General features: G+C 44.4%; 7 protein-coding genes across 7 annotated transcripts; 2 read left to right on the plus strand and 5 right to left on the minus strand.

The window, feature by feature from the left end:
- Window positions 1–566: 566 nt before the first annotated feature.
- Window positions 567–3,864, plus strand: sox10 (SRY-box transcription factor 10; the record flags this gene model as incomplete). The annotated part of the gene is made up of 3 exons (XM_079233008.1): window positions 567–1,000; window positions 2,662–2,924; window positions 3,053–3,864. The coding sequence occupies 3 exons, from the start codon at window positions 567–569 to the stop codon at window positions 3,862–3,864; spliced, it is 1,509 nt and encodes a 502-aa protein (XP_079089134.1).
- Window positions 3,865–9,192: 5,328 nt separating this feature from the next.
- polr2f (RNA polymerase II, I and III subunit F) lies at window positions 9,193–12,036 on the minus strand. The gene is made up of 5 exons (XM_079233013.1): window positions 11,902–12,036; window positions 11,686–11,755; window positions 11,384–11,514; window positions 9,944–10,015; window positions 9,193–9,772 (listed from the first exon to the last, which is right to left on the minus strand). The coding sequence occupies exons 1-5, from the start codon at window positions 11,919–11,921 to the stop codon at window positions 9,682–9,684; spliced, it is 384 nt and encodes a 127-aa protein (XP_079089139.1). The 5' UTR covers window positions 11,922–12,036; the 3' UTR covers window positions 9,193–9,681.
- Window positions 12,037–13,101: 1,065 nt separating this feature from the next.
- Window positions 13,102–19,157, minus strand: LOC306750157 (MICAL-like protein 1; the record flags this gene model as incomplete). The annotated part of the gene is made up of 15 exons (XM_079233553.1): window positions 13,102–13,223; window positions 13,411–13,457; window positions 13,538–13,652; window positions 14,026–14,099; window positions 14,720–14,810; window positions 14,892–15,018; window positions 15,326–15,448; window positions 15,538–16,138; window positions 16,404–16,449; window positions 16,582–17,180; window positions 17,670–17,812; window positions 17,919–18,007; window positions 18,182–18,323; window positions 18,492–18,540; window positions 19,015–19,157. The coding sequence occupies 15 exons, from the start codon at window positions 19,155–19,157 to the stop codon at window positions 13,102–13,104; spliced, it is 2,511 nt and encodes an 836-aa protein (XP_079089679.1).
- A 3,482-nt stretch (window positions 19,158–22,639) lies between these two features.
- Window positions 22,640–30,036, plus strand: LOC306749686 (ADP-ribosylation factor-binding protein GGA1-like). The gene is made up of 14 exons (XM_079233005.1): window positions 22,640–22,738; window positions 22,838–22,961; window positions 23,905–24,005; window positions 24,195–24,275; window positions 24,711–24,848; window positions 25,035–25,116; window positions 26,057–26,170; window positions 26,320–26,472; window positions 26,608–26,681; window positions 26,826–27,013; window positions 27,409–27,635; window positions 27,709–27,878; window positions 28,025–28,135; window positions 28,830–30,036. Exons 1-14 carry the CDS (start codon window positions 22,655–22,657, stop codon window positions 28,938–28,940), a joined length of 1,758 nt encoding a protein of 585 aa, XP_079089131.1. The 5' UTR covers window positions 22,640–22,654; the 3' UTR covers window positions 28,941–30,036.
- A 152-nt stretch (window positions 30,037–30,188) lies between these two features.
- LOC306749695 (putative ATP-dependent RNA helicase DDX17) lies at window positions 30,189–36,576 on the minus strand (the record flags this gene model as incomplete). Its single annotated transcript, XM_079233014.1, has 13 exons — window positions 30,189–31,342; window positions 31,593–31,823; window positions 33,891–33,950; window positions 34,054–34,115; window positions 34,386–34,496; window positions 34,750–34,922; window positions 35,033–35,193; window positions 35,322–35,463; window positions 35,614–35,679; window positions 35,761–35,894; window positions 36,021–36,117; window positions 36,215–36,374; window positions 36,536–36,576. The coding sequence occupies 13 exons, from the start codon at window positions 36,574–36,576 to the stop codon at window positions 30,837–30,839; spliced, it is 1,944 nt and encodes a 647-aa protein (XP_079089140.1). The 3' UTR covers window positions 30,189–30,836.
- A 2,586-nt stretch (window positions 36,577–39,162) lies between these two features.
- On the minus strand, window positions 39,163–47,337 carry LOC306749691 (transmembrane protein 184B-like; the record flags this gene model as incomplete). Its single annotated transcript, XM_079233010.1, has 8 exons — window positions 39,163–39,392; window positions 40,344–40,538; window positions 40,837–41,006; window positions 41,622–41,713; window positions 42,021–42,096; window positions 42,221–42,311; window positions 44,535–44,700; window positions 47,104–47,337. The coding sequence occupies 8 exons, from the start codon at window positions 47,335–47,337 to the stop codon at window positions 39,163–39,165; spliced, it is 1,254 nt and encodes a 417-aa protein (XP_079089136.1).
- A 4,516-nt stretch (window positions 47,338–51,853) lies between these two features.
- LOC306749690 (casein kinase I) lies at window positions 51,854–60,425 on the minus strand. Its single transcript, XM_079233009.1, has 11 exons — window positions 60,290–60,425; window positions 57,318–57,408; window positions 56,843–56,953; window positions 56,394–56,542; window positions 55,504–55,732; window positions 53,988–54,158; window positions 53,669–53,817; window positions 53,368–53,563; window positions 53,098–53,237; window positions 52,405–52,472; window positions 51,854–52,307 (listed from the first exon to the last, which is right to left on the minus strand). Exons 2-10 carry the CDS (start codon window positions 57,391–57,393, stop codon window positions 52,440–52,442), a joined length of 1,254 nt encoding a protein of 417 aa, XP_079089135.1. The 5' UTR covers window positions 57,394–57,408; window positions 60,290–60,425; the 3' UTR covers window positions 51,854–52,307; window positions 52,405–52,439.
- Window positions 60,426–60,948: the final 523 nt, after the last annotated feature.

A 60,948-nucleotide genomic window follows, 5' to 3' on the forward strand; every position in this document is an offset into this window, starting at 1 on the left:
AGAGAGAGAGAGAGAAATTGTGAAATAATGAAGCCAAAATATGACTGAGCCTTGATTATTAAAAGTCCCGCAGCGCAAGGAACCTCATGACCTTTTCCCTCTGTGGCTTGTTGTTAAACTGACGCTCCGCATCATTCTGCTGTTTCAGGTCCTCACTGTTGGATTTCCACCACGGGACAAACGGAGGAGAGAGTGAAGGGGAAGTCAGGAGGGAAGTGAGACCGGGTGAGTTTGGCGCACAGTTGTGCTTTAGCAGGTAAACTGGGGTCCAAGGTGCGCACTGAGCCGCCTATGATACCAACAATACGGATGGAAAGAACTTTAATGTGGAACCCTCACAGAGTTTTGCAACGGAGGCTGAGAGTAGAGACAGACTGGCAGTTCATATTATAACTTGGAGGAGGCCAGAGGGACAGATCCAACCGATCAGCAGTCAGCCGACACTCCGTGCGTCACTGTAGGGACAAACAGCAACAGGGACCCAGCAGGTAGAGCTGAGCATTTAGGAACAGACCTTGCATCCTTCTGCGCACCTGGGGGGCGGGGCTTGTGTGTGTCTAGGAAAGATGTCCAGAGAGGAGCAGAGCATGTCGGACGTTGAGCTCAGTCCGGGGATGTCTGACGACAGTCGCTCCCTGTCGCCGGGCCACTCCTCCGGCGCAGCCGGCGGCGGGGACTCGCCTCTCCACGAGCGGCAGCCGCCGCAGCCGGCGGGCCTGGACGACTCGGTGGCGGGCTGCTCGTCCATCAAATCCGAGGACGAGGACGAGCGCTTCCCCGCGGGGATTCGGGACGCGGTGAGCCAGGTGCTCAACTGCTACGACTGGACCCTCGTGCCCATGCCCGTGCGCGTGAACTCCGGAAGCAAGAACAAGCCGCACGTGAAGAGGCCCATGAACGCCTTCATGGTGTGGGCGCAGGCGGCGAGGAGGAAACTGGCCGACCAGCATCCGCACCTGCACAACGCGGAGCTCAGCAAGACCCTGGGGAAGCTGTGGAGGTGAGGAGGCCGCGCTGCATGTTGTCACGTCACTGTCATGTTGAGGCAGCAGGGCAGTAGGCCCGGCGGCTATTTTTAGGGTGAGGGGGGTCATAGCTCCAGACAAAGGTCAGCTAGTGTCACGGCCAAGTGAGTGATATCAGAATCAACGCAACAGGGCAACGCAATATTGTTGTATATTTCCACAATAACCAAAAGACTTTCAAGAAGTATCACCTCAATCAGCTGATGTTTTGCACCCTGTAGTAAAAAAAACAACAAAAAACAATCCCCCACCATGTTTTCTTCATTTCCCTTTGTTTTTCTTTTGGAGACTATCATCTCTCTTCAGTGGACTTTCCTTCAGGCCAACTCAGACAGGAGTTTGTGTACTTTTACAGAAATAAACTGTTGAAGCACACTGTAGGTTATTGTGCACAAGCAGGCACCATTATTTATTATGTTTTGTCAATAGGATCTTTTCCTCCAACAAGCTTTTGCCTTTTCCTTTGACCATTTGGTTGAAGTCATGTTTTAGTTTTTTCTCTTATTATTTATTGTATTTTCTCAAGACATAGATGAGACCTTGTTCATGAGAGCATGTAAGACATTCCAACACTCCCTCTTTTGATTTGTGGTATTACATGCTTTGCTGTAATTGAGTTGCACTATATACACATGTATAGACGGCATATATACAAAATAAGAGACAGGGTTTCAACACAGCTCACCAGTTGAGAAGTACATATGTTTATTATGAGTCTGCCACCGTCACATATTCCGGATTTCACACACCGTTCACTTACTGGCCGTGTAGCTGAAGTAAACGGCTCCTGAGGGAATCCAGGGAATGCTTTCTGCACACATTTTAGGTACAGGGTTTCAACCCTCAAATTGAAAAGGGTACGGCAATATTTTCTGTCTCATTTGAAACTGATTGAATGCTACAGAGCGCTGGGTACCGCTGCCTCTTGATCACCCCTTCCACTCCTTTCAGTTTAAAGTTCTGTCAGACCATCCATCCCGTGTCTGTCTTCTCACACACACACACACAACAAAACAAACTCACTATTTTCTGACAAGAAGGTCAGAGAGGTTAAATGAATGAACCTTGTGAGGACAGAACGTTAATGAGATGAAGACTTGACCTTGATTTGTTAATCGGCGCAGAAGCGCGATGAACAGGGAGGCTGAGGAAGGTCAGGAGCTTCTCATGCCATTCCTGCCAGCAGTAGTAATGAGCAGCTCCCTTCCATGTGTGCAGACAGGATGCATCTTTGGCCCGCATTATTTCATTACTGTCCAGCACTCAAAAGCCCCTGGCAGACATGACACGAGATGCAGCTGTGCAGAAGTAGTGAACACAGCGTAATGTATTGATCAGCACTTTAAATTGATCACATTTATTGCTGGAAAGTATGTTGCCGAGCACAGATTGCCAAGATAACGAGTGTTGGTATTCTTCCCCCAGAATATGAAGCCATAAAGATTTAACCTGAATGTGCGTTTTTCAGTATTCACGTAACCGTTAACTTATTTAGTCAAATACCAAAGTTACCATGTGACCAAAATATTTTTTTTCTTCATTATGAGCGCGAGCAAAAAGCAGCGTTGAGACTTCTCTTCTCTTCTTTATATATTTGAAACAAACCTAACAACCAACATCTTTTCTTTTACCTAAGGCTTCTTAACGAGAGCGACAAGCGGCCCTTCATCGAGGAGGCAGAGAGGCTGCGCAAGCAGCACAAGAAGGACTACCCCGACTACAAATACCAGCCGCGACGCCGCAAAAGCGGGAAGCCCGGTTCTGGGTCAGGGAGTGAGGCCGATGGCCATTCGGAGGGTGAGGTCAGCCAGCCCCACTACAAGGGCCTCCAACTGGATGTGGCCCTCATTAGGGCAGCCGGTTCCCCTCTGGCAGATGGACACCACCCTCATGCTGCAGGTGGGCTGCCGGCTCTTTGCCACTAATACTTCACTGATACCATTTCTGTCACACGGTTCCCACATTAGGATGCAACCGAGTCCGCCAAGAAAACTACTGTAACTACGTGTGTTCTCGTGTCTCCACAGGTCACAGTCCTCCCACACCGCCCACCACTCCCAAGACCGAGGCTCAGTCTGGGAAGGTGGGGGATGGAAAGCGTGAGGGAGCTGGGAACGGGGGCTCGCGTGGTGCAATGGGAGCGGAGGGAGGCTCCGGTGCTCCGGGATCTGGTAAGCCTCACATCGACTTTGGTAATGTGGACATTGGTGAGATGAGCCACGACGTGATGGCCAACCTGGAGCCTTTTGATGTCAACGAGTTTGACCAGTACCTTCCCCCAAATGGACACCCGGGCGTTGGGCAGAGTGCTGGGGCCGGAGCGGCTGCCACGCCTTCCCCGGCCTCTCCTTACACCTACGGCATCTCCTCAGCTCTGGCAGCGGCCAGTGGACACTCCGCAGCCTGGCTCTCCAAGCAGCAGCAGCAGCAGCAGCAGCAGCAGCAGCAGCAGCCGCTGCAGCACCACGGCCCCTCTCTGGGCTCTGACCTCTCCAAAGCCCAGATTAAGAGTGAGGCCGGCGGCACCGGGGGTCACTTTGCAGAGGCGGCCTCGGTCGGTTCCCATGTGACCTACACCCCCCTCAGCCTTCCTCACTACAGCTCTGCCTTCCCCTCCCTGGCCTCCAGGGCTCAGTTTGCAGATTACGCTGACCACCAGGCCTCCGGGTCGTATTACGCTCACTCCAGCCAGGCCTCGGGGCTGTACTCTGCCTTCTCTTACATGGGGCCCTCCCAGAGGCCCCTGTACACCGCCATCACTGACCCAGCCAGCATGCCGCAGTCGCACAGCCCCACGCACTGGGAACAGCCCATCTACACGACTCTGTCGCGGCCATGACAGACAACGAGACCAGAGAGCACTGGTGCAGGTTCAGCCCCCATGTCAGACCCGAGGAGCGGCGGCTACAACAGCAGTGTTGGTGGCAACGGAGGTAAAAGTGGTCTGGACTGGGGGGTCTGGGCGGGCACCGGGGGAGTCGGCAGGGGAGGCAGGAGGGGAGAAGCCCTCTTCTGCCCCTGCCCAGATGCAGAGATGCTGGCGCAGCCCAAGGAGCAGCTTGGAGCGGGGTGCTTTGAAAGCGCGGTTGATTATTTGGGGCACTCGGTGCGGTAGTGACAAAACGGATCACTTTACACCCACCGGCGAAGGGTTTCAGGTTAGATAGCAACATGATTGACAGTGTTCACAAGTGGTTAAGGACCATGTCCCTGTCGGCTTTGTGCACCAGAGGAGGCACTTTGTAGTCTACACCCCTCTCCCACGAGCCACCAGGGGGCCGTAGCAGCAGAGAACGGTGCACATTGAGAATTAGCAAGACTTTGATCTCTATCGTCACGGGTGTGACTGAGACGGAGACACATTCATTCGATATGAAATCGGTTCTCTTTTTTTGTTTTTGTACAAGAAGAATGCAGTGCCAAACTATTGGCCGTGGCCCATTCACTTCTCAGGCAAGATTGACCTTTTATAAAACAGATGTTGAATTGTGTTTTTAGAAATGAATACAACAAATACTCATGTCATTCTGTTGATTTGTGAGGCACATTTTGTCCTGAATTAATTGTGCTGTGTTCACCTAACATGCCTTTTGTACACACAATGGACAGGCATGGAAGCAAAATGCCATAACACTATTTTGAGGTTCTGTTCAGTGAAATGTATATTCAGTTATAAATGTATACGATGTACTTGAAATTACAAATGTACGTTTTCTGATGCATAAGGATTTGAGATATTTGTAAAACGACCAAAGTTTTGAGACCAAAACTTGAAGAAAAGAAACCGACTAAACAGACGTTTCTCCCAACGTGACATTGAAACCTACCTTACATTACATAACTAGTTTCTCTTAGCGGTCAGCAATTGTTACAATGTGACTTATTGTAAATGCCTTAAAAACATGGTGTCAAAAGCTACTTTTGCCTTTTTTCTTCTTCTAAACAATGGCACTGATGAGTGTGAGGATTTTCATTCGCAGTTGACGCATTCATGAAGAACGTTCATGAAAAAAGACAATTCTATTTATACCTGCATGACCCTTTTTCATTGACCATGGTCGCAGTTAGGGATGCACGGTATGTCTCGGCCGATAATGGTACATTTATATAATTATGTATTACTCTGCTCATAAAATTCAATTTTATATGCCACATATATAGAGCCGATATTACATAGTGCAAGTTTTTTGATGAACTTTGATGAAAACAAAAAAGAACTTTGTTTGTTTGTGTTAACTGACCAGCACAAGTAAGAGCTTTGGAATATTAAATCATCCATCTTTCTTTCACTCAGGTGTGCATAATACAAATACAGGTTATGAACTTCCTTTTAAAAATACAAAAAAATGAAATTATCGGTTGATATCGGCCTTGAGAAGCAGGTCATTATTGGTTATCGTATCAGCTAAAAAAAAAGAAAACCCACATCGTGTATCCCTCCTCGCAACGTGTCATAGAATACATGGGAGAAGCTTTTTTCATTGTTTTAACTATTAACTGTATTAATATTGTTAATTTTTTTTTGCTGTTATTATGTTCACTGAAAATCTGCACCCTGCCTTTTCTTTACCTTTTTGTGTCATTTAAAATATGTATCAATATTCAATATGAAGTGTCAGATCTTTTAAATTGTAGTTACTTTTTTAGTTTTATTTTTTTTGCATTTCGAGGACCATGTGGGAGTTGCTAATACTGAGAAACAGTTGCCAGAGATTGAGCGATTAAAGCTTCCAGGAGCAATACGTTTGAACCCAGCCGAAATATTAAATACAAAATGTGCCTGGTCCTTAAAAAATACCTGCTGCTCACATATGAAACAGAAAAGTATTTAATCTTAAATCATGTTTGTGTCTTTCCCAATGTTTGGACTATTAGTTTATTTACTTTTTCATGACGTGTTTCTTTCCTCATTGTTGGTCTTTATAGCCTACTTTCTCTCCACATCTCATTTCCTACAGAACTGTATCTTAACAATCTTATTTTCCATCTGGGAAAGTGAAGAAAAAAAAAAAAGAGTTTTTTATTTTTGCTTCGTTTTTATGTATATCACTCAAATATTCGTCATCACCACTGGACGCAGATCCAAACCATATGCATGCAGCACTGCTTGTTTTAATTCATAGTCCATCGACGCTTAAAGCCCAATTCTATTTAACCATTTACCTCCAGCACAACACGCAGACTTCCTTTTACATCCTTGTTGCTATGTGTGAAATATGTATTGCATTGCTCCGAATTTTACATTTCATATTTATATTTGTTTGATGCTCGTGTTTGCGCCGTTCGTTGTTTCTCTCCAACACGAGGGCAACTTTTGATCGATGCTGCCATTTTAGTATTTCATAGTTTCCATCCTTGTATAACCGTTGCCAGCACAGCACAGCAACACGCCTTCTAATTTAACAGCGGGAGCGAAAGCCTAAACATGTGATGATGACTAATGACCTTTTACGCTCACTTGAAATAAAGCTCTATTATTCCTGCTTTGATAAAAATCTGCCTCTTGGATTTATTGCATTTTTTTTAATTTTCTTCCAATGCAATGCACATCAGTCAACAACAAATCATCCCCCAGATTATGAACATATTCCTGTTATGAAAAAACTTGTCTTCATGGCATCGAATGACTCGACCACTGCTCACATTAAAGGATGATTGGGACTCACAGCAACAGCGATCTACAACCATCAACAGAGGTGACACGAGTGATGTGCGAGTGTGTGTGTGTGTGTGTGTGCATGTGATGGCGTCTCGCTACCACAGCAGTTCTCATCACCTGCACATTCATGCACTGTAGGTGTCCACTGCGACCGAACTTGAACTAATCCAGACCCAGATGAGGGTGTGATTGGTTGAGCCCGTGTGCATGTTTCCTTATAGTGTGCATGTGTGTTCCTCTGTGTGCTGCGGGTTAAGCCTGACTCTTAATTCCCTCTCTTTAATCAGCTGTGTGATACTTTGGAAAGACAAAGAGGGCCATTGAAGGGGAGCGAGGGGGAGGAGGGGGAAACGGGGCAATGAGGGAGCCTTACCCATAACTGCCTGGCCTGTAGCTTCACCGGGATACAATGGGACTCTCATACTCGCTGCACACAGACCCCTCATCCCCCCACCACCCCCCATCGCCCCTCCATTTTCAGGTTGGAGCTGTAATGGGATTAAAACATTCCCGAAATGAAGATGGTTAACCAGAAAGACGACGTAGGTAGAGTTAGTTATTCGTTTCACTGCTTTTTGAGCATCAGACTGTCCAAGCAGGGGTCGGCACGGACTAGGCGAGAACGGATAAAGCCTACTGAAACATTTCACTCGGGTATATTGGGGAGCTAATCTCATCCTATTGAGCATCATAGGTTCTTATTCACCAAAGTGCTGGATAATCATGAGAAGTACATGGAACTGGTAGAAAACCATGGCTGCCTATTAGCACAAAAACTCTAAAAACACTGAGAGACACTTTTGCTATCGGAAGATCTGGAGAACTCAAGTCAGACACTATCTGAACCAACATAAATCATCTTCCCTACATCCAATAATCAAATCAACAAATCCAGCACACAAATGGCAGGAACAGTATATGACTGCAGCGTGACCACAGGGTCAATGGGAAATAGTTGGTTGGAAAAAGACAGATCAGACTCCAGTATGCGTGGGACAGATCAACAGAACAGAGAAATACAGACATGAGAGAGACAGAGACTAATGAGCAAAAAGAAAAAGTCAGAAGATCTAAGTCGCACCCTAAACTGGGTTGAGGCCTCGCTGTGGTTGGTGCTGCTGAGTGTCACATGGGCTGCCCGGTCCGACTCATGAAAGGACTGCAGCGTCCCCCTGAGGCACCGTCTCTCCCAATCAAAAGACCCACAGATTAAAGCAGTTTTTCAGAAATTAACAGCGTGACCCTGGCTACACACAATTAGAGATACCAGTCCAAACTGGATTCCCCTCGGATGACGTTTGAATGCTAGGGAGATAAGACGATGCACACCTCCTGGCGTTGCCTTTGCCACGGGAAGACCTTCTTTATTCTACGGCGAACATATAATACACCCATCCATCAACCAGAGGCTGGAGTCTCACCGTGCAGCTTCTTCTACAACAAAGCTGTTAATCCTCTCATTCTCACACTTTCAGCCCCCTCCATCTTCCTGCATGCACTGGCCCGCTTTCTGCCTGGGCAACAACCCATTTCGGCTAAACAATACAGTGACTGTTTGGCTGCTTTGTACGTATGTGTTTGGATGGGGGAAGGGGTGTAGAGACAGAGCATCACGATGTTTACACTTCTCCATCAGCTGCAGAAGAAACCCGCCTTCACCTCTTTAACAGGCTCCTGATCACGAAGGCGGTGGCGAATCGGTCGGGGTTTCCAAGCTAGTTGTCAACGACAGCGTGGAATAACACAGGATGAAGATCATTATTGAAAAGGTCGGCAGTGCAGTGACTTTTAAAGCAGTGTTCGATTTGCTGGATGTATCCGAAATCTGCCATATCTCACCTGTAAAAATTTTGATTTTTTATTTTTTTTTGCAAATGTCAGGTGGAAACCGTGTGGCTTTGTTTCACGTGGCAGCAGTAATCATGACTTTTGCAACACTAAAAACTACAATTGCCAAGTGGAAAAGTGGACATATGTGAACTCTTAAGAGGAAGTTATAGCCAATCCTACTAAAAACTAAAGCTGCGCCAACAACACCTTAATATCATTTAGCAGTATCACGACATACTGTAGCTTCAGGACAACTTAATGTCTCTTTTGCAACTCCTTGAGTTTACCTGAACTTCCCCCAAATTTTAGCTTCCTCCTTCTAGACGGGAGGTATTTAGGACCACGGTGCAGAAGAATTTGTTCACCTGGATGATGGCTGCTGGAACAAAGCTGTTTTTATACCGCTTTGTTCCAGCAGCCATCATCCAGGTGAACAAATTAAAATTACAGCGCACTGATTTGTAGCTTTATGTACTTTTATCATCATGTTTGTCTGTGTTGTTTGTAATGATGTGTCGAGATGGATGCCTCGCTTTCTAATGCAAACCAAGTCTAACCGGGTACAAATACAAGTCCCTGTGACATTGCAATATTAACCCATCGTCTAACTTCAAACTCATGACATACATCTGACGGCTCGGTGTCATTACACACGTTATGAATGTGACATGGTCATTTATACAAAAGACTTTATTAATAACAATAAAACGGTTCTTGTACACTAATCACGTCTCTCCTTCGAAACAAAACATGGAAAACACTACATAGGATTATTTTGTAAAACAAAGAAAATGTCAGACTTAAGTTACATTTCCCCCTTGTGGCTCTTCGTTATAATGCAACTGGTAAAAAAGAACTCTGCATTTTTTTACACAACACAATGAAACTGAAAACGTCACAAGTCCGATCACAAGATCATGAACCTGCGAGTGTTTTGATTTTAATTCTTCTTCAAGTGTCAACTCAGCACACTTCATATTCATATTTCACAGACTCAGAGACACCTGATGCGATGGATGTTTTGCGGATCAAATTGAGGCATGAACAGGTGGGCGATGCTGGGATCGGCCTTGGGAATCTTCCGGGTTCATGTGGCTGACTGACCTGATGTGATGGGGGAGTGACCCAGCATATATTAAATAAATCCGTTCAGACCGGATGAGTGGTTTAATCAGTTATGATGAGCTCGTCACAGCCCCAGTCCTCATAACTCCCATCAGGAAGATACCTGCGGATGATGATCGGGATCTTTCTGCCCCTGTTGGACGGGGGTCAAACAATATTCACTGTGAGACACTGGACAGTAGAGAAGCTCTGGATCACAGAATATTGACCTACTCTCTGTAATGACAGAAGGAAACTACATATGCAGTGGTTTCATATCTTACAAAGCATTACTGATAATTCAAACTATACAATTAGCACTTACTTGAGCTCTTTCATAGCTATTTGCAAGGGGTCCGTTTCTCCCTCCAGCTCCACCATGACCGGAGCGCACATCCTGTTGGAAGCAGATCGACACGTGAATTAATTACTGAAAAACAGACACTACAAAAGAGCCTGAACTATAACAAAAAAAGTACAAAAGGATCCAGCGGATAACTTAATAAAATAAAATAAAGTGACAGGCTTTTGCCAACATTAGCCTAACGAGGAATACTGTGACGGATAGGATTTCCGATATTTGTAGCATTTTCAGTTGCAATCGATGAGAGCATTGTCATTACTAAAGATGTTGCTAAACTGGTCGTATTCATTCGTGGTGTTGATGAGATTTTGACAGACACCACTACAACGAGTTACATTGTTAGCGCTCTCGTTGAAACGCTGGACCGGGTCGGAGTGGACTGGACCTGTGCTGTCAGTGTGGGTGCGGCCGGCGCACCATCAATGATGAAAATAGGGATCATCATCCAAAAACCTTCACCAATGATTTAAACATAGAGAAATATTGGCGTTATGTATACGTTATTATACTATGATTTTACTGGTCTGGCCAACATGAGATCAAAATGGGCAGCATGTGGCCCCTTAACTTAAATGAGTTTGACACCCTTGACCTAAACCCTCCTAGAATACATTAAGAGCTGGGCTATGGTACTCATCACATTAAAAAGGTATCGACTAGTGCCACTGAGCAAAGTCATCTAGATGCTGCAATAGACAAAAGTCGCAGTCGCTGCTATTTAAATAGTTGCAAAAAGTTAGATTCTCTGATTGCTTTGGTGTTTTATTTAAATCTAGTGGTTCTGCTCACAGGTCATCTAAAGGGGACCTCGTTGTTTCCATTATGTTACCTTTGTCAAAATATTTTACTAAATATAATTATGAACATAAACATGGACAATTGCACACTCCCCATTTTTTTTTATTACAAAAAGCACCGTTTAGTGTTAGGACTCAACTAAACAACTAACAGTTTTTCCCCGTCGGCAGTCGGGCTCATCAACAGAGCGCCGGTTCCCCACTGACTGACCCTGTCACCCCCTTTCTTCTTACCGGGCACTCCCCTGCACACTACATATTTAAAACACACATGTCACTTTAACATACATTAACATTATCTGTTTGTCTGAGCACTTTATTTTATACTTAATTTAACACCCATTGCACTGCTGTTGTCGTTGATTGTTGTTTGTCTCGTCCAACGTCTCACGTCTAATGTATGCACCTTCCGCCAAGAAAAAAAATCCTCGTTTGTGTAAATATTCCTGGCAAATAAACGGTTTCTGATTCTGATAATGACAGCGTTACGGCTCGTAGGTTTTAGTCCTGACAGAAAACGCCCCACCTCCATATGACGTCACCACCCAGGACAGTGTTGTCCCATCATCACAGTGTGCAGGTCCACATGTATAAAAACACTCACGCTATCTGCAGAGCTCGTGTCCCGAGCACTCGGGCTCTCTCGTACTTGGTCATGTAAGGCGTTGTGATCCTCTTCAGGTTGGCCTGCGACCCTCCTCCTGCGGGCAAGATCTGCACGTTCTCCCGGTCCTCCTGCGCGAGAGCAAGTCAACCCGGTTGGGACAAATACGGACCCACAAGAGCAGCGGCGGAAAACGCGTTTAGAGTCAAGTTATATTAAATAGCAAACGACTTGATGGGTTACGCACAAGCTAAGTGTTCGTTAGATCAGACAGTAATCATGTCATTAAAAGGCGAACTTACATCTTCGGGGTTTTCCAGGTCATCTAATCCCTCATCTTCTTCGCCTTCATCAAAATCTCCGTCGTCGAAACTACAAAAATGACATAAAAACGATAAGCACAAATACCAGTCATAACTAGCTCAATGTTAGCTAGCTCTAACGTTGACCCCACGTTGCGTTGTGTTTTAGTAAACACGCGGCTCGATACGTCACGTTCACAGTGTGACGACACTTACTTATCTTCGTTGTCCGACATGTTTTATGTTGAAGCTTGTAAATGTTCTCTGTGAATCACTGCTAATGAAAAAGTTCAGAAACACTTCTTTTTGTCAACATGGACCCACATGAACGTCGAGAATGTTTAACTTCCGGTATCTCGGTCCGTTGGAGAATATTCCGGGTGCTCCAGAGGACTATTGTTTTTTTTGTTCCGCTTGTACTGTCGTTTTATAAAAAGGCTGTTGAGAAAAAGCTTGAGCTTGCATTATGTGGTCTAATGTAATCACAAATAAAACGATTATTGTATGAATCAGATTTAATTTGTCTGTTTCGTAATGGGGCGACATATCGTCTATTGCAAACGTGTGCACATTAGGCACACACCTGCCTGATTTCTATGTGTCTTTTCTTCATAACATACATGTTTATGTAAGAACACACATGTAGTTAATGCATTTAATGCTTTTAGTTTACCATTAGACTTGCTCTTGTAGCATTTTAAAAACAAACTAAGACTCACCGAAGAGTGACAACTTTCACTCCCGAAAAATCCTCAACTTTTAACCTGAATTAACTGTTTTTCTAAAAACCTAGGCGTATTTGTGCAAGGAGCTAAATTATATCTAACGTAGGGCATCACAAATCATGAAGGAAAATTGACACATGAAAGAAATAGACATTATTACATTACCTTTTCCAGTTCTTTTAAGGATTTCCGAGCTCTGCTCACCATTTAAAAAGCCAAAACATTAAATTAAATATTAAAGCAAAAACAATGAAACTGATTCTGAAATAAAAACAAGTCGGTTTTATCCAGCATTGAAAAAAAATGTCAGCATAGTGGATAACTACCATGTCAAAAATAGTTATTTGAACCGTAAATATACAATTCACCATAAAAAAAAAAAAGAACACTTTCCCAAATCCCTATTTATATCATACTACATCAAATACAAGCAAGTAATACAAATGAAAGAAAGATTGTAAAACAGGAGACAGGGCAAGTAAAAACACATGGAAGATAAAATGTACATTGATAACCCTGATACATTTGCACTAAGATAATATTGAATTTAGGCAATGCTACAGAGATGCTCTTCAACATAAAATGAATAAACTATTTAATATTGTGATCAGATTCCACTTTTCCACAACAATTATTTGTATTATCGTTAGAGTTTGTTTTCTTTGAGAGTTTCTGCAGTCGGGTTAGTACTTCAGCTCTTTTTGTCCACGGAGTCTTTGCTCTCAGCTTTATGGTTCAGCATCTTAAACATTTTCATGGCTTTGAACTTTCCTTTTGACTTTTTTAGCTCTTTTAATCCTTCTTTCTGGATCTCTGTGGAGAGATATGGATACAGTTAGGGGCAGCATTTTCAAAACTTTTCAACATTAAGGCTAAATCTGCTGTCCCTTCTTCACAAGCAGCGAAGAAAGTAAGACATCGACAGGAAAAGTCACATCACCGTATGAAAAAATAAGCTATTTGTCAATGGGGACTTATGATATAAAACGTTTCTTTTCACCTTTGTTTGTCATCATGGCTTCCAAAAGCATATCTTCTCCTCTTTCCCTAATGAGAAAAAAGAAAAGTTTAATTTTCAACATAAATACCCATGAAAGCCTGAAGGTTTTATTTCTTCTTCTGTGCACCTCTGCCGGTCCTGATCCAAGCTGCTGACGATCTGGTTCCTCTGTTCGATGATGGCCACCAGCTCGTCCATCAGATGCTGCTCTCCAGCTCGATCCTCCCGACTCCAGTCGCCCACTGAGTGTTGAAGATGACGAGTGTAACATTTAACCAAACAAAGCGCACTGCATCACATTCAGGAAACTGAACCCAGTGAGGTTTGAGATTTAGTTCTTGTTCCCCTTTACACAAAGGCAGTTACAGTTAAACCTCTGGAACATTTTGCTTTTAGAAATATGCTTATTTATAGTGTATGTGTGATTTCCATCAGGGTAACAACTACAAATGTTAGGTTTATTGGATATATGGTAAAAAAGGGTTTAAAGGTCTCTGAATCATTACAGAGTTTCCTCTCAGCTGTGTTTGTGAGGTAAATAATTGGTATTATTTTCAGATATGTTAGCTAAAAAAAAAAGAAGTGGCAAAGTAATGCACACAGCGAGACGCTGACCTGGTTTATTAAGGAGACATCTGAGCTCGTACTCCACATCTGCCTGTCTCTCCTCTAACTTCTGCTGCTTGGTCCTGGGGGGAGGCACAACATTGATAATATAAAAAGTTATATTCTGTAGATATTCTTCATTATTCTTATGTCTATGAGAGTTCCGGTTGTGCAAGGTCAGTTTAACAAAAACTGTCTGGGAGAAACGTTCCTCAAGGTTCCACGCTTTGCACCACAACACTCACACATGTTTATCAGTATGTTGACATGAGGGAAGCAGACTGGCCGTTCCAGCCTTGTGAGAAAAGATGAGGACCCGATTCTCCTCCTCTTAGAAATGTTAGAGCCAATTAAATGTTCACGTATTAAAGAGCCGAACATCCGGCTGTTGGGTCTGTTTTTGGACGGTCTCCCTGCGTGTTGACTGGACGACTCCCTGCTATCGCGATTGCAGCTCTTGTTACTTTGCTTGTGAGCAAAGAAAATAAAATGAGAGAAGTTGTCAAACTGAATTCTTCCAGAGGATACACCAGGCATCCAAAAATAGTACACGCCAACAACACACACAACAACATAAAACGTCGGTAAAATTCAAGAAACCTCCCTTCGCAACACATTTTGGACGCAGAGTGTGACAAATAATGGCACATGCTGTACAACTCATAGGCAGAGCAAAATCCTTGTGCTGGTCCGGTCTACTTACAGATGAACCAGCTCTGTGTCTCTGCGCATCAGAGCGTGTCTCTCATGAATCAGAGAGAACCACTCCATTAGCATTAGTTCCTCATCTCCATCTAAAACAAAAAGAACGGCTCATTAGAACAAACATATATGACATAGTAATGTAACTATTTTATATATACAGTTTGCCGAACCGTTCTTGAGGTCTCTCAGATTCTCCTCCAGTTCGACTCCTTTTTGCTCCAGTGCCTCCAGGTGTTTCTCCAGCTCCCTCACCTCCACCTGCAGCTCTTCTGTGGACACGTTCTGGTCCGTCTGCACCTGTCCAGCCACATACAAGTCTCAGTAATATCTCACACTCCAAAAATGATGCATAATTTCTGCAAGACCAAGTGTGAATAATCGCCACAAGGATATAATTACACTCCCCGGTGACTGCACCGTGTCATGAGAGCTAAACATCGTCTGCGTGTTTGCATTCAATCCTTCTGTTAAGGTTGAGTACGATGACTCGGACGCAAACCTTTGGGCAGCAATGTGCATTTTGAATATTCATCATCTGAATAAGTATAAACCTTCATTGAGTTATTATTAGTTGTCTTTGGAGTTCTAAATCCAGCCATTGTACCTTCCTCTTGATGAGTGGGAAGCCGTGTCCGGGGGCGGGGGCCCGCGCAGAGGGGAGGTCCTGACAGGTCTTTGATTTGGGAATCGCAGGTTTTCGATCAAAGGGATTCTCTTTGCAGGCCAGCTGAAAGTAAAAAAACAACAACATTGTTCTCTTGAAGTATTTAGTCTGTGACATTAGATTTAATTATGAACAGTTTTCTCTTTCCATACCTTACTTCGACATGACACGACCTGGTCAGACTCAGTTGCCTCCGTCAAGTCAAAATGCAAAAGGGAGTTTTGAGAGCCGGCGGATGTGATAGCTGGCACAGAGAGACTTCTGGGTAAAATGTGACTCTGTGCCTCTCCTGCAGAGGAACAGGGCCCTGCTGCTTCAGTCACATCCAGAGGGGAACTAGCGTTTCCAGTTTCATCCGAATCAGATACAAGTTGACTTGTTTCTCGAGCGGGTTCACTTGAAGCTCCCACATCACCGGGTGCAGATTTAATAGCAGAATCTACACTTGAACAAACCCCAGCATCCGCGTCCCCCGATGTATTTTTCCGAGTGCCACCATTCCCTGAACTGGGCTCGGTTTGGTCGGCGGGCTCGGGCTCCTTCGTAGTCTCCTCATCCACCTCCTCTCCGAATGGATTGGGAGGAGGCACCCGGGGCCTGTTCCAGGACCTCCGCATGTTGGAGACCGATTTGGATCGAGGAGCGGGCACCGGAGGAGGAGCGGGGGGCAGTTGTGTCCATGGTCCGGGGTGGATGATGTTAATCCATGGATGGTTGGTTTGCACTTTGGGGCTATCTCTTGTTGGGCTGGTGCTACAAGGGGAAAGGCAAGAGGGGCTTTAAGAGACGACTCCAAAAGTGAGGAAGAACTTCAGAGGGAATCAGTCATCACTATTATTATTATGATAAATCAATTAAAACCATTGGTGTTCCCTTTCATAAGATTAAGATGTTTATAGAATGTTCTTTGTGTTATTTTCAAACGTGAATGAAGAGAGGTCGCTTGAGTAAAAGGAAAGAGACGCTTCAAAATCTAACATAATCAAGACAATACAGACTATAATAAAAGTACACTCACATGTGAGAAGAGTTGGGTGAACATTTCTTTTGGTTGGATAAATTGCCTGCATGCAGAAACAAAAAACAAAAATGTCTTCTCTCATTTTTTCTTCAACATCAAAATACAAACATAGAGAGAGTGGTTAAAACACAACTGATCCGCTACAGTAAAAAGAAGGTAGTGTTTTGTTTCTTACCTGAAGCAGGGGAGCTGTTCATGGGCGGGGCAGCTCTGGTCCTGGGTACAGGAACAGGGACCGCAGAAGGGTCCAACATTCTCCTGGGTGCTGCAACCGGCCGACTGCTTCCTTCTGTCACTCGAGCACACGATGAGGAGAGCTCAGAGGTCCCTCGAGTCTTCGTCTCCTCCTGCTGTGTCTTACTTTCTGCCAGAAGGGACGCAGGTCCAGCTTTTTCGGCTCTTTTGACGGTCCTGTCTTCAGCGCTGGGTGGAGGAAGACGAGGAGGCGCCGGCTTCCTTGCTGTGCACTTCAGTCCAACAGTTAAGTCTTTCAGAACTCTTTCTCTCCCCTCCGTCTCCGGCGTCTTACAAACCAGTCGGTCCTGTGACTCTGTTGTCTTGGTGTAATGAGGGACACTGGAGATGGCCAGTCCACCCAGAGAGAAATAACCTGCCTGAAACTTAGATTTGGTCCGATTGTCAGTCGATCCAATTTGCTTATTCAGGTCACTTGTACTTTTCCCGTCCGTAATGTGGTGCGTGCAGATCAAGGAGCCGTCGTCTCTTCCCCGCGTGTAAGACTCCGGTAAAAGAGTGCTGCGGCACACTTTGCACCTGGAAGACAAACGGGAAATGTGTTGCTCTTAACGGATATCAACAGAAAAAAGGTAATACTATGATTTAGAATTATTATTATATTATAAGAAAACATTTTGACAAATAAAAAACAGCAGAAAAACCACCCGGTTCTCTTCTTGCGCTGTATGGTCATGTACCAGTGGCGGGCCGTGGATTTTCTACCTGCGCATTCAGTGAGTCATAGTCTAGATCAGCTGTTTAACCACTGGGCACCAAAGAAAAAAAAAAAATATATAAAATAGCTATAACTTTGTGATTCTGTTTAGGCCAGTTTAGCAGGCAGAGAGAGGTTCCAGCAGGGATGTCCAATATGATCGCAGTGGTCACTTGAAACACACTTGGAACACATGCTTGTGTGTGACTCCAACCGGATCTACACACAGTGTCGGGGTGGATCTGGATCCAGACACTAAGAAGCAAGAAAACCCAAACAAACTGCTGTTACCTTGTGAACTGTGCTGTTACCTGAAACAGCTGCGATGGTAGACCTTTCCGTCAGTCAAATGTCTCTGTATGAGGTGCACCGGCTTAACACACACATGACACACTGTCTGTGGCCTTGTGTCGGATAGACGATCTTCTCTGCTGGTTGCCAGATCGGTCTGGCTCTGAAAGGAGAAGGGAAACCAGCAACTGAGACCGATAACCCAGCAGCTGAGATGAAGAAGAAGAAAAGGTGTGTTCACAATGCAAACATATGTGCGTTAAATTTACCTTCAGGCGTTTCAGACCATCAGGAGTTTTACTCTTTGCGAGGTTGTTTAAGAAAGTGACGTGTGATGACTTCGAACTGGTGAGACCTGCTGCAAAGTCAAGAGAAGACATGCAGATGGAGCGCAGTTTGATAAAAGAGAGATTTAAGATTTAAATAGAAAAGGTAACGTGCATGTGAGAGAGACAATAAACCTCAGCGTGCTGATTTTCTGCAAGCATCTAATAGAGAAAACTACAGAACAGTGACATTGTACTCAGCACACCATAGGACTTCCTGTTGAAGAAGTAGTAGTACTGGGAAAGGTAGCTGATGACGCTCAAACCATCAGGCGCCTTGGTGGAGACCATGTCCTCTGGTTCCAGCAACGCAGGGATGCCCAGCTTCCTCTCTGCAATCTCAAATGCCTGCAGGAAGCCAGGAAAGATGAACAGAGAATGAAGGTGGAAAAGAGCTGTGTGAGTACAGGTGACCTAGAAGTCTTGTGCGTGCGTAATGGTAAACAAATACCAAACACAGAGTTGAGAGACGCATGCTCGCATCATGCCTAGAGTGCAACCATGTAAATGACTCACCGTCTTGTTATTTTGATAACCATTATCTTTGCAGAGGGAGCTGAAATCTCTGGAGCGAGGTGAGGGAAATAAAATAGGATGATTAACTGACAAGACAAATATCACAAAGAAACAAAAAACTGTTGCCTTTTGGTGAATGAGGGTTAACCAGACACCCCAACCGACATAGAGAAGCACTGGCAAAAGATCAATCACAGATTAAATTAGATGATTCAGGTTCAATCGTTAGAAACAAACCAACTAATCCCATTAAAGTGGACAAGAAGAGAGACGGGAAGAGATTAAGAAGAGCAGATTAGACTGTGCAGGTCCTGCACTGCTCCAGATTAGACAGCACATTAGTCAACCTGGTGCAGCCCCAGACGAGACAAAAAAAGTCTTTCTGACAGGACCCCCTCCAAAAAAACACAACAGACAAGGACACATGTGTTTACAACGTTAGAAATGTCCTAAACGTGCAGCACACCTGCAGATCAGCCCAGTGAAACCACATGTGACTACTGGTCCGTACTGGTCTACTCACATCAGGTCGGGTCGGTGGCTGTGGATGATGGCGCAGAAAGCAAGTCCGTCCCTGAATGAGGTGGACATGTTCTTGATTTCCACACCGGGGTAGCTGGCGCACGTGAGGCGGCACCAGTCTCGGACGGCCCTCGGCGAGGCCATGTCGTGCGTGAGATTTGACATGTGGACCGGATGAACATCGCGCTTCAGAAGTTAGAGGAGATCACAGAAGGCTGGGCAGGTCGGGGCTCCGGGGAGGAGGAAACAAGAAACGAGCATCTTCTTCTTGCAGAAAAACCTGCGGCCGAATCGGTGCATCGAGTAGGTGAAGCAACAGGAAGGAAGGAAGGAAGGAAGTGATATTTGTTGCCCTCCGCTGTCAATTACAAACCAAGGTGCCCGCGCGTGAGAGCTGATGACGCGTGGCTCTCCTTACAACACCGCCACGGCACTTTTAACCGATCGCTGAAGAAGGAGTTTCTCAATGTGGAGAACTGTCGTCAAAAACACATATTTACGGTGATTCGGTTACTCCTGGTCGATTTAATAACAAAGGATTATACTTTTTAAACTCAAATTCCGTTACTTGCTGTGAGTCTCGTTGTGCTCCACCTTTAGTGAAATGCACAAGAGCTGTAGCTAGAGGGAGACATCGAGCTGCTGCCGCTATAATTAGGATTACATTATTATATTATTATGGTTACACGTTTAGTTCCCTTATTTTTCTATTCTCTGCGTGGCGGACAAATATTATACATCTAAATAAAAGGAAGATCAATTAATAGTTTTATCTTCTATCAAAAAAGAATAAATAATCCTTACAGTTTAATTAAAACATGCCATTTGTTAATTTCGATACTTCTTGTCAGATCTTGTTATTAATGATCAATGAAAGGATCTCTAGATGTAAACAAATCTGATTTAGGCAGTAATGTTAGTTTGTGACAACACTAGTTGTCATTTCAGCAAGATTTCGTAAAAAGTATTTAAGTATTTCCGGTCAAACCCCAAATCTAAACGAGTGCTTTTATTTTGAAAGAATTTTGCTCCGGTATGACTCCGTCAGTGTGCTTGACTCAGCGCTCTGATCATAGAAATGGATTTGCTAGAATGGTTGTTATTATTATGGCCTATTTATACTTATACATAAAGGAAATAAATCGTCTAATTTGAGGGCTGATATGCAATATTTGGCCATTAGCGTTGACTTTTCATATTACACTCAAAATAATACCACACAATAATGCAAATATCACAAAGTGAGCCAGTGTATACTATATAAATATCTTTTAAAAAGTACATTTTTTAAATATAGATCAAGTAATCTGAGTGTGAAGTGTGTATTAGTGGTTGTCGATAAAGCGGAAGCAGCAACAGCTCGATCTGACAGGCAGCGCACCGGTGTTTCTTCTACGCGCCGCAGCTCTGCGTCCTCTCGGCCGCTACGTGCTCGTGAGTCCCTCGCGAGACCGACGCATCGCATAAATCTCGCAGTGATGGCTGCGCCGCCCGACACGGAGAGTTTGGAGTCTCGTATCAGTGAGTGTTTTCAACTTATTGTACCGGAGCAGGTGTGGGTCCGGGGAGCAGGACGCTGGCACATTATCGTCCGCGAGTTTGTTGTGGACGAGGTGACAGCCTGGCAGAGCCGCGCGCGGGGCCCCGCGAGACAGCAGGACTCGGACCCTGTATCCAGGATGCTAACCCAGCTCCGGAGCTGCTGCGCCTGCTCGCTGTCAACACACACACACACACACACACGATACAGCCGGTGTGGCGGTTTAATACGCGACCGTGTTAACTGGCGACTTTTCATTCGAACGCGTCCGTTGTTGTCGTAGTTACAGACAGACAGCTGTTGAAAATTAGGAAGAGAAAGACGTAGCTGCCCTCGTGAATGCCGCATTGTTTATTTTGTATTATTATGTATATGAGAGGGTTTGACACTGTATTAAAAAACAAAGCGGTATTCATGAGGACAGCTAGTTATAGGCGTTATGGCAACAACTGACGCGTTCGAATGAAAGGTCGCCAGTTAACTGGGTCGCCTGTTAAACCGTAACACCGGCTAACGTCTGTTAGCCGGTGTTACTCTGCGGCTCGATAGCTCAACTAGTTGGGGGCCCGGTTCTAGTCCCGGAGGTTAGCTTGTGACTACGGAGAAGCTCCGGCCTCGGAGGGAAGTTTCTAGACGAGACAATGACACAGGGCGACGAACTGACAAGCAGCAAGCTAGCTAGCTGACGCGACTCTCCGGTAGCTGAGTCCCGGTGCGCTGCGCCGCTCGGTGGCTCGCTGCGGGTCTATGACCTGAGACTTAACGTATTTTAAATCACGAGTGTCAAGAGGACCCTTTTGGACCCTTGGGTGCTAAGCTAAAGTTGTCTTTTGAAGTGAAAAGCTAAAGCATTTAGACTCAACGTCTGTTTCTATAAAGGTGAAGGTACTTTGGGGTATGAATATTGAAGCTCTCATTCAATTTGTATTATGAAAAGGGACAATTAACAACAGGCCCTCCGTTGCCAGTTAAGCCACTGCTAGTTGAAATAAAAATAATAGAAACATGAAACAAATTAGATGTGCAATCAAGCCTCCACCTTTTTACGCAGCTGTACAGTTATTTGTTGTGGTGTTATATTGCAAGGTATTCAAGAGGTGTTTCAAATCTATAATCAAATTGGAAAATAAATCTATAATAACATGGATACAAAAAAAACTTTACACCAAATATTTTTCTATTGGTGTACCTACTAAAGAGGCAGCTGGCTGTAGAAACTATAACTGAACAGGTAGTAATGTTCACTGCTAATGTCACATTAATGTTGAGTCAATTCAGAAATACATACTCTTCGTTAATGCCTATCGATACAACGCAGTGAAGCTGAAGTCGCGTCCATCCCCTCTGATGTCTGATATGCCAAATTATCTCCCGTTTCAGACACGGCCACAAACCCACTGAACAGAGACACAGACTGGAGCAGCATCCATGCCTTCTGTGACCAGCTCAACAATGACCTGGAGGGGTAAGAGGAGGCCTTCAGATCTTAATTTGTCTGTTTGATGCTGTTTCAAGTTTATATATCCTGGAACCCCTGTGGCAGTGGACAGATTCTCTACTAAGGGAGGGTTCCCCATTGAATAAAAAAACAAAACAATGAAATCCTTAATCTTAACTGAACTGTCAATGCAAATTAAGACTTATTTCATTCAGTACCTTCATGCCTACTTTACCGTGATTCCCTGGACATTCAGTTTTGTTTGTGACATGTGTTACAGGCCTCAGCTTGCTACCAGGCTCCTGGCCCACAAGATCCAATCTCCACAGGAGTCCGAGGCCATGCAGGCCCTGCTGGTGAGTTCATACCTGACCCGGGATCTGCGAGTATGAATCTGCTGCCTCAGTACTGATGAGGGTTTTCAGTGCAAATGTTTTGTGTCTCTGCTCATTTTCTATGCTGCTAATCGTGTGATATTTGTTTACATTTTAGAGTGTATATTTTGTGACTATGATGTTTCACTGCAAGAAGATTAACTTTGAGCAAATTTCACCCTAAATTGTCTATAGGCTATATGTTTGTTCGGCGTGGCATTCCTTAGAGCCTGGCATATCCGTTTCTGATTTAGTTAAAACATTTATTGCCTAGGTTCTGGAGACGTGTATGAAAAACTGCGGAAAAAGGTTTCACAGTGAAGTTGGCAAATTCCGTTTTCTCAATGAACTCATCAAAGTAGTTTCTCCAAAGGTAAGATTCCCCAAGTGTTTCTCTGAGTGCATCTGTTTTTTTATTTTATTTTATTTTTACACTTGTTGTATTCATTTATTGTTGTCCTCAATACCTCAGTACCTGGGCTCACGGTCACCAGAGCCAGTAAAAAAGAAGGTTTTGGAGTTGATCTTTAGCTGGACTTTGGGGTTACCTGATGAGGCCAAGATCTCAGATGCATATCAGATGCTGAAAAAACAAGGTAAGATGTCATCAGCAAATCATGCAAATTATAATACGGGATGGACTTTATTCAGCCATAAAGTACTGTACAGCCTGTTTACATTTACAGCGTTCCATATCAGTGCTCACTTAAAATAACAGGTAGATTTAAATTCCGCGACCGTTAGTTGTCATTTCAAGCTTGACAGTTACCAAACATGTTTCGTGTAAACTTTGATATTTTGGGGGGAATGACCTTTGATGAGTGTCAGCGGTGAATAATGTATTTGTGGTCCCTGTTCCTGCTGTTCAGTCAAACGTTGATACGGCTCACAATCAGGAGAGCAGAGCAGATAACGCTTAGCGGGGAGCGAGTGCATAAAACCGGAAACTATGATGAGGAATGAAAAGTTTTGATCACAAAATCGTGATAATTTCCAGTGAGAGTTAATTACGTCGGTAATTTCCCGACGCGAGGCAAGTTCTCTAAACATCATGGAGGAGAAAAATGACAGGGAAAAGACTGACAGAAGCAGCGAGAGCACTTCTTTACATCGGTGGCTGAGTGTCATCCTCTACCCCGCTTTCAACCGGCAGTCGGTTTTATAGTCCCGTATGTGCGTCCCATATGTGTATGGCGGCAACCGCCATACGGGACTATTTTCTGTCCCTGAAATGCGATACACAACGTTTGGTGGCTACAACTATTTTGTGCTGAAAGGGAGCTTACTATTACTATTCATCAAGTCGCAGGTAACTGTATTATAAAAGCGATAAGGTACTCGAGGCAGTACTGTATCTACAATAATGTACTGTTCAAGGGTGTTGTTAGGACAGACGCGCAGCCTCTCGTACCTTATTGCTTAACTATAACTTCTAAAGTTGTTAGAAGGCGCTAACGATTTCAGCCAAAGTTTGTTTTTTAAGATTAATCTCTAAGCATTTAACTCTGTTCTTTTTGATATGCTGTGTTTGTAAATCAGGTATTATTAAACAAGACCCAGAGCTGCCACCTGACCAACTGCTGAACCTTCCTCCACCCAGACCCAAGAATGCCATTTTTGAGGACGAGGAGAAGTCAAAAGTGAGGATTTTTCTGTTAATAATCAGTTATTTGAAAAGATGCTTTCCAACATGAGAGTAAATGTGACCTGAGCCACTTTCCTACACACTGGCCATGCTGTCATGATTGTGCGCGCCTCTCCCAAAGGGGATTTATGAAGCCTGTTCACTCATTTTTCACCATGGGAACTCTGCCTGTCTGCTTTGTCAGATGTTGTCTCGGCTGTTGAATAGCTCGCTCCCCGAGGACCTAAAAGCTGCCAACAAACTCATCAAGGAAATGGTGCAAGAGGTAAACCAGTCTCCTATTCCTTTTGTACATCGCGTTTTTCTGTTATACATGAACTGCACCTATACCTTTTTAGTGCTGCAGATAAAGCAGTGTGGGTTTTTTTTTTTTTTTTTCTTCTAAGAAAAGAGTAAAATATCAGATTGCTGCACTCAGGGAAGCAACATTAACGGAATGAGGAAAATGGGTTGGTTGCTTTGGAGGGTTTTGTGTGTCACTGGCAGAATGACTCAGAAGGCGCTCGGCGTAAACTTGTCCTGATTTCAGGGTAATAGGAACTGCTCTTTGTGCTCCCTAGACTTTCCTAATGGCCTCTCCCTGACCTGGCTATATTTCCTTGTTTTGGTTTTTCTATTCATGCTTCTGCAGCTTGCTTCATGTATGGTAATTTTCATACGTGGGCACTTGTTATTGAAACGATCTCTTTTTCGGCTGCAGGATCAGAAGCGAGCAGAGAAGGTATCGAAGCGGGTGAACGCCATTCAGGAGGTGAATGAGAGCGTCGCTCTGCTGACTCAGCTTCTGCAGGAATATGACGGCACCGCCGACAATCAGAGCAACGCTGAACTCTTACAGGTGAACTGAAAGATGATTTTGATCAGAGGGAGATTTAGACTCTCATACAAAACTATTAATATGCTCTGGTTTGAAAGAGACTGACTAAGTAACAGGTGTATACAAAAAAAGAAGTAACCAGTGCAAATTTTTCATTGTTTACTTTGTTGGCAAAAGGGTACAATGTATTGTGTTTTGTGTCATCAGGACCTGTACCAGCGCTGTGAGAAAATGAGACCTACACTCTTCAGACTGGCAAGTGACACGGAGGACAACGACGAGGCTCTGGGTGAGCGTCACTCTCATTCATCCGTCATTTAACATCAAGAAGAAAACAAAGAACGATCACTCCTTGTTTATTTGCCTCATCAAGCAAACTGCACACAGTTAATTTGTTCAACTGAACACAGCCTTCCATGTTCCTTCATGGTAAGAGCACCAGAGACACGCCCACAATATTAACATTTGGGCTTATCATTGAAAGCTGATGCTAATCGGTGTTAAATCCCCGTCCCCGCTTTGCTCTTTTACCGTGTTTGTCCTGCAGAAATCTTTGGTATCCAGGACTGCCATTTTCTTTTCTGGAGATGTTTGCAATTGGTTTACTTTTGAGCATTGGCTCTTAACTTAAGCTGGAAAGATGTATTGTGCCTTCTAAGATCAATTGGTAGCCGCACACAGACGCCACAATATTTACGATCAACACGTTTTAGTTTTACAGTTACTCACCGTTTCATTATCCGTGATGGTTCGGGCGGCCTCGCGGTTGTTTGAATATGTACTCGAGTTGATGGGTTGACTGTAGGGTCATAAACAAAATAAAAACACTCTTCCAAATATAAAGGCCTTTACAAAAGGTTCAAATCGGTAACAAAATTAACAAATTCATCAAACTAAGACTAAACTGACCAAAATAAACAACATGCAGCGGTTATAGATTGTTTCCTCGTGGCGTCTTCACCTAATTTTCAGCACACCTGCCTTCAGTGATGTGATGTCAGGTGACTCACCAAAACTACCACTGGGTGCTGCCGTACTATTTATATTGAGGTAAATTAAAAACAATATACAATTATAAAAGCTTGCTAGAAATGGCTCTAACAAGGTGCTTGCGTGACGTATCTTTTGTCTTTCTAAGCTTCTAGTCCACCTCGAGAGATATTACTTATGACCCTTATCGTATAACACTGTGAAATCAATGCGGAGCGTTTTCTCCCGTCTCTCCACAGCTGAGATCCTGCAAGCCAACGACAGCCTGACTCAGGTCATCAACCAGTACAAGCAGCAGGTGAAGGGGGAGATAGTGAACGGCAACAACACATTAAACACACAGAGGTCAACAGGTGGGTGAGACACTGAGCAGAGTAATACATGAAGGGTCATTCATCGCTTAGTTATGAAATTATCAAACGATTAGCAAATGTTTAAATGCAGCAGCAACTTTAAAAAAAAATCAGTTTGAAATTAACTGGCTTGAATCCATTTCTCACAGGAGGAGGGACGGCACTGCTCGATCTGTCAGGATTGGACACGTCGCCACAGTCTCCTCCGTCCTTCCCAGAGTTCCCCACGCCAACAGACAGCCTCAACGCCCCTTCGCAAGAGATGGGGATCAGCCTGCTGGACGACGAGCTCATGTCACTCGGTAACAGCACGTCAGACAGCACACACACGCACACCAATAGGTTGTATGCAGATTATTGATTGTGATTTTTATTTTGAGTTCTCTCGGAGTTGAAACAGTCCTAAATGGTAGCGCCACTCTTTGTGCGTCCCGCAGGTTTAAGTGAAGGAACACACACCTCCAACCCTCCCTCGCAGCCTGATGACTCCACCGCCTGGGACTCCTTCCAGGTTTGTTATTATTATTATTATTATTATTATTCATCTGGCAAACGCACACAAATTCATCATTACATTTATGCATCATTGCTTCCAATACAGCTCCAGTAAAGTCAAGACATCCATACCACTATTTGTCATACTTTCTACTTCCAGTCCTCTGACAGCATAGACGCTGACATCCCGGCAGCACCCAGCCTCCTCCTGAGTCCAGAACCCGCCTCCCACCCTCAGCCCCTCTCGTCTGGCTCCACACCTGGGAACTCGGCTCTGGATGAGCTGGACATGCTGGGAAAGACCCTGATGCAGCAGTCCCTGCCTCCAGAGGGCCTGCAGGTCAAATGGTATTTAACTAGCACCACTCTGTCACAGTACTGTGGGGAATAGTCTGTACGGTTTTAGTTTGAGATGCTTGTCTGCCTGGTGCACTTTGGTATACACGTGTAGTTAAAGGTGATCAGTGCGATAGCAGCCGCTGTGGGATTTCCGTCTTGTTTTCAAAGATTAGACACAGCCACTGATCTCCATGCTGATCTGAGAAACCACAGCTGTATGCTTTGACCTTTTACTCGCATTTGTTCTGGTTATTTATTTTTGTTTCCTCTGTTGCCTGCCTGGCACAAAATGCGCCTCAGAAGTTTTGCGCAACGCTAGTAATAGAAGAATCTTTTGAAATTGTATAAAATACAATTAACCACCAAAGCAAACGAAGATGAGTTGTTAATGTATCTGCCATCAGGGACAAGCAGCAGTGCAAACCAACTCTGAGGGATCTCCAGAGCAAGTCTGGGTGCAACATCACCCCAAACCCCATACCAACCTTTGCCGCTGAACACCCCGCACCACTCAACTCTCAGCCCAGCCCTGCAGCGACGTTGCTGGACATGTCCCCGACTCACACGGAGACTCCGCCTGCAGACGTCACCCTGACTGATGTTTTTGTACCGCTAGAATCCATTAAGCCCAGTAAGTGAACCTAATGGCCTCATGCGCCCGTCTACCTAGAAGAACAGATCATATATTCTCCTCCTCTCCCCAGGCAGTCTGTTACCTGTGACGGTGTTTGACGGACACAGCCTGCGGGTTCTCTTTCACTTTGCTCGGGACTCGCCTCCCTCTCGTCCTGATGTGCTGGTGGTGATCATCTCCATGTTGTCATCGGCTCCCATCCCCGTCAGCAACATAAACTTCCAGAGCACCGCCCCAAAGGTAGTAAGAAAGTTCACGGCCTTCGCCTCCCATTAGATGCAGACTATATACATACATGGTTATTCTTATAAAGGACATTGTTCCTAAACCACTGCAACCGGTTTACTGTCTGAGTTGGAATATTTGTTTTTATCGATTAACTGTAGTCTATGGCAGTGAAGCTTCAGTCCCCATCAGGAACAGAGCTCCCAGCTTTCAACCCCATCCTCCCCCCTGCTGCGGTCACACAGATCCTGTTGCTGGCAAACCCAAACAAGGTAAGAAGAGATTTCTACCAGTCTACACACTGGGAGTCACCCCCTTTTTTTTTTTTTTTTCATAGAAGAAACCCTTTAGCTACCATTTGTCTAAAACATGATAATCCTCAGACACGACTAACTATAAAGTCTTACTTTGATTTTGTCAAGCACCCGTTTCAATTTTAGTTTTGGGTTAATAGCAGAAACTCTGCAAGGAAATAATCCCTTGAAAAACATATTACCTTTACAGTCACGTGACAGTATTTTAAACTACAGCTAAATGTTATACCAATGTGCATTTGATAAAAGTGACGATACGAAGTAGAAGTTAACTTGCATACTACTTAAATACCCCTTAGTCAATTAATTGACCAAGATTTCTTTCTAAAACAACTGGGTTAAATTATTATCAGAAGTCAAAGTCTGCTTTAATGTCAATTCTTGTGCAAACATAAAGATTTGAAAATACGTTCCTCTCCTGTTCAACATAAAGTGAATACAGATGATGATAAAATGCAAATGGGTAAAAAAAAGAATACTGTGGAAGTCCCATAGACTATTATCATTGTTCCATCTATGACTAGTTTGCTCATGGCAATACAATAAGTACAGAGGCTGTAAGCTCTCTGAATGTTAAAACTATAATTCCACCTCTCTCATCGTGTGTGTGTGTGTGTGTGTGTGTGTCTGTCTGTCTGTCTGTCTGTCTCAGGAGAAAGTGCAGCTGCAGTACAGCTTAACCTTCACCATGGGAGAGCAGCAGCATAGCGAGAGCGGCAGTCTAGAACAGTTTCCTCCTCCAGAGACGTGGGGGAGCCTATAGCATTGAAACAAACACAACCTGACAGACTCTCTGCTTTCAGACTCCGCCTCCTTTCTGAAAACCACCTCCAACTCAACACTCTGCATTTCGCCCGTTTTCCTTTGTATACACATTGTACTTTCTTTGATCGGTATTGGTGAATTTTCTTGTATGTATGCTTTTGCTCTAAATGAGTCGCGTGTCAAGATCTACTCTGCTGTATGTTGCTTTAAAACAAACCTGCAACATGCTTCCCCCAGAGCAGTTTCAGTCTTGTCATATTGTTTAACAGACAACGTCAAATGTGTGCTTTATGTTTTTCACTTCAGTCCGAATCACTTATCTGTTGCGTTTACCTTCACCTCTGCATGCTTTTCCACCATGGGATACAATGCCTGCTTAATCCAGCACACCGATAGAGGACGTTAGCGCATTATATAGTTCATCTTAGTTTAAAAACAAAGCTAGACTTAATCAACGTTTCGTGGTGTCTTTTGTAATTCCTTTCGCAATGACTGAGTCCACTCTTGCACAGCGAATGATTTTCTTTTTTGATTGTACCATTATCATGTTTCTCATCTTGTGTAAAGAACAAAGTTAACTAACTGATTTGTGTCATCTGCCATACGTGCCTATTTTGCAGTTTAAACATTATTTAACTTTTCTTGTGTTTTGGATGGATTTGTTTTTCTCATCTGTTACACATCAGTCATTAGGTCTGTCTGAGATGCAGTTCAGCGACATGATATCCTTAATATATTCTGAGCATTTTCAGCAGGGTAACTTACATTTTGACTTCTTTATCTAGCTTGTGATTTAATTTTGTATTCATCATTTATTGAGTTAAACTGAAGTATCACGCAACTTGAGATGAAGCCGGGCGCTCTGGGCGCACTGTTGTCTCAAACGCATTCGACCAGTTTCTCCAGTGTGCGATGCATGTCAGCCACGCTCAACACGTCCTCTTCCCACAGGCTCTCAATCACATTCCGCTGCACTAATCTCCAGTACGACTGCTTTGTAAATACCAATGATGGCGGTCCTGTTATGTACATTTGACTTGTGCAAGAGCATAATTCTGGTATAATATTCCAAATGGGTAATAAAGGATTTTTCTTGGTGACCTGAAGGCCTGTTCATTTGTGTTGTGGGGGACGGAGTTTCTTCACATCTTCTTCCACATGGAAGATCCACAATACAATATTCATAGCTACCGTCAGCCTCCATGATTTTAGGGTCACGGATTTAAAGACCACACTTTGATTCATTCAAGAGCTTTAATAAACCATAAAAATGGTTAGTATTTGCTAGGAAACTTTCAAACCCACATTGGTGATTAACTGAAAAGGGAATCTAAACTAATTTCTATGCATTATTTTGCCTCTGTTAAGCCAAAATGAATATAAAAACAATCAGGAAATCAGTTAAAACTCACTGCACAAGCAACAGCAGGATCTCTATTATTATTGTTAAATCTATTCAAACTGATCTTGTGGCTTGCAAACTTTTAAAACCCCCAAATAAAGATAACAAACAAGCTTTTATGCAAGCATTTACTTCAACACCTACCTTTATACGCATAAAGGAGAAAATCAGATCCGCTCACAGTAGAAATACAGCTTGTAGTTTGTACAAAGACTTTTTGTCAAGACCATAACAAACTTAGTCAACTGACACAGACAAGCTTCTGTCGAACTAAATAATAAAATTTGACTTAAAAGAACCACGGTCACTTAAACAAACTTGGAATCAGTCTAAATTTGTCTTGTTGAATATTTTTAGCAGTGCACTGATGCGCCGCAACCCGAAGAAGCTGGTAACTAATGTTGATGTTGCAGTGCGCTGCCGAGGGTTTAACCCCTGCAAAATCAAACTTGATTGTCACCGGGTGTGTGTGCGACCGACTCACAGATTACGTTACTTTCTGGCTGGTGGAGGGGGTGGCAGTGGAGGAGCAAACTGGAACAGTGTGTGCCCCATCAGGCCCATCATGGGCTGGGGAGGATTGAACTGCTTGGCCATTAGCGGCTGGGGGCCAGACGAAGAAGAGGGCGGGGTCTCCACCACTCCAGTGCCCCCTGACCCAGAGCCTGTCTTGGAGCTACTGTACGGACTACTGCTGCTGTTGTTATTATTCTGGTCGCTGGAGCCGGAGCTGGAGCCAGAGCCATAGCTGGAGCTGGAGCTGGAGCCATAGCTGGAGCCATAACTGCGCCCTCCATCCCTGCTGCTGCGATCTCTGTAAGAGGAGGAAGATGAAGAGGAGCGCTCCCTGTCCCGGCTGCTTCCTCTGCGGCTGCCGCGGCTGTCCTTGGCGCTGCTGCCGCTCCCACCCACAGAACGCATTCGCTTGTCACACTCGTCCTGGTACATCAGGTTGGGATTGTTCGAAGTGGAGCCATTGCGAAAACGAGGACGGCCACCTGGAGATAATAACATTTATGAAAAAGGACAAAGGAAGAGAGGCAAAACACGTCACAATGATATGTGTCATTTGGTTTCATCCCGTCTTCCGCAACACACTCATACTTAAAGACATTGGGACAGACGAATACCACAATCACCCAAAAAGTCAAAACTGATTCCTCTTTGGCGGCGAGATCTCATGAGCTAAATTATTTAGCCACCATATAAAGTATACAGTAATCTAATCCTGCAGGAAGTGTCCCTCACCTCCTCCTCCACGTCCGGTATCAACCAGCTGCAGCAGTTTTGGATTGATGGCCTGGCGGGCCTCCTCCAGCACCCGGATCAGCTCGCGGGCCTGGCGGAGGTTCCCCGGGGTGAAGAAGGTGTAGGCGGTGCCTTTGTTGGTGCTGCGGGCCGTGCGGCCAATGCGATGGATGTAGTCCTCCGATGAGTTGGGATAGTCATAATTGATGACAAATTTGACATCCTCCACATCTTGACATTTCGGGTCAGTAGTTGTTGTGAAGGGAAAAGAGAAGAACACAAAGTCAGGAGAAAGCCAACACCGGTTTAAGAAATGTACTCCAGTCGTGAATTTTAAGTTTTGTGCTTTTGAAAAGAGAACATTCAGACAGACAATACCGGCAAGAACCATCAAGACTCATCATCCTCTGAAAGCTTACACCCACTTACCTGTTAAAACCGTCAACTACTTGTACAATTAGAAAATGAATGTACTTACCACGCTAATTTACACCACAGGGCTCACTTATCTGGCATAGCAATAAACTAGTGCACTTGCACGCATGCAAATAAGCCATGTGTGGCCGAAGGTACACGTCAACTGAAATAAGGGACGAAAAAGTTTGTGGTTCTCTGAAGAATTTGGACGATATTAAGTGAAATTGTAAAAAGAGGCAAGTGACCCTCCAGGCGATTCTTGTGTAAAAGACAGATTCAGTCGTCTAAAGGGATTTTCTGATCAATGCTTTAAGTACGAGGACCAAAAGGAGAATGTTAATTTCTTGTTGGGAAAAAATGTGTACTCTTCCTTATGGAAAGATTTAGCAAGAGCTGGTAAGTTATCAACAGACTGGACTGGTATACTGGTGGTATGACGTATACAAAGATAAATATCCAAAGTCTTAAAGACGAAGAGGGGTTGAAAGCAGGACAAACAGTTGATTTGGGAATGGGGGGGGGAGGGGGTAGTGGTTTTAAAGGAAACAACAGGAAGCTAGTACAAGACAAGACAAGGGAGAGAAGTGACAACCAAGCGAAGAAACAACATCAGAGGGGGGGTGAAAGAAAGGGAAATAGAAATAGAAAGAGAGCGCAGGGAACTCGATTATAGAGCGGTGGCTCCTCTAGGCCAGGACTCCTGCCAGCCAGGACCAGACATGACGTCCGCAGAGGGAGAGGCGGGCCGGCACAGCCAGTGGTGAGGGGTGTCAGGGGCTGGCATCAGGGGGCAGTTCAGAGGGGAGCCTCCAGCATAGCCTCCATGCCCGGCTTTGGCTGCTTTCCACCCTCACTTCCTGGCAGTTGTCTTCTCGTAACGCACCACTGTTTCTCGGCTTCACAAAACTTAAGTATGGCCTATGGAACTGCATTATATGCAGGGCCAATTTAGGGGGAAAACTTTGCTTATTGGGAATGGAAAAGTATCTCCTCAACGACTGTCAAGAAAAGTCTTCTCAATCCATATCCCATCAGAATAAATACATATTTACTGAAAACTTTGTTTAAAAAAAAAAGTCTCCATGTCCGAGTCTTTGAGTTAATTTAAAATCAGCAAATGGTGTGGTGCGTCACTGTGATGATGGCATGGCTGAGGGGTCCAGCCTCCTCCATACCTCCCTCTCCGCCCTCTCACCTGACAGCCGCCCCCGACTCTCAGATCAAATTTGGGAGCCCAGCAGCGCCCCACGCCCTCGCCCCCCCCCCTCTGTCGCCAGGCAGCCGTGTCCTGGAAGGGGGGAGAGTTTTGTTTGTGGGCTCTGTTCTGGGTTTTCAGCGGAGATGGCTGTGTCTGGGACTGATTAATCAGGCCGTCTCTCTCCCCGAGTCAGCTTTCGATTTGTCATGCCTAGGTCCGGCTGCAGGCTCCCGAGGGCCCGTGTGGTTCGAGTTGCCGGAGAAGAGACTTGGAAACAAAAACAAAAAACGGAAAAAAAATTAAAAGAAAACAAATGAACATAGAATTAGGTTAGAGGTTGATAGTCGTCGTGTAAGGGGCTGCTTCACTGGCACTCACCCCTTACGTCTTCACACCATTCAACATCATTCCCATGTTCAGTTTTTTTCTGTGTTATTCAATAGAGCAAAGTGGCTTCAACCCTGCTTCAAATACGACACACTTCTTAGATACACATTTTTATCTGAGAAGCATCATAGGTTCTTTCTGTGTCTTTTGGATCATAAATCCACTGTGAATAAACATGCAGCAAAGAGTCTGATCATCATATAATGACCGTTGGCATTATTATACTGCTAATTAAATGGCCTCATATCATGCATGTGTAACATCGGTGTGTTTGCGCTCGAGCCCACAGGACGTACCCAAACCACGCGAGGCCACGTCAGTAGCAATGAGGATGGGAGCTTTGCCGCTACGGAACTCTGCAACGCAGAACAGATGATCAGGAGCTGAGCGTCAGAGAAGAGAAGGAAACAATGCTCATATAAAGTCACTGTAGGTCAAATGTCAGGGTGTTTGATGTACCCGATAGCACCCAGTCTCTCTCTGGCTGGCTCTTGTCGCCATGAATACACATCGCTGGCCACCTGGAAGAGAGATAAGCAAGCTGTAAGGTAAATGAGCAGGTACAGCAGAGTCAACCCGGTGTTATTGCAATGTTGTTACATTTCTTAATCCCCGGAGGGAAATGCATGCCCACCTGTTCCCACAAACTTCTGGGTCAGATACAGGACGCGATTAACATGGTGATGCGTGAGATCTTGCACCATCACAATAACAAAGACTAAACTGTATAGAATCGTTGTATTATTGTATTCCTAATATATATATATATATATATATCTTTCAATACTCACCCATCACGCCTCATCCTGCGTGTGAGATCGTCGCATCGTTTCTTGGTCTCTGCGAAGATGATGGTCTTGTTTTCCTTCTCAGCCATGATCTCCTCCATCAGCTGGATCAACCTGAGGAAAGAAAGCAAAAGTAAATAAATTACCAGATTTATAATATTTATATATGGACATATCATAATCATCATCTCAAATCCATAGAGGCCACGATCATTAAAGTAAGGATTGAAAAGGGACGGGAAAGAGATGCAGTAAACGGGCAAAGAGTAAACGGGCAAGACGAATAAAGCACTATTACAAAGGAAAAGGCCCTAAAACACTAGAAACCAAACAAACAAAGCAGGAAAAGATGTGGCTGGCCTCTTACTTGTGTTCTTTCTCACTCTCCATACAGACATCAACTATCTGAAGAATGTTGTGGTTGGCGCTGAGTTCCAGAGCTCCGACATTGATTTGGACATAGTCTTTCAGGAAGTCCTCTGCCAGCTGGCGGACCTCTTTGGGCCACGTAGCACTCCACATCAGGGTCTGCCTGTCGGGCTGGCCAAGGAGCAAACCAAATAAACAGAGACAAGGAACGACAGATCCTAAAATGACTGCTTCATCAAAACATAACTGTCAAAGATAGCATTTCTCCGCAGTTGATTTACCCTGATCTGGTCCACAATCTTGCGAATCTGCGGTTCAAAGCCCATATCCAGCATGCGGTCGGCTTCATCCAGAACCAAGTATGTGCAGCGTCTCAGGTTGGTCTTTCCAGCCTCCAAGAAGTCAATCAGACGACCTGGTGTGGCAATGCAGATCTCAACACCTGGAGGAGACACATTTAGTATATTACACACTAATCAAATGGGGATTTCAATGGGAATCAATTGTTTCAGCTGACTCAGACAATAACAAAATAGTTTGTAATGCGACACATCAGTTAATACGGCCTACCTCTCTCCAGGTCTCTGATTTGAGGTCCCTTGGGTGCACCCCCGTACACACAGGTGCTTTTGATGCGGGATGACTTTCCGTAATCGCCTGCCACCTGCTGGACCTGCTGCGCCAGTTCTCGTGTGGGGGCCAGGACCAAACACTGCAGAGCACACACACAATATGCCGTAACAATACACCGTTTAGTGCATTAGACACTTTGATGTTGTGCTGAGACAGCATGCAATATCATTATTGTAAGCTCTGATGTGGACAACTAAGTGATTAATGCATTCCTTTCTTCTGCACATACAATGGGCCCATCTCCACGCTCCAGGTAGGGCTGATGACTGATGTGCACGATGGCAGGGAGGAGGTACTAAAGAGGAGAAAAAAGGAGGGAACGGTCAGTGTATTGTGCTGCTGTGCAAGTCCAGTTAGAGGAAGACGTGCGTCTCACCGATAAGGTCTTCCCGGAGCCAGTCTGAGCAATGCCCACCATGTCTCTCCCGCTGAGGGCCAGAGGGAAACCTTGTGCCTGAATGGCTGTGGGCTCCTTGAAATTATGCTGCATCAGGACATCCAATACATGTTCTAGATGGAGAGGCAGCACCAAATATTCTGGTTATTTCTGTGACGACCGATTTAGTTTAGTTTGTCTCTTTGTCGTGGCTGTGTAGTTCCACAATGGTGCAGGTTCTAGATAATGAGTGTGCTTACGGGGAAACTGTGCCTGGTGGAAGTTGGTGACCGGCTTTGGGCAGCCTGAACCTCGAACAGTGATTTCTTTATTCCTGCAATACTCCTCAACATCATGCTGGAAGCACAAGAGTGAGAAAAAAACACAACACGCTAAACACCAGTGTACAGCACTGTTAATAACACCGTTATTAACCTCGATATTTCAGGGGTACCTGGCTCATTCGCTGCAGGTCCGAATGTTCGACGTAAAAGTCTTTCTCAAATTTAGGAAGCTCGGCCAGGTCCCATCTCTTCTTCCGTAGACGGTCCCCGGGGTTCCCAAACTTTTTACCCAGCGGTGGGCCGCCTCTGCTGGACCCGAAGCGAGGGCTGCTGCGAACATGACGAGACACACACAATGTGAAGCCGACTTTCCTGGACTAGAATGTGAACCCCGTTAACCCCAACACGCGCACGGCAGCCTCGTCATAATGGCACCTGGAGGTGTGCGCGAGCGCTGACGTTACTTGACTGAGTCGACGTTAGCGGCTTACCCTCTGTCACGGCCACGGTCTCGATCTCTGTCTCCTCTCATTTGAAGGACACACGCGCTCTTGTATGAGAAGTGAAGCGGTTATTTAATGGCGCCTTCAGCTCAGTGGACCCTTTTCTCGAAGTAGTTGCCTGGCTTTCGCTTGTCTAGACCTGTTACCGTTACAGGCCTGGACAACCGCCGTCGTTATTTCAGCTAAATGACGTCAACGTGGACCGCTGTGTGGGCGAAGAAATGGCCCCTTTGTTAAATACTTGTTGAATAGTCAAATAAGTCGAATGATACTATGTTATATTGGCAGAATACCAGAGTAGCAAAAGCTGTAATGCTGTGTTGTTGTTAGCGTCGCGCACACGCAGCTGGAGAGCGGAAGCTACTGTGATTGGCTGACTGCGTGGGAAGTCCCGCCCCCACATATGATTGGACGCATCACTCCTTATTGTTTTGGTCTGCCACAGCAGAAAAGTTAGATTATTGTACAAATCAGAACACAATATTTGCAATATTTTTAATCTACTTCGATGATGTTGTCTGCAAGCTAACTTGATCAAAAACAACCTGAACCAGAAATGACTTGTTTGCATTTTGTATTTTATTTCCTTTTCAACATCAACAGAAACCATTATAACATCAAAACAAGAGATAATATTGCCAATATACAAATTAAAAAGTGTACAACAAAAATAAAACAAGACAATATGTGAAAATTAAAATATAAACTCAAGCACTATTCCAAGCAATGCCATTACAGTCACCATCATGAATGTTTCACATTGCTTCCACAGAGTTTAACTCTATTTACAACATCACCTCCTTTCTGGTATAATATTTCCTGGTTTTATATTCTCACCTTTGTGAATCACATAGCATCAGCAACTGTTATTTGATAGTGTTTTGAATCAAGATGCTTGAGTTTGATATGCTGGGAAAGGGAAGAGCAAAAAGCAGTGAATTTAGGTGGTCGGGGGGGATAACGCTCATTATTCCGCTAGCTGAACACAATTTTCCCATTTTGGAATGAGTGTGCTCTTTTGAGGACACATCAATTTGGCAATTCATTTTCCACGTGGACTACATTCATCACAAACGAGGACTTCACTGTTGGTTCAATTTCAGTTAGACGTGAGCCAATTAATCCACACAATCAGTTTGGACTCTGCACTTAACATAACGAGAGGAAAACAATGATCACACATTTAGCGCCAGCATTGGGTCTAATGTCACCTGTCAAAAGGATCTAGTCAGCATTTATATTGACGAGTTCTGCCATCAAATATTTACGATCACAAGCAGCTTCTATACTGGCCCTCGCTAAAACGCATAGAACCATTAACTCCCCCCATGCGTCACTGCTAGTGCGTCCCTTAATAAATCTATGTGCACCTTGCATACATTATTTTAATGCCCATATATTCCTTTTCAAGATGAGTCCAGTCTAATTTAAAGCCTTGTTTGCACTGAGACTCTTCGAATGGCTAACTCACTACTACCATAGCAGTGATGCCCTAATAAACAATACCAGCAGAGGCAGGCCTGATCTGTGCTGCCCTTAATTATAGGATTACAATCCGCAGCACATCACAGCTGGGTCAGCTCTACAGGGAACTTGCTTCTTCAGTAATCTGTAATCTGTGTGGGCGTTGTCCTTCCGCCGGCCTCCCTGGCCGCACTAATATCCCGCCTACAGCTGTTCCCTCTCAGTGCTCCACAAACAATAACATTGCACGAGGAGCCAAAAGCCGGAGTCATGCAATTACACTTTAGAGTCACTGGTTCATGTGAACCCATAACAGAAATGAAAACAAACACAGAATATTCAGAACATTTTCTGGAATAACAATCTTCCAACAATCTCTTTAAACGAGTTACACCTTCAAGGTCAAACAACATTTAAATAAAAAAGAATGTGAATAAATTCTTATATATTAAAATTAAGCCTGGCATTTCAAAGGCTCCTTAGTTTTGCTCGACTATAAATGAATTCTAAATCTTAAGACAGTGGGTCTCATGGACTGGAGCACATGGTACTCCTTCCATTTGGCAATGATTCGGTAAGAGGCAGAATTGGCAGAGGGGTGAGGAGGAGTTTGTATTGAGAATCGATATGAAAACTACTGACAGATGAAGGAGGCCATGTGTTTCAGATGTAGATGGCACATATTTTCTCTGGCACACACCTTATATCTGTCATATCTTATTTTTTGCTGTGGTGTTTAAATTGCAGCATAATGACACTATATGCAGGCACGGTTATTTGTACCATGTTCAGTAATGGCTTTTATGACATCAACAAAAATTGACAACTGACCAGTTAATAACCACTTAATAAATCTAATGTCTGTCTGAACATCTCGACCTCTCTTCTTCCTCCCGATTATATTTGTAACAACTTCCTTAACCTCTTTTCTTTCCTCTCTTTCCTTGTAAAAACTCTCAATCCCTTCCCACAGTCTGGTACTTATGTCTTTATAAGTCTGAAATAAATCGGATCTTTTCATTGTTGTAATGTAAAAAAGAAAAGAACAAAATAGTATGTTAAGGTACCAACAAAAAGATCTGATTTGTCTCACACTGGTGATAAAAAATCCAACATGGCCGACGGGAGTAGAGCGAGTGTGGCTTTGTGCCTCAGAACTCGTCGTCGGAGCTGAGCAGCAGGGTCTTTTCGTTGTCTGCGCGGGCGCTGAGGTTACTGTGGCTGCGGGACAGGGGCGGGCCTCCGCTTCGCTCCAGCGTGGACTGCTGGGTGTACTGCTGATAAGCCGGGGAGAAGTTGTGGATGGCATCCTGGACCATGTCCCCTGGATTCATGGTCTCCTTCAGGCTGCTGGAGATGCTCTTCATTGGGGCACAGCGGCCTGGAGGGAGAAAACGTTAGGATTTCAATAAAGAGACAGAAGTGGACTGGGGGGGAGGCATGAAAGGGACAGACGATGAGTGAGACAATCCTGAGGCTATGTTTCCTTCAAACTGTCAAGGGAATTTTCCAAATAGATCTTTGAAAAAATCTGATCCCAGAAAGCTGTTGAATGCAGATTATGTGATAAAGCGACAGTGGGTAGTATGAGATTACTGGAGGTCAATATGAATGCATATTTTACAACATTACGCAGGTGATGATTTAACACCAGGTTATACTAATTTGCATGGCTTCAGGTCTTATTGTGTCACGGCTGGGAGAGAGAGAACTAGAGGGGACCACTGAGCCCGGTAGGAACATACACAATCTAAATTGTGCCAAGCAAAATGCTCAAAGAATGGCAGCAAAATGAACATAAAGAAACAAAACAAGACAGCTGTAGACCCACAGGTTTTAAATGAACTCATGCTGAACTGAAAACGATGTCAAAGTAATGAACATTTGACCACATTCAAACACCAACGAGCAAAAGAAACAGCACTTCTGGGGTCAAACATACAGAACTGTTTTAGATACAGACAAACACGGCTAGCATCAGACCTACCGTACTGTCCATAGATAGGAAAGGAGCCTTTGAGTGCAGCACAGTGAAGGAGAGAGGGAAAGAAAAAGGAGACAAAGAGACAAAGAACAAAAGAAAGTCAAGATGAAATATGAAGGAAAGGCAGAAGAGAAAGACTCGACATACAGTATATAGAGAGCGTCAAAGACAGGAATCAAAGGGAAACAGGTTGGGACAGAGAGAGTGAGGTCACGTCAGACTGCAGACATCAAGTCCATATCCAGGACCATTCGGAGCAGAAAGATCATAAACTACACCGTAACATACAGACATATTTTGCGTTAATGTTCTGATCTCACACCAATCAAAATGAAACACGGCCCTCACCATACGAGTCCAGCCTTTTATCCATGTAGACCTTGTAAGTGAAGGCGTGGCGCAGAGCAACGGCAGCAAAGAACATCTCGATGCAGATGATAAAGTTCTGGTAACCGGCGGCAACCGTTCCCTCGCCCACAGAGAAGTCCGCCGAGCTGATCTTAGGGATCGCTCCACACTTCTCCAGGATGGCCAGCAGCATGCCTGAGTCGTACAGAAGAGAGGCAGGCGGCAGCGAGAATGAAAACCAACAGGAAATCGTAAACAAGAGCGCAGGCACAAACAAGCGTTGTCGGAGACACACAAATTTAACAAAAAGGGGATGGTAGACATGATAGAGTGAAGGGATTTTATTGCTGACAGTGCAAAAACCTCACAAATTGAACAAAGGTGTTTGTTAAGTACAGTATGTAACATTGCATTTTTTCCTCTTTTTTTGCCAACCCCGTGGGAATTCACACTATTTCGATAGGAAGGCCATTTTGATAGACAGACTTCTTACCTTGCCAGAAGGAGAGAAAGATGACCGACTTGACCATGAAGAACTTGAGCATGGGGTTGTACGGGACAAGAAGTTCCCGCGTGGCGAAGTAGAAGAGGAAGAGCGCGTAGAGCGCCAGGCTGACGGAGACGGTGTAGATGATGGTCACGTACAGGTAGCCGCTCGCCACGCTGCAGGGGAGAGGAGAGGCACAGGGAGAGAACGAGCTTTAGCGAGGAAACACGTGGCCAACGTCCAGGTGGAGAAACGAAGAACACGTAAAGCCCGACTTACAATCAACCTGAACCTAGTTTGTGTTTTTCATCTGGGAAAATAGTTCAATAGTTTAGTTCTGGTGGAGGATGAGGATTTTTACATGAAGCTTTAAAAGTTCACAAAAAGATGGAGATTTGGACTGGAGAGCAGCACTCTTAACATTATTTTTATAAAACTGTATCTAATACCCCTCTTGTATATACGACCACCTTTGTACACATACGTCATATGTATAGTGTTCTCATATTGTATATTTTTTCTCTTTCCTGTTATAGTGTGTTTTCTTATTTTCTTTTCCAAAACTGTTGACTCAGAGAGTCCTGCACAAACAATTCCAATGAGTCTGGACTGTTGGTCTAGGCACAAATGGCCAAATAAAAACCTTGAGCCTTGAGAGATGTACTCATTACTGATATGCATTCTCTGGGCTGCAGCTCAGCCATTGTGGTCTGACCGGACATTTTTTCCGCTGAAGAACACAATCGATCACTGCTCATAAAGATGACCGCGCTGCGACTGTGGAAACATACTTGAAGTCTCCATCTTTGTATTTCCCGAAGGCCTGAAGAACGACAGTGATCACTGCCATCAGGGGCTTCACCACGCAGAACTGGAGCGTAGCCTGAAGAGGAGAGAGAAACAGAGTCAGTGGAAAGCAGCGGAACTCAATGAGACATGAAGGAAACATGTATAATGTTAACATTAACATGTTACCAATACAGCTGATCTAATAACAAACACTTTGCATCTTTTGTCGTATATTTGAGCATCTTAATTTGACATGACTGTTACTTTGTTGGCTTATTCAAACCAGCTCTCATAAATATTAATCAAATTTTACTGAATTTACAGAAAAGAACTATAGTTCTAACACCCTTTGAGTAATTTTAAACAATGTATATTATATGAGCCACGAGAGTGATCGGTACCTGTTTGCAAAACCTGAGGAAACCGATGGAGTACGTCCTGCCCCACAGACAGCAGGTCCCATACACACAGCTCGACCTAAAGGGAAGAGCAGGTTCAAGTTGCCGTAGACTTTTACACAAAATTACGATCAACAAAGAGACTCATTAGAAGGAACGAGAATGGCATCAGAAAAGGGAAGATGAGAGCAAAGAAGACTCACTCAATCGGTTTCCCTCGGATCTCAGCCATGATGGCGCTCTCTCCTCCCAGGTACTCGTAACACAGACTCAGGAAGTTGTAGATGACAAAGGCTGAAGAGTGTCACACAATGGGGAAAAAATTAGGGTGATCATTAGTGTCTGAGAAATCACTCCCAAGATTCACAGCCATTACAAAAAAAAGATTTCACCATTTGTTAGGAAAATAATAACAATAATTTAGGCCTCAGGCTGGTTAACCAGTACCTGAGCAGAGCCCCCGAACCTAAATACATCTATACGAAGGTTTTACAAAAATACTCTATCAACGTTGCTGACGTGGGTATTTCTAACGGTCTCCAAAACCGCGTAGTCAGCGATCCGTGTGACTGTCATAATACAGTTATGTTTTGCTGATTTTGTTCCAGAACTGCTGAGCGAGCCACTTCGAGGCAGAAAGGCGAGTCACCCAATCGGCGGGCTTAGATGATGATTGTGTAATGTTGTGAGTGAGGCACAAGCCCAGGCGTAATTGTAAGGTATGGCTCCCGAATGCCGGGAGCAGAGGTGAAGCCGCGTGAGAACGGGACGCCTGGTTGGTGGTCAATGGTTCCAGATGAACAGATGCTACACAAGTGAGCTGCACACATTTGAGGCCATGATATCCACTCATGTAATGCGCTGCATAACCACGGCTAATAAAGATAGAAATCACATCGGAGCATGTGATGTTTCTTTGTGTTGGTCTGCCACGGCATCATGGGCCTGGCTGCACCAGGTGGGTCTCTAATCCCTTTGTATGGTCGGATCTGACATGTAACCAACCTGATCAACGCAGACAGACTGGTTGCCAACGTACCTGCTCTCGCCTTTAAAAAGCCTTCTTATCTTCCTGTACATTTAGAAAAGTAGTCCCTAAAAAGCAGTCATATATGAGCCTGACTGGACCGCGTACTGATCCCAGTAATCTGAGTCCCTGAGAGAGCAGAGTGTTTTGTTTTTTTCATTCACTGCCGCAGGTGTTCTCGTTCTAATTTAAGGGTAACCCACAGATACCGGCTCCCCACTGGCTCCGCTCTCGCTCCCGTTTGAAGCGGCTCATCTTAAAAGTGAGCCTGGGACTGTAGTACACCGACAACCCTGTCCAGGACCAAGTCAGCTCAGTGATGGCTTTGTCAATCTTGCGGTATTATTGCACTCTAAAAGCGTACTTTCCCCGCTACTGGCTTGAAAGGCGGTTTATTCGACGCACAGTGAGAGACTAAATATCCGAGTGTTACTCATGAGAGCAACAATGTGTTAATCTTAATCTAGACGTGCAATTGTGGAGACGAAGCTCTCCGTGTCACGACTGTGCCTGTATAGAGTTAGTTGTCTATGATTTACATATCCAATAACCTCAGTAATATTCTGTAATATGCACTGGATTGTGACGCACTCCTAAAGAGAAATAAGAGGCGGTATAGTACTGAGGACATCTTTCACGTGAGAGGCACATGGTGGCCCCAGATCGGCTACTTTTGATCTTTTTTTTTTTTTTTTAAATCAGCATTTGTGCAAAGGTGTCGCCATTAAGCCTGAACTCAAAGTGCATGTTACGGTGTTTATGAACTCTGCTGGTAGGGCGACACTATACTAATCGCCTGTCTGTATGTATGTTGTATGTTGTATGTAAGTATGTTTTTGATGTATTGTTTAGTATATACGATGATAGGAAAAAAACAACAACAATTCAAGCGAATCCTCACAATGAGAGGCTTGAACCAGCTTCCTGCGGATCAACGACTAGTTTCAGCTCCACAAGCGGGCTCAGGCAATTATCCTCATAGAGCACATGTGGCGATGGGACACTCAAAGCAAATTGCCTCAAACATAACCACAGTATGAGATATATATATATATATATATATATATATATATATATATATATATATATATATATATATATACACTGTATATATAATTGCTTTATTGTTCTCAGAATCTGAGCACGGCGAGGGACCGAAAGAAAGCTTGTCTGCTCACGAGTGAGATGCCGTTTCAAAGACTTCTCAAGGATTTGCTGGTTTTCCTGCAGTTGCTAGGAAACAGGTTTCCCCCTCCCCTGCATTCCCAAGAGGCCACAAGAGACACGAGGACAAAGATGGCAACCTTTGCAAATGAAGACCCTACAAAGGCCATCTGCCACTGAGGTATCGCATCACGTAAACTTAATTCTCACAGCCGTATATTATCTGCTGGGAGTCAAAAGACACGTTGGAACACGACACAATATGGCAGCCCAGTCCAGCCTGCGGCAGAATACCGGTAGCGTGGCGGCGCACTGCGTCCACTCACCTTCGTAGCAGTCTCGGACTGTGTCAAAGTACACATAAAACTCCTCATTGGTGAAGAAGAGAAGGCTGAGCCAGGAGTCGAAGGCATAGATGGGGACTATGAAGAGGATCCGAACGATGTGCCTCTGCTCATTTGGAGAGCTGTAGTAGCGCAGGTGCATGTAGATCTAAAAGGAAGAGGGCAAGAAAAAAAAAAGAAGGTCAGAAATCCTTTAAATATATGCTTTAGCCAGAAGACAAAAATCTATTCAATAATATTTTAAGATTCTGTCGCAAATGTGGCGCACAAACGAGTCCCAGACCCTGAACCTGACACCCCGTCCCAGGTGGTGATAATAACGCTGTATGTCCATGTGTGTGGATGGTGACTGAATGCAGCATGGAGACCAGATTCTTTGGGATAAGCGATACAAAAACCAGCAGGTATCAACTTTTAACTGTCCACAACATCAGAGCCTGGTGAGGCTCACATATCCCTCTGAAAGAGAGCCAGGAGATTCACAGTGGCGGGTTTTACATGGCGCCTTGGCAACGAACACTTTCTCGGCAAAGGTTGCCTCAAGTATGGGTGGGGGGGTTGCTCTTTTTCGAGTCATGCATGCGTTTGTTAGACGTAACCGCGCTGCACCTGTGCTTGATGTCTTGAATGTGCTCAGTGGAGAGTTGGGGGAGGTCATTTCTGTGGGTCTGTTTATCCCGTGTACTCGTTTATAAAGAGGCTGAACCGTGTCCCGTACGGCTCACTGGGTGAAACCACGTGAGGGGAAGTGGGTCTGGGTCTGTGAACTGGTTTGTATGTCAAAGGAAACGGGGTGGTTTTGTGTTTTTGTGCTTGCTGGGAAGTTGTGTGTGCATGTGGAATGTGTGAGTGAAGGCGGGAGTGTAGATGAGATGGGCTGATTTTTAGGAGTGAAAGTACATCATTTATTCATCCATCTTTTCCTCTTAAAGTTTCTTTTCTGGTGGCTTTTAAGTCAGATGTTTAATTAAAAAGGACGTACAAAATCCTAACGCAGTGGATAAATGGGTTTAAGTCTGGAACTAATTGCCACCTCATGAAACCTGCATGCCAGGCCCTATTTGTCGGAGCAGGTCAGAGCACAGCCAGTGTGCGTTTGCTTAAATTGGACATTGGAGCGCTGCGAGTCCGGAAGGGCGGGCGCTGACATGCGGGCCTTTTGGGGATAACTGACACCGGGCTTTCATCACTCCTATTGAGAGCAGCAGCCGGCAGGAACAACAGGGCGGGCCCCCGCGTCTGCTTCATCCGGCTCCCTTCCACTTTACACAATGTCGCAGCGATCACCTTTCCCGGGTCTGTAAACAGACACACACACACCTGTGGTCGCATTAACAAACAGTGGGCGACAATACAACAAGCGAGACGGTGCAGTCCGCTCGCAGGGCTTGTTGCTAGGTGACCCTCCTCCGCGCGAGCGCACACACACACACACACACACGCACACGCACACACACACTGCTCTTTCATGTCGAAGTCGAGCTCGGAGCACTTGTTGCCAGAGCGACAGAGGGCTCTTCTTTAAGCCTGTATGTGAGAACAATAGAGGGCGAATCATTAACCTATGTGCCTCGAGGTACAGTTGATCTCACTTGCATAAAAAAGGGATGCTTAGTCATAAACTTCCATGTGACATGGCTGATAAACTGACACAAACAGCAGCACTCTTATCTCCACCACTATCACTAAACAAACACCCGCAGCCCCAGAGGCTTTCAACACTCTCCTCACTGTCAAAACACAGGGAACTAAATCTTTTCCCTTTACGACTTCATTATTTTTGCACCTTTTCCTCACATCATCCAACCCGAGATAAAACAGCGCACACTGAGGTCTTGCGATACTCTCCGATGGCCGCGCTACCCGAAGGTATCTGGCACACGTTCATTGTGTTTCGGGGGCCATAATAATAATAATAATAATAATAATAATAATAATAATGATAATCAACCTCAGTCGACCAAACTGGGCTCCATGGCGGCCTTGGGGTTGGGGTGCCAACCACGAATTGCAACATCTCTGGTTCTCCACCGACCCATGGGCATTTGTTGCATGTCGGTCCTTATCTGTCGTTTCTCTACTGTTGGCTACCAAATAAAGACATGCGATACAAAAACCATTATGCAATAAGTAGTCTGGACCAGCTACTGGGAAAATATGTCCGCATTTGGAAGAAGCTTTCACCACACAGGATGTGGAACCTTTTTTAACTGCATGTGTTTGGTGTGTGAGCGTGCATCTGGCCTTGGTTTACACAGGTGCTCGTGGAAAAATGCTCCTGGGTGTGAATGTGTCTACTGTTTAAAAAAAAAAAGAGGCAGGACGGTGGGTAGACTTGAAAGATCATGAGCGAGGTTCGTTTTATCCTGAGTCAAAGACATGAAAACAGAAGCTACCACACCAAGCAGATAGGGCTTCAGCGTCTTGCTTTACTAATACGTTTACTAATGCTGTGTTCCGACTGATAATAGTGCAGCGTGAATACAATTAAAAAGCCTTTTTCATTTCAATAAGAAATGTAAACTCGTGATTTACCCCGGCCTCCCCTCACCTGGTGGCATGTGATCAGAAGAGCTGTCCAGACGAAAAACCCAGATATAGTTTGGGCAGTCGCGGTCATGAGGAAAATGGGCTCTTCTTGCAGGACCACCGGGGCTTCCGGCACCCAGGAGGTGTTGGACTGCTGTGGGGCCACCGTGGCTGGGGGCCCCGGGGCGAAGCCGACAGGAGAGTCATTCCCCAGCCGCTCTGCCAGGGCGATGTCTCGCCGCCAAAGTTGAGCCATCTGCATGAAGAAAGGACGCATGTGAGACTTAACACACAAAAATATATATGCTCTGTATGCTCTACCAAGACATTTTGAATAAGTAGTCGCCCGGGGCCAACGGCAAGCAGCTGCACAACCTGACGTACATTTTCACATGTAAATGCGTATGAACAGGACTCAACCGAAATCTCAAGCCAACATCCACTGATGTTAAACATGAGAAAACAGAAACAGATACAGAGCAGTGAAGAAGGGAGGGGGCATAAGGTAGGTGGGTGAAAACCACACACACCAACACATAAAGGAGGGGGGGATCACTCAAACATAGCAAATCAGTGTGACAGCAACACGCTCAAAGCTGCTGACCCACTTTTCTCCCCTTCTTTTTCCCTGTGCTTTGCTAAGGAAGGAAGAAGAACAGTGTAGCTGGAAGTGATGCTCAAAACAGAAATAGTTCCATCTTCAGAGTAATTAAACACTTTTCCACAGATCAGCACCAAAGTTCAGGCTCGGGAGACTGAGGCGCATGGCCTTGGGTGGATGCTGCAGCAACATAAGATAATAATTTCATGACCTAGAACTGGAATAGAGTAAAACAACCGTTAGATGTATGCCACCTCATGTAAGATGTAAGATGTGTGAGCCAATGTTGCTCTTACCACTGTGAGTTTGTTTGTGAATCAGAATCATGGCCGCTATTAGAAATCTGCCTGCCACGCCCACATTTCTCCATATAAGGAAATAGGTTTGCCTGAAGTTGTAAAACAGAAGAAGCCTTGTTCCGAAATCTAAAGAAGCAAAAATAATTCCACCGACACTCAGTTTTGAAAGGTTGAACAATTGAATCATGGCAATAATTGAAGAGGATATGTATTTAATACATTAGGCCAAAGCATTAGTAAACCCGAAAGGTGCTACATTTTGTTGTTGATTAAGGCTTTTTTTTTAATGAATGCAGTTTTAATATACGATGCATTTAGTTTACTTTCTTCAAAGACAGCCGGGCCTCCATCATTAATGCATATCCACTACACACAGTTTTATGCACACAGTTTGTGAACAGAGTCTGATACGTTTCCCCAGTATTGAGTGGCTTCACGCGTATTGGTGCTTCACTTTTTTCTCAACATTCATTGTTAAAAGATGAAGCTAACTGCACTGCACAGCCCCAAACCCTCTGAATTGTCTTTATTTGGTTTGCACTTATCAACCCAAAAGCTAACGCTGCATTTGTGCCACGTCAGCAGAATGGGAGGATTTCACTCCCACTGGAAAATCCCCATATCTCTGAATTTCAAAAAAAAGATTCATAAGAAAGGAAAATAAAACAAGTAATCAAATACATTTGCTGCACAGATTTGGACACACGAAAACAAGGACTGGCCAAACTGGATCAAAAGCATCCAGAAAGCTGATCCACGGCTGATCCTCAGTGCCGCCATCTCTCCAGCTACGCAAGTGTCTTGGTCCAGGAAGACGAGAATCAGATAATTCAGTGTAAACTAATTTCCCAATGACTTTCAAACCCTGTGCTCCAGCTAAATATAGGCTGGCTCTCAGGTTGGTTATGGATGACTCATGCTGCTTACCACTGCCGTCGTGACACACACACACACACACCCACACACAGAATATCAATTATTATTATGTTTTAAATTGGTGTAATTGAGTATCATTCTTTATCATATTATTCATCCCAATGCACTCAGTCAAACGTCTTGCACAAAGATTTGTAGTAAAGCAGACGGCTCCAGTTTGATATTCCATAGGAATGCATTTCAATGTGATCAACACAAGACTATTTAACAGCTCTATCCAAACAGATGTACGTATACTGGTATTGAAGGGATATTTTATCGTTTATCATGGTACTTGTGTATTTACCAGCCATGGTTGGATCCATACAAACCGGTCAAAACAGGTTGTCATATTAAGGTCTGTGCTCATTGGAGCCCAAAGCAGCACATCATCAACAACAACTCAGTGCTTCCCAGTGGGTCACAGACACGAGAGAGAGAGAGGCAACTCAATCCTGCTGACTGCACCCGTGGATAGGTATCAAAACATGCATTGTACTTTGACCTCAATCGAAGCAGCAGTCTCTGTGACAGGCAGGCCATCATGCGTCCTCAGGCCAGCCTGAAAGCACTGTGGAGCATCCGGCCATTGAGGCCGCTTTCAATCAGAGGCACTGAAGAGCACTACTTCACAGTGACCACATCTCTTTTTAATTGCTTTAAGTGTAGCTATTGTGGATCCCACAAAGAACGAGGGAGCAGGGTGCCCAGCTTTCAGCCTCACGCACGCGCACACACACACATTATAGAAACACTGGGTGACACCATATTTTAAAAAAAGGGGCAATCCAGCGGGGACAATATTTACCTCAGCTGTTCTGATTTTGATTATTATATGTGAACCAGTCTTTAGAAGCCCCCGCGGAAGTAAATAAAATGGTAGCTGTTGTTGCGCGCACGGCTCCATCCTCCTGCTTCACTCACCTCATCCGCCGTTTGATCTGCGCTGGATTGAATCAAAGCTTCGGCTTAGCTCATCGTCGCAAACCTTTTTTTGAGAGGACAAGTGACTTGTCCATGCGTTAACATTCAGACGACAGACACCCACTCATCTGATCGCTGCAGAAACTTGCCTCTTTTTTTCTTCCCTTCTTTCCTCCAGCTGGCAGCTGAGCGTTAACTGCGCCGAGCTAACGCGAGCTAGCCTGCTATTGCCCGTGAAGCCCAAACAAAGCCAGACAACCCGCTTCTAAAGGAGCGACAGGCTCAACTACACCGACATGTCTGTGAGAAGCTGCTGGGTTTATCTCGCCAGTTCTTCTGCGAAGCTGATGGAGACAGCGTCCCGTTATTTCCCCCACATTATCGTCTTCATCCTGCAGTTCCGTCAGCAGCTGCCACTGGAAAACTCCGCGGATGGCGCATGCGCATGCACAGTATATTTTTCCGGGTCTCTGTGCGATTGATATGACGTAACGTAACTTTGGATTGCACTGCATGTTATTATTGTGCTAAAAATGTATAATCAAAACCGTTCTGCACGCAGCAGTAAGAAAAAGCTGAGACAGAGAGAAAAGGTCAGCAAAAAGTTGTGAGCAACGTTATTCATTTTTATTACTTCATAAAATATACACAAATACTGTTGTAAATAAAGTGTGTTAAAGAACTGTACAAGATATCAGTACACAATACAGAAAGTGAAATCCCCATCACCTCAACCTCTTTTCCATCACTCAACCGAAGCGCTCACAATGCCACTGGGTCACGGCGGCCTGTACAAAGGTAATTACGCACACAGTACACTGCTATTTACACATCCCTGCAATTGCATGTTATTTTTTTTCTTTTGAATGACATCAAGGTTGCTGGAGATTAAAATCCAAAAAGGTGACATCAAACCATTAGCATATCATTGTGCAGAAGGAATATTGAAAGCCCTATGTATTATATGAGGTGGACAACCTTTGACGCATAAGAATAGAACAAAAAGGGAAAGGCAAAAAATAAAACAAGAAACAAACATTGAACGAACACACTACTTCTAAAACGATGCAGGAAGATGAAGTGAAACAAAAATAAGAGAACAAAGGACAGAAAGTTATTTAAGACAAGTAAATGATATAGTTTAACATAAATAGCAGAGAAGGGGAATGAAACAGTACGCTTACAAAGACTAAATGGATATTGTATTATTAGCAGGGATTCACTGCATCACTCTCTCGCGCTCACAAACACACATAATATTGGTTGACCCAGCTGGCAAAGGAACAGTAGCCCATTCCACAATTTAGTCCTTTAAATACCTAAAAGTCTGAACCCAGCCCCAATTTATTTCATTAGTATGCATTTTTCTACTTTACGCTTTAAAACAAAAGAACCACATTTTGGCTTTACATTGAAATAAAAAAAATATTTACAGAAAAGTAAACGTTAAAAAAAAAAAAATCATTGGATGTCCCATCCCCCTAAGAATCACCCACAACAGAGCCTGCCCACTCCCCCATGACCTCCAATAACAGAAATTTAAAAAAGGTAACATTTAGAACCATCATAAACATTGCAGCCACTATTTGTTAGCCAAAACGGGCAGCTATGGTCTCTGGTCAAATACGCGGAGAATTTCCTGAGGAGCTTCCCTCAAGACTTGGAGTGTGTCTTTGCAATATCTATGGCCATTCCTCACCTTACCCACGCACATTAAAACCAAAGAAAACACCACAGTCCAAACGGGCAAAGTAAGGGGAGGTGGAGGTTTTGAGGGACAGTAAATCATCACGTGGATGAAGGGCAAGCAAGCACCAATTGCTACTTCACCAGGAAATATTACTCTACAACAGCTAAAACACCACTTGCTTATCCTTTTCCAAAGCTACCGTTCTTTTTGACCGCGACCCTCTCACCTACCTCGCCTCATTTGTTCCATCTTTTAGCCGTTATTTCTCAAAAAGAAAAAAAAAAGGAAACTCATAACAAGCGCCCAATTTAAGATATTATCATGAAAGATTAAAAAGGTGACATACACTGAAAAGTAGTTTTTTCGCTGTGTTGAACTGAAAAAGAAAAATCTTTACTAAGCCTATATCAATCACGACCTTTGACGAGAAACATGCGCATGTCCCGGATACCTTTTTAGCTTCGTTGACGCCAACTGCTCTTCACATGTGTCCGACAGAAGGTACCGAAGGAAATGTTTTGAGGGGTGGAGCAGGTATGAGCAACCATGGAGTAAAAATGGTGTTGGACTGTCATTCATTTGTTTTTCGTATCGTGGTGGTCCACGGTTCAGCAAAAAAGGGTTCATGAAAGAGTGCATGTTGGATACCGCCACGTACTTCCCTGGATCCTGGGAAAAAAATATATTCATTGTCCTTTTCCAAAGATCCACGTGTCCATTGGCAATCATCTTTTCATAAGACGAGGTAAAAACAAAAGGAAAAATAAAAACCGGAGCGATGAATATACCTTGCAGCCCTGCAATGACAAGTGGAGCGATAAGTTATGAGAGGATGGATTGTAAGCGCGGCATTTCTGCAATCGGCATGGGGGTAAGTGTGACATAAGACCTCACCTGTCAGTTTCATGTGCATGCAGAGCCAAAGAATTCTACTTCCCCATGTGCTCAAACGGCACGCTGACCTGCAAGAGAGGAGAATGAAGACATGATATGGACTGTCGGCCAACAACAACACTGTTCTGACAACTTTGCCGAATTATTTCACAAGACATCTTCAGCACATGACTACAAGTACGACAGATTATTTTAGAACAGCAGTATCCAAGTTAAAATGTCTTAACCATTACACTTGTTGATTGTGTTGATTCTAGTTTCAAAAGCCATCTACTGGAGCAGAGTCAACACAACGACTATGTGTTTGTTTAAAAACACTTCACTGTATGAACAGTCAGCCACGCAACAAACACTACATTTGTGAAGCGCCTTTTACACACGTTTTTTTTTTTTTAACCGTGTCAAAGAAGTCACCACCTGCATGACTTGTGGGGTGATTTTTTGGAGGCGCTGCTGTATTGAATATGCTTTTATGCTGTTATTTTATCACCATCTTATTTGGTATAAATACATTGCGGGTGGAAGAAGGGCTGGATGATAGATCAGATCACTTTTATCCCTTCAAGACTATGTTCATGATGTTGAGACATTTTAACATTCAAATATTGTGGCTCACAATTCATATCTTTAACCGAACTCCACATGCAGTGAGTTACACGGCCGACCAAAAAGGAGCAGAGATGGTTTTCTCACCTGCGATGTGGAAATTCTGGATTGGTCATGGCGGGCTGTGAGGTCGGAGGACGAGACGTTGGCAGGAGCCCCGCGGTGGAGCCGCATGCTCACCTTCCTCTCCCTCTCTGCGCGAGAAATTGCGCGAGGCGACGTGTTCCCTGAAAGGATGTATACAATTGTGAACCGACCACACATGCTGAGGAAAACTATTGCCGCGTCAGCGTAGTATTGTTCCGTTAAGACAGACGACAGGAGTTTCAGACTTGGGCAATTCAGCAGAAAGCTCACCAGACGGCTGGACCCGTGAGGCAGGGTTAGAGATGGCCTGCTCTGGCCCGTTCCGGACTCTGTTGGCAGCTGCAGGAATGGGTCCTGGAGGCAGGCCCCGCGACGCAGAGCCCCTCGGGGCTCCTCCGATTCGCTCGTCCCTCTCGTCCCCCGTCCTCCTCTCCCGTTCCCCATCCTCAGCTGTTCGACTCGCACCCTGATGGATGAGATCATGAACCGAACATAGTTTTGAATAGGCTGAATCAAAAAAGGTCTGAACGATAAGGTCAACGCATCAGTGAGAAACTTCATGGGAACTTACGAATTTGAGCATGTTCCAGTCAAAGACGTAGTCGTAGGAGAAGCCCTGGCGGTGGAACAGATTCCTGAAGAGCTGTCGTAGGTAAGAGTAGTCTGGCTTGTCATCAAAACGGAGGGAACGGCAGAAATTCAGGTATGTGGAGAACTCAGCTGGAAGAGAACAAATAAGCAAACTCAGAATACACACACACACACATACTCTAACAGCTATGAAAACCCCCACAAATGTGCCTTTATTCCACACTGTTGCTGCAGACAATTTCAGAAGTACAGGTAAGTTGCTGCTCCAAGCACAGAGGCACCACATAAATCTTACTTACAAGGGTATCCTTTGCAAAGAACCTCGATGGGCGTGGACATTTTCTTCTCACTGATTCGTTCATACTTCTGTCTCTTGGTAGCGGCCTTGAGGCCCTGCCAGGGGAGGGAGCCCAGGTTGAAGTACATGAGGACATAGCCAAGAGACTCCAGGTCGTCACGTCTGGACTGCTCTGTTAACAAAAGCGGGAGAGTGCATACAAGATTGAGAAACTGGGGGGGGATCTCAGCCGAGGATCATTTAGCAAGGTCCTATTTAATGTTTTGAAATAAACTAGTTTCTTCAATCATCTATGGCTTTAAGAAATTACAACAAGTCACAGTAACAGCTTACAGAGGAACTTGTGAAGCCTGTTATTCACTCACACACACACACACACACACACACACACACACACACACACACAGTGAAGGCAAATAAAATAACTTCCTCAACACTGCAAAGCATGGACATTGGCCGATAAGTATGCATTGAATGTGGAAATTTTTCAAAAGACAACGTTATCCGAGCAAAATACAGAGATAAGTAACTTGTTGGGGCTGCAGCGGCTCAGCTAGTTAACTATAATACACTTTTACATGGTTGGTCATCTCTGCACTGAAATGACACCAGCGCTGTTTTCCACACCAGACGGCATTTCCTTCTCCCTCTCTCATGAGCCCTCTTCCTTCACATCCCCTGTATGATCTGATAGCGTGTGTATAAACAAAAAGACGATGTCCAGAAGAGGCACGCGCAAAAGGGAAAAGAGTAAGGACGAGAGGGAATGGCGGGTGTCAAAGAACAACAGTTTGTGGTATGTAGAGCTCGAATTGGTAGCTTCCTGACTGAAAAAAGCAACATTAAGAATTGCAGATTTAAAAAGTCAATAGGATTTTCCCATTGGATTTGGGATTATTGCAGAAAATAAGATCTGTGACAAACAAGTGTATGATACTTGCACATTTTGTTCAGCAAGATAATCATAACAAATGATCACCAATTTTATACATTTAATTGTACACCTCTAGGCTAGGGATGAATGTCATGTAGAGGGAGATATCATCATTAAGCCAAGCTCTGATGAATTACATTTAACATGGTGGAGAGAGGCAGCTGTCAAAGTAGAGCGAGGGTGTGACGCTGATGAGGCAGAAGGTTTGTCAGCAACATAACAAGGGCTGAGCGCTCGTATCCATACAATGGGACTCATAAGGAAGTGAAGAAGCAAATTTTCTTTGCATTTTCTGTTTGCTTATCCAAACTTTTAGACAACCACTCTGCCATGGTGGTAGTCCATAGAATGTATACAAACATGAATCACAGCTCTAACAGGGGCTTTCTAGAAACCTTCATCACAATGGTCTACAAGAAGACTCCCTGACATGCGTGTGGTGAATAACAGGGACATGCAGTCAAGAACCAACAGCAGTACCACTCAGGGTCTAATCCAATGTTCTGCATACAAAGTCCCCCATCTAGCAAAAGTTCTTGATACCCAACACACATCACAAAATTATGCTCCAAACGTAGCTTACCAATTCCAAGATGCGTGTTGATAGAGGCGTAGCGCGCTGTGCCAGTCAGGTTCTTGTTCTCCCTGTAAGGGATGTGCTGGTGTGTGCGGGCATCGCGGTACTTTTTGGCCAGGCCAAAGTCAATGATGTACACCAGGTTACCCTTCTTGCCGAGCCCCATGAGGAAGTTGTCAGGCTTAACGTCCCGATGGATGAAATTCTTGGAGTGGATGTACTCAATGCGACTTATCTGAAAACAGGTGAGACAAAGAGGTCAGGTTCTGCAGCACAAAAAGGATACATTGGGCAGTGTCACGGTGGCATGAATACACGGCAACACGGTCTAATGCTGTCAAATCAGCACTGTCCTTGCGTTTCAGTCACCGAGCAGTTGTAGGTGCACTCAATACATCTATACCTTGAGCAAACTAAGGACATGAGAGGACATGGGAGGACAGCAGGATATATGAAGACAGGACAAGGGAAGGTGATGACCTCAGGCTATAAGTGGAGAGTCAAACGCCCATATAAAAAGGACTGACACAGCAACCTGGCTGCAGTTGGAACAAAAGGTGAGATGAGCTGCGTTTGAACAAGTAATGTATGAAATATATAGGCCAGCACAGTCTAAAAAGAAGCGGAGGCCAGAATTATGTGGAGACCCAAGATCTACAATTTTCAAAGAAGCCTCAGGGGAATCATATCTATCTAGCAATCCATCTATAGCGCGAGAGAGAGAGAGAGCATGCACCGATAAATAAAATTAAAGTAGGTCATGCACATAACCTAATGGGATCATAAATATTACGTCTCTGCATTCGACTCGGAAACAGAACCGCTTCACACAGTGGGATCTTTACTGAGGGGATTGTTCTAATGCCTGTGAGTTCACATGAGGGTTTGTGTCATACCATCTGGTCTGCCAAAAGCAGGACAGTCTTTAGGCTGAACTTCCGGGAGCAAAAGTTGAAAAGGTCCTCCAGACTGGGACCAAGCAGCTCCATGACCATCACGTTGTAGTCTCCCTCTGCACCACACCACTTTATCGATGGAATACCCACTAGAACACAGACAGTCACAGTCAGCATGAAGTTTGTTCAAACTGTTTTATGTGGCAGTCTGGCACACCTGCAGTTTACATTATTTTACTCGCCATTATTTGGAATCAAATGCATTAATTTAAAGCAAAGTAAATTCTATACAAGATAATTAATATCTTGAGAGAATGCATTAACTCATATGTTTATCGAGGGTGGATTCATATGACAAGAATTTGAAAAAGACGACACACAGAATATTGCCAGTGACATTTGATAAGGAATGCTTGAAGAATCCTGTCAAAGCAACAGTCACTCTTTACCTCCTCCTTGCATCATCTTGTAGAACTTGCTTTCAATGTGCAACTGTGGGTGTTTGGTCTTCACACATTCCAGCTTGATGGCTACCTCCTCACCGGTGGCAATGTTGGCACCTGAAGAGACACAAAATACAACTATCAGTACTATCATAATGTGTACAGTTTAGCCTTGCATTATTATTACAGATTTAAAAAATGTCCTATTTGTGTTACTGTACTACTCTAAATAGAGCTTTGAATTGAGTTAAACTATAGCTGTAAGAGCCATTGCAATTGCACCTGTACCAGGCAAAAGATGGCTGAATGAGAAGGAAAATCCGGTTTGGTGCCAAGATAAGTTAAGATAAATTAATGTTGCAGTATGAAAGAACAGACTGTCCAGAAACTAATGTGGAAAGACCCTTAACAGAAGAGACTCATGGAAAGTTGGGCATGGAATGCAAACACCAAAAAATAAATAAAACAGTGTCACACTTACCAAGGTAAATGTCGCCAAAGGAGCCACTCCCTATCTTTCGGCCGAGCCGGTACTTGTTCCCCACTCTCAGCTCCATGTTTGCGGGTTGTCACTGTAACAGACAAATAGAGATGATCATTAGAAGGCAAAGGACACAGGGCTAGCTCATCTGCGATGTGCCACTTTTCTCTCTCACCACTAACTCAAAAAACATTACAGGATGAGCGACTGTGCGAATCAGCTGAATATAGTGTCGGACATTTCATTAACTTCCCCTGAGTGACAGAGTGAAGGTATCCTCAATAGTCAGTCAGCTGCTCACAGGATGATCTGGCCTGAACGCACTGAACTGTTTATGTGTTTGTGTGAGAATGTATCCTGGGCAGGGCTAGTTGATCAGCTAACAGCTGCCTGAAACGCACGATTAGATTTATATGTCCGCTGGGAGGGGGAGGTGGTTGCAGTGAGATCAGCGAAAACTGGGAAGGTAGGAGAAAGAAAACATAGAAAAGCTGAGGGGCTACATAGAAATGCCAGTTGCAACTTGGAGCAGAAGCGACTGCTGCACGAGAACTAAAAAAGTTGGCAGACATGAGTAAATGAAGTGCGTCTTCCGAGCTGACCTGCACGTGATGCTGGAGCAGGATCATCATTTATTTAGTACGCTCTCTACCGCTCCACATTGTGCAGCCACTGCAAAAGCAAGACTAAGCTCTCCACTGTTCTGTACGAGCAATGCCAAGGGAGAGGAGGCACGAGTGGCCGCGGCGCGCTGGCTGGCTCTATCTGTGTCAAAGCCCTCAGACAATTCTGTGCGCTGAACTTCAGGAAGCAAAGTGTTGCCGAGAACATAGCGACGCAGAGAATCTTTTAAATCGAAGGGTTTCGCTTCCTCACCGCCAATTTGGGAACACTATGTAAACAAAACTGAACCCTTTATACCCTGAACCCTTTATAGCAACAACAGACTTTCGTTCCAAAGTCAGCACTGCTGCATCTTCAAATAACACTTCCAGTCATGTGACTTATTGACAAGTCAAAAGGGCAACTTATGAAATTGACTAGGGCTGGAAATTATGGAGAAAATATATATTATTTTTTACCAAATACCTCGATAATGCAACAATATGGGTTGACCATAGGTATTTGAACAATATAGGACATTTAAAAAAAAATGTTTACATGTATACACATACATATCAATATATTGCCACGCTCTTAAATAGACCCTGACATTGTTCCAGTTCCTGCATCAATCCCCCTATAGAAATAGTCCCAAACCAACTCAGAAATTGCAAAACAAAGCGTTCTCAGAAACCTCAGTTTTGAGGACATGCCAATTCAAGCTAGCGGAAGAAGAGTCATCAATTCTGCAGGATCACTGCATTCTGTCTGCTTTCCTCCAGAACCTCCTTTGTCCCTACATAAATTATCCCACAAGTTACTTGGCTTGATTGTAAGCACTTGGATTAAAAAAAAAAAAGAGAGCTACAGACACCAGCTCTGTTCTAAAACTACTTAAAAACAATGACGGTGGCAGACTTACTAATATTATCTTGGATAAATCGAGTCTCGTTTAAAACTCAAAACAAACTGCAGCGCACAGGCCTTGCAAGTAAAAAAACGTCGACTGAACCAACATATTGTAAGATGGCCTCGACCCCGTCAACTCTAGCAGATGAGAGGACAACCTGCCTCCGTTGATGTGATGAAGGCAGATAGATTTGGGTTAATAAAAGGGTTGGGTTTCATTACACCAAGAGGGCGTCTCATGTGCTGTAGCCATGGACCCGATTTAGGGCGCAACATTAAATCACAAGGCTACACAGTGACTGCCATTGATTAATTGCTTGGTACTGGAAGGGTGACACACAATTTTAAACCGCACAGTGCCTCGCAGCATATTTAAGACTGCGTACATGTGGCCGTCACTCGCATGCACTCATTTGTTTACTCCAAAAAGCCTCAGCAAAGGACAACTTGCTATTGCAATGACATACTTGGTGAAGACCTGGCAGCGAAGTGGAGAATGCATCATTTGATGTTTGTCAATGTGGTCTTGTGCGATGTGAAGCAAGTGGAATTAACACGTTGCACCTGACATCACACCATGTGCTGTTATGGTTGTGAGGGTCTCCTGGACAGTGGGCTGTGGTTCAACCGCATACAAATCACCTGAATCCCAGGTGTGATGTCATTTGGGATTTCTTTACATATAATCAGTCAGACCCACTTATGTGGAAAGTGTCATACAATAGAAGCCACAAAATAAGTCCTCTTTAAAAAAGAAAAGAGTGAAGAAGTGCCAGAGACCCACAGCCAGAGGATTTCACAGTCACATGAAACACGGAGCACTGCTACGCCTCTCAGTCGGGCAGCTGTCACTCTACAATCAGCTCGTGTGTTACCAACTAGACACTAAATGCATGCATGAACACAAAAAACAAAGTTACAGTTTAATATGTATCAACTGGTCATGACAGATCATGTCAGACGACGTCGCTCTTTCATGGTTCACATTTATCGAGAAGCACGTCAGTTACGATTTGACGTTACAACTAATATCAGCTAGCTAGTTAACGCTACATTTCATTAAAACACCGAACAGCTTTGGGGTTTTAAAAGCCCGGTTGTATAACGTGCAGACTCTGGTGTTTTACTAACGTAACGCACAATGTACGGTATTTAAAATGTCACGTTAGTACGCGGTTAGCTGCTCAGAGTAAGCTACGTTAGCCGAGCCGCGACACGCAACGTTACTGCACCATTATCCTTTTAGATATTAAAGTTACCGGTTAATGTGCACGTTAACGTTATATCGTACTTCACCACATTTTGGGTCACACTTCTAACCGCACCCAGTAATGTTCTGGGCTTTCCCCGGGTGGACAGCCCCCTCCCCCTCCTGTACGCCGTGAATACAAGACTCCGGTTCGGCCGAATCGGGCCCCTTTTCCCCCTCGGTTTCCGTGGTTCCCCGACCCAGCACTCACCCGATATTGGGTTCGTCCGAGAGCTGGTTCCGTCGAGGTTCTGCTCCGGTGGTTGTCAGTCGGACAAGGGCCTGGGCTGAGGAGGATGGTCGCGGATTCTGGCGGCTCTCATACCCCCAGCTCGTAGCTCTGTCGTCGGTTGCACTCCCTGTTGATAGTCCCTGAGAAGCTCCAGCAGCGCGGCGGCCGTCCTCCACTCTGTCTCCCCCTCTCGTTGCTTAACAACGTCACAACGTCGATGATGTCATTCCCTGGATGTCAGGGCACCGCCGTTAAAGGAACACGTCACATCCAACGGCTCCTTCCTCTAGAACAGTGGCACTCAACCTTTTTTCAGGGAAATATTTTAGTGCCCCCTGATTTTGTAAGCATGTAGACACAGCGTTGTGCCATCAGTGTCTGATTTAATATAGAATATGTACAATTCAGTTTATTAATTTACACTTATATTTTATGAGTAACTATTTTTAAAGGATTTTTTAATGGATGCCTATTTTAAATATATGTATTAAAGAATCTTGTGTACCCCCCATTTGAGAACTACTGCTCTAGAAAATGTGACCACTCACTAATTACCCTGTGTATTTATGTTACTCCTTTGAGTCACAATGCACTGCAGTTTGCAATGCGTGTCCGGTCGTCCTGGTTGTCTTTATGCG

Source organism: Taurulus bubalis, assembly GCF_910589615.1.
Source record: "Taurulus bubalis genome assembly, chromosome: 17".
Lineage (NCBI taxonomy): Eukaryota > Metazoa > Chordata > Actinopteri > Perciformes > Cottidae > Taurulus > Taurulus bubalis.

Bases quoted from the DNA above. Each gene is read 5' to 3' on its own strand.
- polr2f (XM_079233013.1), bottom strand. From the start codon at position 11,921: ATGTCGGACAACGAAGATAA. The intron at 11,756-11,901 runs GTAAGTGTCGTC...TCATTTTTGTAG, and splicing joins ATGTCGGACAACGAAGATAA to TTTCGACGACGGAGATTTTG. The intron at 11,515-11,685 runs GTAAGTTCGCCT...GCTCTCGCGCAG, and splicing joins ACCTGGAAAACCCCGAAGAT to GAGGACCGGGAGAACGTGCA.
- LOC306749686 (XM_079233005.1), top strand. From the start codon at position 22,655: ATGAAAAACTGCGGAAAAAGGTTTCACAGTGAAGTTGGCAAATTCCGT. The intron at 26,473-26,607 runs GTAACAGCACGT...TGCGTCCCGCAG, and splicing joins CGACGAGCTCATGTCACTCG to GTTTAAGTGAAGGAACACAC. The intron at 26,682-26,825 runs GTTTGTTATTAT...TTCTACTTCCAG, and splicing joins CCGCCTGGGACTCCTTCCAG to TCCTCTGACAGCATAGACGC.
- LOC306749690 (XM_079233009.1), bottom strand. From the start codon at position 57,393: ATGGAGCTGAGAGTGGGGAACAAGTACCGGCTCGGCCGAAAGATAGGG. The intron at 56,543-56,842 runs GTAAAGAGTGAC...TCTGTGTTCTAG, and splicing joins CAAGATGATGCAAGGAGGAG to TGGGTATTCCATCGATAAAG. The intron at 53,564-53,668 runs GTAAGTTCCCAT...CTCATCCATCAG, and splicing joins ACTGGAACATGCTCAAATTC to GGTGCGAGTCGAACAGCTGA.